At 45.6% G+C, this 72,089-nt stretch overlaps 1 protein-coding gene across 1 annotated transcript; it reads left to right on the forward strand.

The window, feature by feature from the left end:
* Nucleotides 1-10,190: 10,190 nt before the first annotated feature.
* LOC119381063 (TBC1 domain family member 19) lies at nucleotides 10,191-46,249 on the forward strand. Its single transcript, XM_049412146.1, has 15 exons — nucleotides 10,191-10,199; nucleotides 11,216-11,290; nucleotides 14,688-14,751; nucleotides 21,769-21,874; nucleotides 22,108-22,159; nucleotides 22,249-22,333; nucleotides 23,747-23,859; nucleotides 23,925-23,999; nucleotides 24,073-24,135; nucleotides 24,213-24,339; nucleotides 37,046-37,155; nucleotides 37,716-37,807; nucleotides 37,894-38,009; nucleotides 45,995-46,065; nucleotides 46,140-46,249. Exons 1-15 carry the CDS (start codon nucleotides 10,191-10,193, stop codon nucleotides 46,212-46,214), a joined length of 1,233 nt encoding a protein of 410 aa, XP_049268103.1. The 3' UTR covers nucleotides 46,215-46,249.
* Nucleotides 46,250-72,089: the final 25,840 nt, after the last annotated feature.

The following is a 72,089-nucleotide window of genomic DNA, read 5'->3' on the forward strand; positions in this document are numbered from 1 at the left end:
GTAACCACGTTTCTTTGCGCCAACGTTTTGTTGAGCTACGACAGGTCGCATGCAAAACGAGTGAGCTGCAAGCCTTACTTCGTACATCCCAATTTGTTGCTATTGCATGTCCTTGCGGCAAAACTGCGACATTTCTTTTTTAACACGAAAGTGTTTTATGCCGGGTTCCACCAAGTACATCCGTCACGGATATGACGTTGATAAAATGGACGCCAATGGGCGAGAAAGAAAAAAACCAAGAAAAAGATCCCCCGCTGGGAATCGAACCCACGACCCTGCCGCCGCGACGGCAAGCGCCCGACGCCCTACTGACGGACACGGCGCGAACGCGCCTTATATCTTTCACACATTCTCTTTCGCACGGTGCTCTCTGTTGGCGGTGTAGGTAGGCGGGGCGGAGCGGGGCGGTGCCACCGTCTGTGAGAGGTGAAAAGAAGTAATGCTTCACGATTGACACTTACTAGCGCTTACTCCGAGATTGCGCGCGATATCGGAGGTCACGGTTAAAGCGTCTCGATACCAGCGAGGTACACTGGCCGCGCTGGCGTCGCCGAGGCACCCTTGACGTAGTTACGTTGGTTACGTTCTTTGCCTTTCGCTTCGTGTTAGCGTGCGTCGGCTCATCGGAGTAGTGCAGCTTCCACATGCACCAACGGAATTTCTCCGCCGCCGACTGCTTCGATTGCGAGAGCACCGACTAACAAAACTGCTGCAATACGCGTTGCAGAAAGGACGCGATTTCGACGGGCGAATGCCGTGCCTTGGTGGAGCGAGAGGCCAGCGGGACGCACGCGTTTTCGGCTCAGGCTATGCACCTCTACCTCCCGTGTTGCTGAAGCGTAGTGTGTGGTAGTGTATGCATGAGCGCAGGCGTCGGTCACCCATTGCTAGAAAGCGCACACCGTGCCGTTTCTCTCCTTAATTGACGACGTTTTGAAGAAGTGCATACCGGGTACCAATGTTGATTATGAGCTTGTTGATATAATCCTTACGCGGGATTCACGATTCGCTGTGTCCAAATACTATATGTTCACAACGTCAGCTACCACAACGGTTTAATCATGATCATGGGCGTTAGTCGTCGCGATAGAGACATGCTGTCAACATGGGTGCGTCCACGTCAAACGGTGCTATAGCTGCCAAACACGAATAGACATTGTACAAGCTCTCATGTATCACTACACAATAAGCACTACTTCTGTGAAGACACGTTTCACTTTCGTGTTATACCGATTCCTATGACGGAGGGGTCAGCCATGTTTTTTTTCCCTTCACGCGACGCCGCAAGGACGACGTGGACGAAGTATACGCGCAGCTCGCACGATGGTTATCTAATTTTAGTAACATATTTGTTACACCTCACGAAACCTTGAAACTTAGACATTTAAGGCTTTCGTCTTGAAAACTTCACCACTTGAACATGAAATCAGGCAGAACTGCCAACATCAATTAAGTGTTGACACGCGATGTATAAGAATGAATAGCATAATGGAACATGGGCTGGGTCATTGAGCCTATCCGATCCACAGGTGTACATCGGATTACCTAAGTCCCTAGCAAATGGAAAGAGACGTCGAGGCCTTGCCTCACCGCCTCGACGTATCTTTCTGTTTGCTAGGGACTTAGGTAATCCAATGTACACCTGTGGATCGGATAGGCTCAATGACCCAGCCCATGTTCCATTATGCTATTCATTCTTATACATCGCGTGTCAACACTTAATTGATTTTGGCAGTTCTGCCTGATTTCACGTTCAAGTGGTGAAGTTTTCCAGACGAAAGAGACCTAAAGCCAGGTCGGCGAAAGCACTGCAGGACCATCAATAAAGTTGTTACCAACCAACGGAAAGAGACTGCATAGCGTGTATGTATATTTTTATATCGATAAAAAGAAGTGCTCAATCTAGGGAACACCAGTGTACCATAAAGTTGTACAAATATATGAGTATCGGCTGTACGGCACCGACATTAACGGACATTAAAGGAAACTTTCCTAGACACACAAAGATAAGAGAGGAATAATAATGATATATCGTGTTTTACATGCCAAGACCACGTTATATCATTATAAGGCACGCCGCAATAGAGGGCTCCGGGTAATTTTGACCACGTGGGGGTTATTGGACCTGCACTGACATCACACGCAGCACACGCGGGCCTCTATAGCATTTCACCTTCATCAAAATGCGACCGCAGCGGCCGGCATCTAACACGCGTCTTTCGGTTCAGCAGCCGAGCACCACTGCGCCACCATAGCGGCACGAGAGCGAAATGAATAAAGAAAACAATACGAGATTGGTGTGTGTACACTCGGCGTCCTCAGCCTGCAGTGGTGGAGCTGTGGCCCAGTGGCAGCAAACGTGACCGGAAGAAGGGATGTTCCGGCCCAGTAGGCCGGTTCCCCGATGTGTCTTCATTTGCAATGCTGTATAACAGGCACACTTAAAACACGCCCCACCGCCACCTCGTGTATGCTCATTCGTTTAATGGATTTCCGTCACGTCTCTCTCTCTCTCTCTCTAACGCGCACATACTTCAGCAAGCAGCGGTTTCAATTTCGAGCTCGACCAAGTAGCGGCAGCGTGTCACCCAGTTGGCTCGCCCTTCGACGTCGCGCGTAGTATTGCGAAGGCCCGTCACGTTTCATTCGGCACATTATGCGCACTGCACCGCTACAACAACCATCTGCGGTTCGGCCGTAGGGACACTTGCGCTGTTGGACTGTAGAGAGCTCCGATCTGACGTAATAAAGGGCTGCCGAACGGCTGCACGTTATTAGGGCGCGCTTATTCGTATCGGCTTCTTTTGCGCGCTCAACGCCCTTTGGTGTCGAGGGAGTGTGGCACGGAAACGCACGGGGTGTGTCCGTTGACACTGGAATAAAATTACCAGTTCATGAGTATGGTTAGCTTTATATAGTGTCAAAATACAAGACTGGAACTTCTTCGAACTCTGGTTTGACATTGTATAGCAGGGGCGTAGCCACAATTTTTTTTTTTTTTGGGGGGGGTCAACCATGCTTTATGTATATTCATGCGTGCGTTTGTATGTGCGCATGTATATACACGCAAGCAAAACTGAAAAATTTCGGGGGGATTTGAACACCCCTAACCCCCCCCCCCCCCCTGGCTACGCCCCTGTTGTATAGGTAAGGACACCGAAAAATTCCACGCAGAATCTCCTCTAGGCGTTGTCTAAGCGATGCGTAAGTGCTTTCTGCTAATCACTGCCCTTTCGTCGTTGTATGCTGCTCTGTTGAGGCCCAGACATATTACATGCGTAACTTCGCAGCTTCGAAATCGTGCATTATGGGTACTTTGCAACTGTACTTGCAGTATATAGGTGCTCTGCAGAGCCAATGGCACGTACAAATGTTCCTTCCCTCGCGGCATGGTTGAGCTGTCCACCGAGAAGCGATGCATGGAAGGCGAATGCGAAATCGCTCCAAACAGGGCCCGCTAACGCCATCGCATTCCACCATTAAGGGCGAAGCTTAAAGGGGCCCTGCAACACTTTTCCAAGTAGCCATGGAATGGCTTGGGCTTATTTCCTCGCGAATCGACCGCCGCAAAATTTTTCAGACTCCGTCCAGTACGAGCGGAGTTACAAAGATTTGTCGCACGCTGTAATTGCTTTCTCTCTTTTTTCGAACGGACGAAAGCACTGGAAGCTCAGCAGGGAGGGGTGGCACGGGGGAAGAAGGTACGTCACGCCACGGCCGGTCTGGAGGGACGCGCTTGCTTCCATCCTCCAGACCGGCCGAGAGCGCGCGCCTCCAGACCGGCAGTGGTCACGCGCGCCTCGTGACTTGAGTACATTTTCTTTTTTTTTTCTTCGAGCGCGCGGCGTACTTTCAGAGCGATCACGCGCGCGCGGGCAAGTGACGGCCGCAGTAGCTACAGAGCGCGCCATGTTCAAATCAACCAATGGCGTGACCAGTGGCAGTGACGCCGTGTTGGAGGGCCCTGCAACTACTGCAACACTTTTTCAGCGTGGTCAGAAAAGGCTGCCGATCAGTAGTCGAGGCTACCAAGAACACGCGAGCCAAACATTATTGGCCGCGAGATCGAGCGGAGTCGCCGCCTGGCGGCTACTGGCTGAAGCGCGCCTAGTGTGGATTGCTCCATGCGTCGTCTGCTAGCCGCGTTCTGTTTGCATGTGCGCGTACGCCATGCAGGGCCTCAAAAGGCCGTTTGTTCCGTTGCGTTGGTGCAACTTTAACTGCTCGTACGTATGCCTAACACGATGTAAAGAAGCAGTTGGCCTTGATCGGCTGCATATGTACTGTAATAAGATCAGTGAGTGCACTTGTCGAGAGTGCTGTGTGTGGTCGTCGTACCGTCCGTTCACGAGAGTCATATCAGTGTAGGTGCCGCTCTGTGGTTCAAGCGCATTGCAAAGTGCACTTGGCGTTGTCCTAAAGATGAGAAGTATTAAATCTCATGTGAATATAGCCTTTTAGCGGCTCGGTGGTTAAAAAAAAAGGCTCTCATGCACTTGCGCGTTGTGGTTAGGTGTATAACTTCGGGACTGTCGTTTATAGGTTACACGACGAGCTTTAGTTGTGTACGGTCCTGGTCCCACTGCAGAGAAATATTTCTGTCAAGCACGTCTGACACTTCGGTGCTTAAATTGTCCCCTAGACAGAACAGAAAATGGAATGACACGGAAATCGCAAAACTGAGTTGCCTTGCGCTCTTATAACTTGTGGCGAAATGTATACAAAGACACCCGTGTACTTGCGAGGATAGCTTATGCCTGTCAAATTTGCGCTTTGGCAAGTTCAGTGTCGGAAGTGCGTCAGGCCTCAATCTCTTCCGCGAAAACCCTTTAAAAAAAAAGAGACCGAGCGAGAAAAATATATTCATCAAGATCAGCAGTGGCGATAAACTCGCTCGCGTATTTTCATCGCTTACGTGGCGAGTGAGGGCTCATAAAACGATATCCTTTACTATGCACCAGATCATGCATACACACTTGCCGCGTTTCGGTGCCCGTACTTGCCCTGCAGAATACTGAGAACTGTTCTCGCGGCCGTATAAACACAATGGAACATGTGCGAACTTCGTTTAAACAGACTCATAGCCAAGCGCGAACAAACTTTGCATTCACAGCGCAGACGGTACTCGAATGACAAAGAATAAATTCCATGAATTAATTTTCTTCTTTCTCGATTGATTCTCGCTTAATTTTCCTGCGGAAGTGTAGGAAAATCAAAGCACAGGGCAGCTTCCCCGAGCATTCCCTTACTGCGACCGTCTTCACGCTCGTAGTGCACAGCTGCAACAAGCATATAAATGCACACATTAGCAAAGTTATCGCTGACTACTCACCATTCTTTCTCGTCTGCGAATGCGAATGCACCGTGGTCGAAGTGCTTGCTGCACACCGTCGCGTACTTGGAAGGCGTCCTGCCGTTACGAAGCCTAACGAGCCACAGTCGGCGACGTTCCGCGTCGGTGGGATAAAAATGGAAGCTTATCCCTGGCTCTGTGGAGTATGTGCGGCATTGTGGCACCGAACAAAACCTCACCATCGATAACGAAGAGTTTTCTGCGGGTACGGAACACAAAATCACGATGTGAAAACAGAAGCCCCGTGCACTTCTACACACACCACACGAAACCAGTATCCACACTAGCGGGGTGACGGTGCTGCCACCTATAGGTCGATCTCGCCGCGAATAGCGCAGCACGCGGCCTGGGATTTACTATAAATTCTCAAAGTCAACTAAAAATCGCTTCCTCTTATCTCGACAAATTATGCTATTTACTCAATATCACTGCGTCACTGACCCAAGTTCCACGCCATTGGCTGATTTGAACATGGCGCGCTCGGTAGTTACTGCGGTCGCCGCGGGAGACGGCCACTTGCCCGCGCGCGCCGCGATCGCACTGAAAGTACATCGCGCGTTCGAAAAAAAAAAAGAAAGAAAAAGTGCTCAAGGTCATGAGGTGTGCGTGACGTACCTTCTTCCCCCGTGCCATCCCTCCCTGTTTAGCTTCCAGCACTTTCGTCGGGCCGAGAGAAGAGAGAACCGTGTACTTAAATTTAGGTTTAAGAACCCCGGGTGGTCGAAATTTCCGGAGCCCTCCGCAACGGCGTCCCTCATAATCATATCGTGGTTTTGGGACGTTAAACCACAGATATTATTAAAGAGAGAAAGCAGTTACAGTGTGCGACACAAATTTTTGCGCCGGTCGATTCGTGAGGCAATAACTTCCCTTAGTGAAGTCATTCCATGGCTACTTGGAAAAGCGTTGCAGGACCCCTTTAAGCGTCCTTACAATTATTGACGTGTAAGCGTACAGCTAGTCGCCCAGCATACACTAAATAGAAGCTCGTGGAAATGCAGGGGGGGGGGGTACAGGTGTGAATAAACCATCATCGTGACATCATCGTGACATTAGCAAACACTGACATGCTACTTCGCGTCAATGGCAGTAAAAACGCCAGGCATAGTTCTGTGAAGAATCCTGAATTTATTTCTTAAGACATTCAGAGACCACGCTAATCATCCTGAGATTACATGGGTTGCTCGCATTTTATGCATTATTATGCCAAATATTTAGTGAAGCGTCTGTAATGCTGTTGGCCTAAGCCGTACTATAGCGAAGGTTGCGCGAGTAACCGTGTGGTCTTCACAAATGATAAGCGGTTTCCCAGCCGTCGAGGTGGACGTCTCACAAGGTTTTCAACATTTCGAGATGATAGGCAACTAACGTTCGAGCAGTGCTGGCGTTCTGAGAAGTGCCACTCCGCCTTATCAATATTCTGGTCGTGTTTTCCCGTCGGCTTCAATCTAATCTCGGGATAGAGTAAAGGGGCATAAACATATGTCAAGTGTTTCTTGGCTATCTTCAGTTGCAAACTCGGAAAAAAATGTCAGTGCTGGTTCCCCCAACAAAGAGAATTTGCGTGAATGCTCCGAGTAATAGCGCTTACTCTTTTTTGTGACGCCAAGCACGCCTCGAGTGTTTCAGACAGTTGACTTTCCCATAGAGTTGGCCTTCCCATTTGTGTCGCTTTTTTTAGGTCGCGAATTTCAATGTCCTAGTAAATTTCATCAAGGATTCGGACATCGCTGCTCAGGCAAACGCAATGTTTTATGCGGTATGTACGAACCTTTGACTCTCAGTGTGAGTAGTTTACATTAGCCTAGAAAAAGCAATTGCGGTTCAAGCGGAAACCAGCTAGCACGACTGTATTCCACAGCTGAAGGGCAGGCGCTTCTGTGGGCGGAACTTAATTTTTTTTTCAGTTGTAACCAAGTACAGAAGTCTGGTGGTAGCGGCCTTGAAAGAACCGAAAGGAAAAGCCACTCAAACAGCAGGTACGGAGCAACCAGGTAGCGTCGCTAACACAAACGTGAGGTAACAGTGTGTACATACATTAATAGTACACTTACTCCCTGGCAGGTCCGTCCCCCAAGGCCTCGCGTTAATTCGATAAAATTGTTCTCATTATCCTAAGTAAAGAGTTCCATTTGGCTGATCCGCAACCACCTACTTATGCAACCCGCAGCTCCACCGTCCGTTCTCATCGAAATCGCCTCCCTACCATGCCCTGCCTCCCCACGACACCCGCGCTGCTTCCGTTTTGTTTTTGTTTTTTTTTTCTCTCTCTCTGTTTGCAGCTCATTAATTCTACTTGCACGTTCATGTGTTTGTGGCATTTTGTTTCCCTCTTAATCGGTATAACCTACGATTTTGCGAATTTGTTGTTAGTTTGTTCTTGACACACTGCCCTCTAGGTCCCCTCCCTTCGGGGAGGCTTTGTTGGTTGGCCAATGACCTTGCGGGAAAGGAGGAGGCGAGATGTGAGAGAGCGAGGGTCGCCTGCACACCGAGCGGCGAACACGGCCTCAGAGGAAAGAATGGAATCGTCGCCTCCAGACACTCGACCGGAGCTCGGCACCGGCTACGAAGTCCTCGACCATTTGCAGGTAATTTTCTTTCATAAATATGTGCTCGTAAAGGGGCGCTAAAGATAAAGATGACTTTTCCCTCATCGGTATGTTTCCATTTCACAATACCAGAAGCACGGCTCTTGCCGCCAGAAGACGCGCACAAAGGAAATGCGGGTGGCCACCTTGAAGTTCCCTCGCCAACTCGCTGTGACGTCACAGGTCTTGATGGCTTCTAATAGGGTCTACATAGTTCTTAATCGGTAAAAATGAAGTACATCGTCTTCTGAGGGAGCCGGAGGCTTACTGTGTCAAGTTTCATAAAATTTTCTTGGCTCGATGCGGCCAAAACGTGAAAAAAAAAAGGATTTGAAAGCTCTGACGTCGCGTTGACGTTCATGTGCAGAGATTTCGGCGCGAAATTTCAGAAATGAATCTCTGACTTTCATTTTCACTTCTATTATTAAACCTATGATGGTGAAATTAACGATAGTAGAGTTTCCAAAGAATAATCTATGCGTTTAAATTGATTCATTATTTCACTTTAGTTATTCATTATTCCACACATTATGGCACGCGCAACCAGGTGCGCATACTTGTCTTCTCTTTTACTTATGGTACATTCGACTGGTCGTTTGAGAGCGATCTGACTTTGTTTATAAGTGTTAAATTCAACAGCTTTAAAGCTCTCCAACAAGAATAAACAGGTATGCAAGTCATGTTTCTCCGTCCTGATCATATTTTGACCCGATAATGTTAGTAGCAATGGTTAGTTGCTATTTTACGTAATTTTTTCAGCGTCTGCGGAACGCTCGAAAACGACCAGTCGAATGTAGCATTAGTCTTTGGGCATGCTAACCTCCCTGGCTAACCTCCCTGTCTTTCCGCTTGTTTCTTCCTTCCAGTTTAAGGGAGCCAGCCCAAAATTGAGGACAAGAATGCGCACCTGATTGCGCATGCCATAATGTGTGGATGTGAGGCACGATTTTCTCAGTGTGCTTCTTGTTAGAAGCACAAGAAGGACAGCACGTGAGCTTTTAGAGGCTTTCTTCATTGAAAAGGATGCGCACCACTGTATTTGCGCACCATCGCTGTCTTTGTTTCCCGGTGAAATTCAATTTATCAATTCTTGGCTGCGAAAAAAAAGTATGATTTTGATGATATGTGCAGTTGGCTTCGCTGGTGTCAATGCGTGCACGTGTCACATGATTCAAGCATTCGTGCGATAAATAATTAGTTGGAAGCGAGCGCTGTACGTGTTTGGTGCCTCAATGCACGGACGTGCTATGTATTTGCGCGCAAATATTTTTGAAAAAGACATTTGTAGATTCCGTTTTTCCCAGAGGAAAATGCGGCCACTACCGTTTGCCTTCGTGGGAGACTGTTTAACATGGTGTTTAAAACCTGGTGGCACACGATTAACGCATGGGAGGCTCAGACGTTGCCGGCTATGTATGACAGGCTAATCCTACCTGCTGCCACACCACCATCACCCCTTACGAAGGGAACGCCTTGTTTAATTCAGCCTAATTGAACGTCGATATGCGACGAACTGCGTTTCTGCTGAGACTCGCGGTATTGACACATCTGGAACGGCTGAGATAATAACAAGAAAATCAACGTGTACGTGCTTTTTTACACGATATAAAAGACCAGCAGATGCCAACAAATTGCTTTGCGGTCAAAGTGCAGTCTTGTCTTGTTCATATTTCCCAGCCGCATTTCAGCAGACAGATACAGAGAAGTCTCGTTTTCTTTGTTTGCAGAGGGTCATCACTAAAACGCCAGGGGCAGAAAGCTTGATTCTGAATATCTTGGGTGATGATCCCTTCGAAAGTGGTATGTTGCACACAACTTCTCGCAATTTCACTGCTGTCTGCTTTCAAGTCAGTGTTTACTGCGTAGTCATTGGGGAATACAGCACGAAGACGACAGCAGATCAAGTTCTGTGCAGTCTCGTTCTTTTTTTTTTTTCGTGCCGTCCTGAAGGACCCGGTCCTGAAAGTTCTAAGACCATCCTCCCAAAATACCATCGCACGATTTCGAATTTTTTCTATTCGAGGGGAACATACAAAATCTTCTGTTCTAAACGGTGCAGATTTTCAGCACCTTATGCTTCCGTGGTATAGCTCATCGTGTGGCACAAGACAATTTGAAGTTACATTAACTAAACTGCGATGCAGAATGCAGTCTCTAAATTTTTATTTGCACAGGCCTGGTTTCGTTCCTTCCCCTCGATGCTTCTATTGTATACAAGCAGAAACCATAGAGCATTTTTTCACACAATGCCGCAGGTATCAAAATCTAAGGCAAAAATTTCTCGAACCACCTTTCCGAAAACTTGGGCTTGAGCTTTCCGTAACGGCATTACTCTTCCTGGGGGCGTCGGCATTGCGTCACTGCAACAGGGACATATGTGATGCGGTATTTAATTATATGAGACAATCAAAGAGACTGCCATGCTAATATTTAAGTACATATCATTATTTTATTTATTTATTTATTTCATTTATCTTTACTTATTTGTTTCATTCTTTTATTTGACTCTTTCTCTCACTCTTTTTTCTTTAGCATTTAATAAAAAACCGTAAACAGAATTGATATTTTCGCTTGTCTACAAATGATATTTTTAGGATTTTAATGGCCGATCCTCTCGGAACCAACCAACTTTCGATCAAGGATTACCAGCATGGATTACTCGCACACCCTTCCGAGTCACATTTTGGACCACACTGCTGGACAGCGGTTGCACAATAAATGGCTCAGGCTGCAGACTCTCCAGGGGCGCACATTTGCGTGAAAGAGCGATCAACGACAATTTCTTCGGCATTCTTGTAAAACATTACTCCGAGTTTCATTCTTTACAGCGTCATGTGGCAACCTAGGTAGGGTTAATTGTGGCTCAGCTTACGGCTGCTGATAGCCGCTCATTTACAGACATCCTCTTTAACATGACAGGAGACGCGTAACCACAATACGTGAATGTATGCAGCATCCGAAGACTGCACGCAAAAAGAAAAATGAGTAAATGCATTTCTCAAAGATAACGGCTATCACGGGACGCATGTTCGTTTACGCTTTTTTTTTTTTTTTGCGCAAGGGGGTCGAGATTGTGCACACAACTGCGGTCACAGCAGCAGCAGCAGTGACAGCGCGACGACAGCAGAAAGCAGCGCCGGTGAAACATTTCTGGGTGAGTTGCAGGTGAGCTGTCTTTGAGTATATCAACGTAAGAAGTCTTTAGAAAAAGCTACCTGATATCATTATTACATGCGTAAACATTTTTACCCGCCATGTTTTGTTTTCACAGAGCATCTGGTACTCCAAGCTCGTCGAATGCCTCAAAGACACGGCCAAACAATTTGGACTACCGCTCAGCCGCAAGGTTCGTTTGGCATGATTGTTACACAGAATGTGGATGTATGCGGTTGTGAGACAAAAAACAGTGCACGTGGTTACTTTGCTTGTGCTTGGCTTGTCTGTCTCTTCCCTTGCACTTCTCTTTTTATCCACCTCTACGTTACCCCCGTGCAGTTCAGTCAACCGGAATGCCCTCTCTCCCTGCCTTTATATGCATCCTCCAGGGGCGTAGCCAGGGGGGAGGGGGGGGGTGTTCAAACCCTCGCAAATTTTCAATTTTGCTTGCGCGTATATACACGCACAGATACAAACGCGCACACGAACATACGTCAAACATGGTTGAACCCCCCCCCCCCCCCCCCCCGAATAAAACTTCTGGCTACGCCGCTAGCATCCTCTATATACTTCTCTTTCTTTACACTTCTCATTTTCCAACTACCCCCATTGCTTTCATCGGTGCGGGGTATAGAATACCTGTTTCACAGCGGGGCTGTTAGAACCTCGCTATTTGCTCCACCGCGTCGCGCGCAGCTTCGCCGAGTTGTGGGAGAGCGGATGCGAGGTGGACAGAGGTGGACAGAGGTGGTAGCGGAGCGGCGAGGGAGGCCGGAGCCAGGCGGGGAAAAGGCAAGCGGCGCGGTGGGCACACGTGGTGTGACGTCATTGCTTTCCGATAAAACCGCGCGCTCGCTTTGGCGGTTCCCTTTCTCGCTGCGGAAAAACAAGTCACGGGGCGTTTGCTTAGCAATACTTTCTTCAAAACAAATAGGATTTAGACAGGGTTGCTCAATATGGTTGGCTGATGTTGGTTTGGAAAGCCGAATTCGACTTGCAGGAAGGAGTATCTGGTCAGATTTCTGCGCTAGTTACATAAGATATTGCAAAAGCCTATGATAGTGTTGAACCCGGTATGTTGACTTCTAGATTAATGTGTTGCGATGTGCGAAATTACATTGTATCCTGTGTTCAGAAGTTCCTCTCCGAGAGAAAATCCTTTTGTTGTCACGAGGGGGGTTACGTCTGGCTCATACAAGCGAACAAGAGGTGTTCCGCAATGATCAGTTCTTTCCCCACTTTTATTTAATATAGCGTTAAAGAGCTCGTTTCGCAGAAATTCCGGTGTCGGCGTCGTCGTTGGTTTTGAGAGAAAAATCTGCGTTATATTGTCCGTGAGCGACAAATCGAAATAGAGGCAAATCAATAAAAATTGAAGAAAAAAAATCTTCGGCTCGAGTGTAAATAGAACCCAGGCCTACTGCGTGGCAAGCTGTCGTTTTACCGCATGGCCACGCCAGTGCTTGAAACTGTTCCGGGAAAAAACCCAGATTCGTGGATGCGCGTGTTGCCTTACGGAGGCGTAGTGGGCACTTAGACAATTGGTAAAAGGAAGAATTATGGCGTAGTGGGCACTTCGCAACTGTACTTGCAGCAGGCATTCTAGGATACTTTGAAAGGACCTATGTTACCCGCAGAGACGTTTCTCCTCTTGCGGCACGGTTGAAGTGTCCACCGAGAACCGAAGCCGGGCTGGCGATTGAGAAGGCGATGCAAGCGGGGCCCGATTAAGCTATTGCGTTCAGCTCTTGAAGGCGAAGCTCAAGAGTCCCCTAATTTTTATCATCTATCCCAATTCATCAAGATGTTCACATTTATGTCTCTGCCGACGATATCGCATTGTCCTCATCATCCCGAGGTGTCAATACTTTATACCAAATTTTGCAGTCTTATTTGGCTGAGCTTGAGGTCTACGGATTTTCTTTCTCGCTCAACGTTAGCAAATGGGGTGTACTTGTATTTCCATTATCAGGTGCCGTTTTCGTTTCACTTCCTTATCGAAACGGACAGATTCTGCAAGTGCCATCATTAAAATATCAGTGCATTGTTTATGCTGATAATTTAAATTGGCAACAGCAAATTGAATTAAACACTCGTAAAACAGAACGCGCCATGGGATTGTTGCGCCGGTTTTGTAATAAAAATTCAGGGATGCGTAGACCAACTTTACTTACGGTGCATAAACTTTGCGTGTGCCCCGTTTTGTAATTTCGTTGCCTTCTTTTTTTCGAATGTGCTGCTTACAAATTAAGACCTCTAATATTCTTAGAAAGGCAAGCGCTACGTCTGTGTCTTGGACTACCGATGTGCTGCTAATAACGTGCTGTATTTGGAAGCTCGAATCATGCCACTTGATGCTAGATTTAAACAGCTTACCATGCAGACATTTTTAAAGCTTTACGATGCGCTTCTCTCCCGTTCTCATGCAGTTTTCATCACATCTCCCGATTCTTTCTTTAAGCATTCGTGGCAACGTAGTCGAATGCCTCAAGTCATTTTCGTCGAGTCTCGGTTATCAGACCTACAAGTTTTTCTGCCGAGCTTAACTTCCAAGAAACCGTGTTCGTTGCAGCTTAATTTAGTTTTTGACGACATTTTTCCAAGCAATGCTAAGTTACATCCAAAGCGTATTCTCGATGGTCTGCTTCAGGATCATCTCGGTCAATTTCCTGCTTACCTTGTAATTTCTGCGGACGCAACGCAAAATCTCCAGAAGTCCGGAGTGGGCATCTTCTACCATCAGCTTAATTGGCCTTTTGCACTCAGACTGCCTGACTTCACATCAATATTTCTTGCAGAATTTCTGGCAGTCACATTGCCTGTTAGAAAACTAAATTCTCAGAAATCAAAAGTTACCATTATTACAGATGCCTTGTCTGTTTGTATACAATTTAACGTCCGCAAAGCAATCACATCAACCCGGGATATTTCCGAGCCATGTACCATGTTGCCTGTCAGAAGTACGGTTTATGTGGGTCTCCGGGCATGCTGGATTTTTCTTCTAAATGAAGCAGCTGACTCGCTCGCTACGGCATCTTTGGATGGTCCGGTGTTGCATGTAGTACGACATTTTTCTTTCATTACAGGAGAGAGACTCAAACGCCTGTTATGAAAAAAAAAACAATGAAACAGCTCACATGCAATTTGAGGAGCACTGGCAGTTCTCATGGAACACCACCAAATGCCTTTCACGTCAATGCGAGAACTCTTCTAGTTAATACTTAGCCTCATATTTGATGCAGGATTATGATGTCGCGGGATTTATGAGATTGTGTACAGTTCAGAAATCACCTTTAATCCTTCTTTCAAATCGCTGTTAAGCCTACAACGTTCCGTTACATAGAAGTTGATTAACGATCCATGAAGACTTCCATCCTCCCGTCACCTGTGGCCGATGAAAATCTCAGGCTTGCAAAATACTGCTGTAACTAAGGCAACAAAATTAGATACGCATAACTCGGTACACTCAATATGACAATTAACACTTCAGTGAGTTAATCAGTATCTGAAAATTTTTTAGCTATTCTTGTTGCCTTAGCGCAAAGTCCTGTGCGTGATGAGCGCTTCTTTTTATTCGTCCACACTAGCGCACCATTGGGGAACAAGAGCTAGTAGAATCCAGATGGTTTGACTTGGGAAGTGAAGAGATTGGTGAGCATTGTCTTAAGTCTTCTTACCCTCGTTTACTTGCCTTTCACATATTCTCCTTTTGTAAAGAAACTATTCGCTTTTGAATTCGTCACGTTAATTTTTTTTTTCGAAGGAGTGCGAACGTACAAGTACGAAACTGCTCTAAATGCACGGATCAAGGTTTCGTACGGAGCTTTCCGCCAAACTCCAGCAAAGTCTAAGAAAGGAAAAATAGACAACCACCCGTTTGTAGCACGAAGCCGCAAGGAAATCCATACGGATGTCTCAGAAAGAAAGCTTCCTATAGTTGCAGAAAAATTCGTCCTGGTCTGGAGATCGAACGCAGAACCAACGCCTTTCCGGCACTGTGGCTCTGCCAATTGAGCTAACCAGGAAGCTAGCAATTGGCAACGTGAGGGCGCATTCATCAACAACTCGGAGCACACGGACGCATATTATTGCAAATCAGTTCTGCTGAATCCCGCAAGGTGGCGGAAGGGTTAAGAAAGAGAAACTGGCAACTACCTGTTTGTGGCATTCGGGATTTGTTTGCGGGATTCAGCAGTACTGATCTCCAATAATATGCGTCCAGTAAAGTATCCGTGTCCATCGCTCATATAAAAAGCAAACCCGCAGTTTAATGTTTTAATGTCTGTTCTAGGCTGGAACCTAATACCAGACGTCTCAACCGGAAGTTTTTTCTTGACTAAGCCCTGGTTTCAACTGTAACTGAATAGTCGTTCAAACTGTCCACTGGCGTTGCCTATAAGAGCTGCATGCAAAAAGAAACAAGTCACGGTTACTTTGTCGTGACAATGTGGTGTGTTATGACAAAGGTGGTAATGGTGGCCAGCAAAGTCGGAAGTGCAGCCGTGGTAAATTATGAAACGAAGCGATCGCAGCCGTTGAGCAATCCGCCGCAGTGATCAACACACAGTATATATTACAAGTGTGCAGAAAGACAGGGGACATGCTTCTCCTGGGCTGTGAAATTATCGCCGAGAAATTTCTACGAAAGTCCTGTATAGCTACCCGCTTAGCAGTTACTAGTAAAGCATACAAAGCTGCATCCGTTTGGGCGTCAAATGTTTCGTTTAAAAGTGCGCCTCGACATGTTGTTTGAGGCCTGCGAAAATAATTGAAAACAAAACAATGAATAAGACAGTTATATGTCAGCAGTATGTATAATGCGTTTTGCGTGCTCGCGCCTATACTGCCAGTAAACAGGGCCTACTGAAAATGTTTTTTTTTTCTTCTAATTTCCGAGCTTTTCCATACACAGACCGTCGGTTACCTGCTCATACCACGCGGATCAAAGCGAATTAATGATATCAAGAGGACAGTGGAGAAAATCGATTTAGAAAGAAATTTATGGGTCTTGCGGTCCAAAACAAAAATATTATTATAATGTAGTAGGATACTTCGGATTAATTTTGACCCCCTGGGGTCTTTAATGATTGTAAGTACTCGGGTGTTTCTGCATTTCGTTACCATCGGCGTGCGACCACTGTGGCTAGGATTCGATCGCGTGTCCTCGATAAACCCACTGACCGGTATTAGCTAGAAGGAAAAGGACTGCTCCACGACAGTCAGCTGCTTTCTCTTGCCAATTTCATTTAATGCGTCCGTTGCAAGGTGAGGGCAATGGAGGACACCATGTTTCTTGCTCAAGGTCGAAATTCGTGCGTCATTAATAATCCAACGGAATTGATGCTGAACAACCAATCACAAAAGCTGCCAACGTTGCGTCAGGGGCGTCGCCTCCGCCCGCTCGTGACAGATGGTTGCCATTAACCGGATCACTTTGTCGACCAAGGTTGGGGAACTGCTGTCGGCCTGCACTCTGTGGCTCATCGGGATCAATCTTTGATGCCCTATTCACGTTCCTCTGCGGCCCCACTGCTTCTATAGTCATGTAGCCGCTACGCCCCGCTTGCATAGCGGCATTATCCAGGGTAGACCAATTTGCAGAAGGGTCAAGGCTACGCACAATATTTGAATATTGAATATTATTTCATCATTCTGAAGCAATCGATCTTGCGTCAGTCAAGCTTGAATGCAATGGCGTAGAGTTTATTTAGTCAACGTTTCGGTCACAGCCTGAACTATATCAAGACAAAATTTCGGTTTTATTCCCGTGCTTATATAGACATCAACGGAGAGGGCGGATAGGGGAAGAAAAGAAGAGAGAGAGAGGGAGGGGCGAAAAAGTTTGCTTAGTGGTATTCTGTGTGCGAGGGCCGAATGTATCTGCAGGAGAATGCAGCAGTACTTTATATTGTTTATTACATGTCAAGGTGATAATAAACATATGAAAAAATATAACAGTGCCATTGGCTTAGATGCCACATTTCCGCCAATATTGAATCGCGTTGCTTAATTGCATTGCTTACGCACACCGGAGGCGGCGGCGGCGGCGGCGTATAACTACTCCACAAAAATTGTCTGTGCTTGTTGTTGTGATCTCATAACAGCTGTAAAACAGTTCGTGTTACCAGACTGGCAAATTCTACCTTAACCAAAAGTCTGCTGCCTGCAACCACCCAAACTAGGATGTCAAAAATAGCTTGGCATATACCGTCCGTAGGGTCGTGGACGACGTACGGAAAGCGTGAATACACGCGCGCCGTCACATCGTGCGCTGCCCCATTCAAGAGGAATACATAGATGAGCTTCGTATGAATCCGCTATAAACGTCCACGCTCACGCCTCCATCTCTATTTTTCGCCCGTTGATTCTGAGAGCCCCATGCAATAAGCAACGCGATTCATTAATCAGGGAATCGTGGCACCTAAGCCAATGTCATTTTTATGTTCTTACCTCTGTTTATTATCACCTTGACATGTTATAAGCAATATAAAATACTAACAAAAGTAGCTGAAAACAATGTGCTATGAATCATAGGTCCGCAAAAAAAATTGCAGCTCACTCAGACTCACTCAAGAAATATATTTTGCTCTGAGGGCTCACTCGGACTCAGACTCACCAAAGCTTTCCTCAAAAGGAATCACTCGGACTCAGATTCACTAAACTTTTTCTCGACCGGACTCACTCATTGTCAAACTCACCAACATATTACTCAGCCGAACTCACTCAGACTCACGGCTTCACCTGAGTCTGAGTGAGCTCGAGTGAGTCGACCCATGAGTCCATTGAGGTAAAATTAGCTTTTTCAATCAGGTTGTCAATCCTCTTTAACGTCAACATCTCACATAATCGGTGCTCTACGATACACCTTTTTATCGTGTACCTTGAAATGCGAGTTACCATCATATATCATCGTTATCATATATCAATTCAGTAGAGGCATCTTTATGAAATACGCGACTCACACGAGATATTTTTATGGAGAACTTCCCATGAAAAGTTGGGGGGGAGGGATGGGGGGACATGGCACACCTTCCCCAAGCTCACGCCTTTTATCAATAAATGTTGAGGTGGCCCATGAACGCTAGTGTGCTGAGATGTGTGTGAATAGACTTGAGTATAAACGTAAGCTGACATAAGGTTCACAGTAATGACGAAGATGAGCAGAACGAGCAGATAGGGCCATAAGCTGGCAACAAAAGGTGGAGCTCACTCGGACTCACTCCAAAAATATATATTGCGCTTAGGGATCACTCGGACTCAGACTCATCAATATATTCCTCAACCAGGCTCACTCGTACTCAGACACACTCAAATTTTCTTCAACCGGACTCACTCGGACTCAAGCTCACCAAAATATTACTCACGCGGGCTCACTCAGACTCAGACTCACTGTTCGATTTGAGTTTGAGTGAGTCTGAGTCACCTCATGAATGAGTTTGCCGACCTATGCTGTAAATACGCCACCTCTTTTTTATGCAGCAAATTAGTTGGTTTGTATTGTCCCCACAGCAAAACAATTTCAAGAACTGTTTTCTCAACTAAAACAAAAACTACTTTGAATAAGCTTTTTCTGGACAAATGCGTTATGATTTTCAATCGTATGCACTTTTTCGCTTATTTTTTCTTGGACCACCTTTATGTGCTACAGACGTCTCAACATAGGCCAATGTAGCGTTTTTGCCAAGTTCAGGATTTAATTTTAAGCCTATGGGCCATACAAAGGCAAAACAAGAAATTTAGGAGATATTACGTTTTATTGAGAGTGTTATAAAAAGAATATCTGCATTTGATCGATAATTGTCTTTTGCAAAAAAAATTCCCGAAAACACGACAATTTACTCAACTTTACCTACGCGCTAAGGAGTAGAAAATATAAAGCTACTTTAAGGAACTGTCCTATACTGAAATCACGACGCTCGAAAAACGCAAAAAAGCAGGTGTTGAAAGAATGCCTGGAACGGTCAATTTATAGCGATTTGTTTTTTCGTACTTGGTTTTTCAACATTTCGTGAAGTGCAAATGGAGCTCACGTGCCTAAAAAATTTTGCCGCTCAAATCATTTTGGAAAAATACTGCGGAACTAATGTCTATATGTGTGTCATTTTCACGTATTTTTCGAGAAAAATTGATTTTTGCCGAGCGCCCCGATTGGGACAGTTGGAGTGGAATTACCCATTAAATTTATTGACGCATTTAACAATGTTCATACAAGCGTTTCTGTCACGCATACTTATTCTAGAGCTGAAACTAACTTTTTTGATATTAACTTAAGGGTGGAATGAGGCAAATTGATGACTAGTGTTTAGAGGAAGCCTACATACACGCAACAATACCTTCACTTCAAAAGCTGCCATCCGCGGCACTGCAAAACCAGCATCCCATATTCCCAGGCACACCGATTTATGAGAATCTGCTCTGAAACAAAGGACTTCAAAGAGAACACAGACCGCCTACGTAACGTCCTTATAAAACAGCATTATCTTCCTCCAATCATTGACGACGCGATACAGAAAGCAGCTAATCTAAACCGCCACCAAATCTTACACCAAATCTTACACAAAGAAAGCAAAAAGGAACGGAACAACCTCATCCTCACATTCCCTAGTAACGCACCAAATGTTAACAAAATCCTAAAAAAAGCCCTTCAATATCATTGAACAAAGCGACCGCCTGAAAAAGCTCTTCCCTATTCCGCCGCGAGCGGTATACAGGCGCCCGAAAAACGTTAGGGACTACGTCGTATACACTAAAGCAAACAAGCCAGCACAAGTCGGTTATCATCCCTCCGGGTAAAGTAGATGCCGGGTGTGCAGCCACATGAAAACAACCACGATAGCTGAAAGCACGCATAGTAATCTCACACACACCATACACGGCGACCTTAACTGCAACTCCTCAAACGACGTCTACCTATTGGAATGTGGTATCTGCGTTAAACAATGCATTGGGCAAGCTGGTTCCCCCTTCCGAATCAGATTCAACAACCACCGATCGCATGTGAACACACAACCTAACCTTCCCCTTTCCAAACATATTAAGTCAAAAGCTCACAGTTTGGATTCTATTAAAATAACGTTACTCCAAGGAAATTTCCGCTCTCCGAGAGAACGTGAACAGCGCGAATCATACCTAATATACAGATTCAACACGGTTGAATATGGAATAAATCATCATCCGGGTGCTCTTCCGGTTTAGCGTGCATTAAAGCGCAAGTAGTAGTCTAAATGACCTTAACATTGATCCAGCAGAACACCCAGCAAAGAAGCGTATGAGAGCCAGTGCTTTCGGTGATCGTACCTGCAGTGTTTTTCGCCCTGTCATGTGTGCCGTCTTTGACATTCCCCTGCCTTGTATTGTTCAGTTCTTGGCGAGAGTGGTACTCGACCATTCTAAGTGGATGCCCCCCTCCCTTTCTTTCCTCCCCCACTCTTTCCTTTTTTTTCTCCGCCCCCCTGTTTTCCTCCTCTCCTTTTCTTTTTTTTTTTTTTGTCGCTTCAACACCTTGTAAGCGGGCATCGCTGATCAGACAAGCAAGCAGAACAATTCGTCGCGGCAACGGCAGCCCACCCACAACCACTTTCCGGTACCGCGTCTGCTGCGGCATCCACACTGTCCCTCCCCCCTAAACACGGACCGGCTGTTCTACATTTGCGCGGGCTCTTCTTCCTGCAGCTGCATTCTCCTGCAGATGCGTTCGGCCCTCCCACACAGAATACCACTAAGCAAACTTTTTCGCCCCTCCCTCTCTCTCTCCTTTTCTTCCCCTCTCCCTTGATGTGTATATAAGCACCGGAATGAAAACGACATTTTGTCTTATAAAGGTCTGGCTCTGACTGAAACGTTGACTAAATAAACGATGTCTTCTTGAAGTGCCACCTCTCATATATATATATATATATATATATATATATATATATGCATATACATATGTTTCATTGACATTATGATCATTAGGTGCATTCCCAGGATTCAGGGACATCTGTACGTGGCGCCATCTCTCGGCGGCAGCAATGGCGTTCTGCCATAACTGAATGGAAAATGGCGAAAAAAAATCATATCTCTTGAAAAAAGCTAGTTATCAAAAACGACTCCGGGTTGTTCGCAGCAAAGATCCACTAGAACATTTGGGTAAAATTGCAGTATCGCACTACAAAGCGTGCGGCTTCCCAGGACAATTGAACACCGTCCATTGCAAACACGTGGGGCCCCATTGTTGAATATTAAACATTTTGGGAAGCCACATGCTTTCTGGTGCGATACTGCAATTTTACCAAATTGTTCCAGTGGATATCTGCTGCATATATAACCGGGAGTCGTTTTTGATAACTAGTTTTTTCAAGAGGTATGATTTTTTTTCGCGTAGTTCCCTTTCAGTTACGGCAGACCACCGCTGTCACCGACGAGAGATGGCGCTGCGTGCACATGTCCCCAAATCCTGGTCATGAGTACTTGTCGAGTTACGAATGTACGACTAATTCATTAGACCTCAATAACAAAAACATTTTGCGATGGCTACTCCAGTGAACTGCAAACAATATGTACTATGTTTACTTCATGTAACGCCGTTCCTCTTTTTCTTTAATTTTGCTGCGTGATAGTTGGGACGCATTTCCTCATCAAATTGTTGCACCTAAATAGCCGTGACGCAAGATGGTTGTTTCCCGACAGAGCTGTTGGCAGTCGAACCACTGTACACACCTCAAGACCTCCTCGACTTCTTGCTTTCTCCAGCCTCCAGTGAAGATGACATTTGCTTCACTTCTGGAAACACAAGGTGAAGAAATGCCCACATCGCCTGTGACAATATATTCTGCGTGTTAAAAGCATGATCACCGGTTTTGTGGGTCATTATAAATTACATTAAGATGTTTTTGCCGCAGAATATAGTATGTATAGTATGAAAGGGCTCCTAGAGCAGATGTCCATTGAATAGATTTCAGCATGCAACAAGCTAAGCACCTCTTTTTGAGCAATCTGGTCTAACATGATGCATTTGTCGTCTGCAAGTCTCCTTGCCCAGGCGTCAGTAGCGCTGAAAACCAAAGATATCTGCGAACTGGTTCGTACGGCTTCGCTATTTCGGGCATGCCTTGAATTTGAAAACTTTTGCGTGCTGGTGGGCTGCTTACGCATTTGCTTTTCGTGCAGAGGGAAATGCTGAAGACGCCGAGTTATGAGGCTCCCTTGCCTCAGGACTTGGACAGCACTGAGTACGAGCTGTTTGCGCAACTGAGTACGTAATGTTGCTTGGTCGTCAAGTTATATCTAGCAGTAGCGTCAAAACTGGATGAACACAATCGATTATTTTGCTCTTTGGGTCTCCGTTTTGCCCTTCCGTCTTATTCACTACCATGAACCATCATAAAATATTAAAATTAACGAAAATGTACTGGAACAATGTCATCGTATACTTTACTTAAGCGAGGCTTTTTCCGGTTAAAAATGCGTCCAGCTTAGCCGTGTGCTTATTACTTGCAAATTGTATACATAGACAATTTTCAAGCGTGTTTGCTGGCGTGATTATCATAGGATAAACGCCGTTGCTAGCAAACACGCTCTTAAGTTACCAAATAAAGCTTCACTGCAACGGATTCTCGCACAGGTCTCGCATTATTTTATATGCGCATAGTATTTTTACTTTTATTTTTACCTAGCACGTGGAGCACCTAGCACCTAGCACGTTTTATCTAGCAACTGTGGATTACATTTGTGTAGCAATCGCCGGCACAGTTGCGCTCGTCGCGAGTAACGACACACACACACACACGCACGCACGCACGCACACACACACACACACACACACACACACACACACACACACACACACACACACACACACACACACACATACACACACACACACACACACACACACACACACACACACACACACACACACACACACACACGTGAAGATGCTAACAGAGTTCCAACGGTGGTAATTAAACTCTAGCTCTCTAGTGCCCGGGCCCTATATGCTCAAACGCCTAAACCACAACCTCGTGCCTCATCAGGCGGAATAGAACGCCTTTTAGAATTTAACAAGGCCTTTTAGAATGTCAGGCAGGCCCATTCAAGCGCTTGGTGCACTTCCCACAACGCTTTGTATCGCATTCTACTTTTGAATGCGAAGCTCAAGCGTACTCGTTTGAGTTTTAATCAAGCTTTAACTATGCTTATCATGGAGGATGAGGAAAGGCAGGGAGGTCAACCAGACGCACGCCCCGTTTGCTACCCTATACACTGGGGGAGAGGGATTGGAAGAAGAGGGAAGGAAGCACTGTCCGGGTACATGTGCGCCTGTCCATTTGTCATGCCAATCTATCTCCAGTGGCCTCCCCTTCCTTTTTTTTTCTTCCCTTACCATCACCCAAACAGCTTACAGGAATAACCCCTGCCCTTCATAACACAATCTCGGCACAAAATCTGTAGGCATTTATTTCTTTGCCATTTTCTATTTACGGCTCAGTACACGCTACCTGTAAACAAGGACAATAAAATGTAAAAAGTTCCACGTTTAGTGAATAGTTTTCGCGGTGGGTTGTGATCAGGGTGTTAAAGGACTGTGGTGAGACGTTGATTTGAGAGAATCCATCAAGTGAATGTTCTTGACTTTCATGAAGCGTTCCTTTTGCTCTTTCCAAAGTATATGACACGAGTGATCAGTTTGCTGCAAGGGAATTCCTGAAGCGAGGTTGCCCGCATTGCATGCGAAGGCTTTTCTGGGCACGGGTGCTGGGCATTTCATCGCCAGAAAAGGTTTGTGCTCATAAACAGAAGGCCTGCATATAGCAGATAAATGCATCTTTTGGCGTTTTCTTCAGGTTAACGCTGAGTTCGACGGCCTCAAGGAAAGAGTCATACGGCACGAGCTACTGGTGGACCAAATTATTATAAAGGTAAGAATGACGTCACTGGTGAATTTATCTGCGCCGTCTGGTCCAACCCCTTTTTTGTGCTTTTACTTTCTAGGACGTTCGTGACACTGTAATGAACGACATCGAGTACTTTGCCTTTGACGACAGTTGCTATCAAGTAAGTGAAGCAAATTGTGGATCAAGCTTACGCGCATCCGTTCAAGTGCTGACTTGCGTCAAATACGCATATTTCAGGTAATGCTGGCGTTCACAAGAGACTACCACATCGCGAGAAGGATAAGAGGCCACTCCCTAGGAACGGTTACATTGAGAGCTGACTTGCCTTGCGGAGCCGTTCCATACTACGGTTTCTCGTTACTCGGTGAGTTGTAGCGAATAGTCACATTTCTAATTTGAAATGGAGTCGCTTTGTCGAAGGCAGGTTGGATTCATTTCGGATTCTTCAGCAAATTCTGCCTCTTGAAAACCACGTGCAAAATCGACATTGGCTTGTTTGACGGTCGATATGTAAAAGTCCTATTTCCACACTCAAAAAGCACTTTTTCTTTTCTTGCTTTTATGCAGGCATGATTCTTCGAAGGAAAAATTCCTTGTAATATAAAGAACGTTGGTTTATGTGTTATGCGCTGTAGCAGAAAAACTGCAGCAGTAAGCTATTTTAGAGAGAAAAGCGTGCTGTACTTAGTGTTCTACCAGTTCACATAACTTGAACAAGAATTGCGGAGCACGTGGCCTACACAGGGTTACTGCATATGTCTCCTAAAGGTATCCAGCGCTGCGCATTTCTTTTCCACGTGCCGCTCAGCTGCCATTCGCCAAGCGAAGAAACTCAAAACTGCAATATATAGGCAAATGAACGTGTTTTGCACTTCGTGATCTCATCAAGCACATGGGGAATTGCAGATGCAATGCATGTGTTGCGTTTCATGCATTGCATGCAATGACGCGTCAATCGTGCCACTCATAGTCATACGGCGTATGTCATGCATTGAGATGTAATTTATGCAGTTGGCAGTCAGCGCTAGTCCTGTGTGCATTCATATCCGTGTCTACTTCGCGCTGTTTTTAGTTATGGATACGTACCAACTGGCTCGCATACACCCGCTTTTAAGGAACGTCTGCTTAGCCATATGAGAATTTCTTAGTGACTCAAGAAGATGCCAGGTCAAATAACTTTACTGAGTGCCCTGCGAATTGGTGGGATGAGCCTGGATTCCACCTAGGCTTCGGCCAAGGGTTGCTGGCCCTTATTGGCGGCTTCCTCCGCTCGCTGGGTGGCCCAGAGTTGATGCTCCAGGTCCGAGCTGAGCAACACAGACTCCCAGAGCGCGGGGGCTGTCGCTGTTTAAGGCTGCATCACGCCTATTGTTTATTATACCTGGACATACCCATAGTATATGCTCTAAGGTGACTCTGTAGTCGCAATGTCTGCACTTTTCTGTCGCGTATAAATCTGGTTGTATTATGTGCATGATAGCCGTGGACTCGGGTATAAATCGGGTTTGTAACTGCCGCCATTCGACAGACTGTTTCTTGCTGCATAGGCGTGTCTACGGGGGGGGGGGGGGGAGCAAGGGGGGCGCTAGCCCCCCACTGAGAATAGTTAGGGGGGCGGAGACTTTTGACAGTGGTCATTGTCAGCTGTAGACTGGGTAAATAACAAGTGAGGCAAAGTTTTCCTTGAACGCAGCAATCACGTAATTATATAATAAAACTTGTCCTACGATTCTGCTGTGAAGACTGTCCTCTGTGACTCATGACCACGCACTCTATGGCTCTCTGCGGTGCGGGCTGCCTATGCGACGCTTTTGTGCTTTGCGCTCCAGCATTACAGAGGAAGCTACCGCTCAGCAGGGGCTCTATAACATTAGAGCAATCTGTCATGATTTTCTTTTTTCTGCCTGGCCTTACATTTACGTAAACGACGACGCAAATACGGGCTGGAACCAGTAAACGTTTTATGGACCGATCAAGCGGTCTTCCTGTTTCAGGGAATTTAGTGTCTTTCTTTGAAAACGAATAGCATCACCACTTCTCCATATCCAAGCTGCCGTGAGTTGATGAGTGCTCAGAAGTGTCGAGTGTTTTAGTTGTGCCGAGCCAGGGGATCTAAAAAAGGCTCCCGCTTTAGTCTGCGATTAAACTGCTTCACCTTGCTTATCATATGGCAGCCTATAGCTATCGCGGCGGCTTGTAACAAGGCGATAAATAAGGTAATTGACTGGAGCACATTCGGAGGCCAAGCTTTCAAGTTTGCCCCGTAACTTGATCCACCTTGCCAGGGAAATGATCAGCGTCCATGGTTTTCTGGGCTAAGAAGACTGACCACCTGCAAGGGCTTGTGTCTGTTCCAAATAATGTTGACTTCTCTCTTTCCCTTTCTCTCAGCAAGGATGAGTTCACAGAGAGTAGTATACGCGCACAAACAGCTCAACATCGCTTTACTACAACTGAAAGTAACTATTATACGCATATGCATCCATCTCGTCCGCTGCTATAGGTAGTCACTACCAATGTGATTTGAGTGCTGCCTTTTTGAATTACGTTCCAAATGACACACTGTCTGGCTATTCCAAAAACGTTTAGTTATTGTTCAACTTAGTAATGTGCTGTTTATTGTGGACACTTCATTTTAACGCCGCGAGTTTTCGCAGACTTGTGACGTCGCGTATCAAGGAGGCGATTTTATGGCACACCAAAAATTTTTGACGAATAGCGAAGAACCAATGTTCAACATTATGCCGCATTGAATTTTTTTTACGTAGTCGTGCATAAGTGGTCACTTATGCACGACTCACGGATAACTTACGCGTCACGGATAACTTACGCGTCATTTGTTGAATCGTCGTACGAGCAGGTGCTGTGAGCATGATCCAGAAAATTTCCACCAATCATTAACAGCCAACGACCAATACGGAAGGAAACAATGCGGGGTAGTTTAACGTTATAATCGCCCGCATATTTTCCAAGAAAATTTGAGCTTACACAGTTTACGTAGGCGTATTTAGTTGGAGGGGCCCTAGGGGAGGAGGTAATGACCACTGCCCCTCTTTTCCCACCGTCCCCCACCCAAGCCGTGAAATGTAGGAGGGCAAGGAACGACACCTAGTATGTAAATTTGTAGTCATCCATAATCTTGTATATACAACCAGCTGAATGTAGTTTCCATGGATAATAATTGATTGAACTTGGTCTTCTTCTCTGAAAAGAATCTTACAGTGAAAAAATTGGCACTCGGCTTATTCTGAAGATTTCCGCGAACTTCCTTGATTTGTCAGCCATATGCTTTGTTTAATAAGTGAGAATTTAAGGTAATAGAGTCATAGCAGGTTCTTCATACTCATCGTATTTACAGCGCCAAACTGAAGCTGCCAAGTTTGCAGATGGAACATCAGATGAAGACATAGGTGTATCTACCGGGGGGGGGGGGGGGGAGGCAAGGGGGGCGCTAGCCCCCCCACTAAGAAATGTTGGGGAAGCGGAGACCCCCCCCCCCCCAACTTTCGACAGTGGTTATTGTCGGCTGCAGACTGGGAAACTCACAAGTAAGCAATGTTTTACTCGAACGCAGCAATGACGAATTTTTGTACTAAAATTTGTCCTACGATTCTGCTGTGACGACTGCCCTCCGTGTGTCATGACCACACACAGTAGGCTACCTGCGGTGCGGGCTGCCTATTACACGCTTGTGCGTCTTGCGCTCGAGCATTGCAGAGGCGGCCGTCGCTCAGCCTCGGCTCTAATACAATACGGCAATCTGTCATGATTTTATTTTGTTCTGCCTGGCCTGAAATTTAATTAATCGGCGACGCAAATATGGGCAGGAATCAGTAAACGTTTTGTAACTCGATCAAACGCTCTCCCTTTTCAGGAAATTCAGTTTCTTTTTTTGAAAACAAATAGCATCACCACTGCTCCATATTCAAGCTGCTGTGAGTTGATGAGCGTGCAGAAGTGTCCAGTATTTTAGTTGTGTCTAGCCAGGACCGCTAAAATAGATTCCCATTTTAGTCTCCGTTTAGCCTGCTTCACTTGGCTTATCATATGATAGCATGCAGCGATCGTGGCGGCTTGTAACAACGCAGTGCACTCGAGCACATTGAGAAGTCCAGCTTTGAAGTTTGCCCCGTTACTTGATCTACCTCACTAGGGAGATGATCAGCGTCCACGGTTTTCTAGACTAAGAAGGCTGCCTACCTGCAAAGGATTGTGTCTGTTAGTAATAATGTTTATTTCTCTCTCTACCTCTTTGTCAGCAACGATGAGTTCACAGAGAGTTGTACGCGCGCAAAAACAGCTCAACATCGTTATACTACAACTGAAAGTATCTATCATACACACATGAATCTATCTCGCCCGCTGCCATAAGCAGCCGCTGCCAATGTGATTGGCGGGCAGACTTCTTAAATTACGTTCAAAAAGAGACACTGTCTGGATATTCCGAAAAAACACCCTGGTTATGATGCGGAGCCCGAAGGTGTTGCTTATTCCCCGTATCTAGACATGCCTGATTACTTTGACGAGACGCCCGTGCAGCGATCGCCTTAGACGTCAGACTCTGCCTAGGTGGCGCTGTGAAAAACACCGCCCCAGCGCCCTCATCGCAGCCCCGGCGCTAACTGGGTGGTACAAAGAGAGCCGTCCGCAGGCGAATGTGCATAGGCCACATTGTAACCCCCCCCCCCTCTTTCGTTGGTGTCGAGGCGCGGTTTCCTGAAAATCAAGGACCTGGAAAGCTTCTTCCGCCGATCCACGCTTCACAAACGTAGAAAGCTCATCAAAGCGAACTGTGGGTACAATGCAAAAGAAGTTTTAGTTATTCTGGCGCGCTGCAACTCGCAAGTACAAGCAATGCACGACATCGAGTTCGAGGCAAGCCCTCCGACATCCGTTCTCTAGCGCCTAAATGCGTTAATATCGGGTATATACGTAATGCCAAAGCGATGAAGTACATACACGATCAATTTACTTAGCTATGTATATTGCGATCAGTGGTACAAAACTCGCTTTATGAGGGACGAATGGCCCCGGCTATTTTCGCCTTTTCACTTGTATTCTCTCTTAATCCATCTCGCTTCCTGTGCATTGCACTGTTTTATTACGCATCCTAAATGGTCTCTTGATGGTCTTCTTCCGTTTGTATATACTGCAAATGGGGATACATGCGTGTCCACTTCCGCGGGGTACAACCAAAGGCAAAACCGTGGCCTCCGAGATAGCTACGGCAATCGCGGAGGCCACGGAAATTGCTTTGACGTCATGCTTAGAATTGTTCGGACAGGCACACCAAAAGCTTAGAATTGTTCAGACAGGCACACCAAGGTCTTGAATTCACTGTTTGGAATTTTTAGATTTGCAGCTAACTTTCCAAGAGTCCCATACATGCTGAGAATATTTAACTATAAGCAATAAGCCCCTGCTGCCGTACGACTCAGGTCATACGAAGCTCGTCAAGAGGGCCATAGCTACCCCATGCTTCACAATGGCAGTCAGAAGATCACGTGACCACAAGGTCAATGATAGTATCGTGCAACAAGCAACGAAGCTTAAGAACAGAGGATACCCGGCGTCTTTAATAGTCCTCTGTCACTGAAAAGGTCCTAAAAAGTTTGCTTGACAGTAAGAAGGCACCAAAAGAAAACGAGCAAACTAGGAACATATGTGTTGTTCCATATATGCACAAGACTTCTCATGCTCTCAAAAAGATTGGGGAAAAGCATGGCGCTAAAGTTGTTTTCTCTGCCCCTTTGGGGCTTAAGCCGTTGCGAACAAGTTAATGATTCCCCCTAAACTACGCTCGTGAAAAAATGCACCATCAAACACGTAAACAAATATTTAGAATGTGAGGAGGACATAGTCTACAAAATACCGTTCACGTGCGGAAAATGCTATATTAGGCAGACTGGGCGTTGCATAAACACAAGATTAAGAGAACATAGGTACGCCACAGAAATGCTGCAGTCACCAGGGCACTTAGCTACTCATTGCGCAAGATGCGGATGTGATCCCATTTTTAACCAAACGCAGACGTTGGCGCATTGCAGGTCTAAAAGAACACGCGAAATCATGGAGGCATTTTTCATTATTAAATCACACAATAACGTGAGCTCTGCATCTATTTCCCTCATTGAGGCAGCATTTAACTTTATTGACAACCGCCAGGTTAGTTAGGAATACACACGCGGAGCATGATAGCACCAAAATGATCTGCTTCCATGAACAACACGTTGTAACATAGTCCTTGTTATCTTCGATGTTTTTTGTGTATATCTTTGACGTGCTTTTTCGAAAATAAACAGTTGAAAGTTTGCGCACCATTAGTCCTGTCCCTTGTTACGTTTCTCGTTTGTGCATTTCACTCAGCGCGTCTAAATTACTATGCCGTACCAACAATCCCAACTTGAAGGTTTGCTATTTCCGTACGTCATGAAAATCTTGGTGGACCCCGGCATAAAACACTTTCGTGTTAAAAGACGTGGACAATAGAACTGGACAGGACAGCGCTTACTCCTGTCCACTTCTACTGCTCACGTTTTTTTTTCACTCTGCTTCAACCTAATTTTCCAAACATGAACGTAAACCAACAGGCCCAACTCGCCATCTTGCTCCAACACAGCATTCTAAGCAGGAAAGGAGGCATGCATCAAGCACCTGGTGTGTGTCTCCCTTCGATTCAAAACAATCGTTCAGTAGCGCTACTTAAGACCACAGTTAGTGGAAATCGACTCCAATGTGTTGAAATCACTAATAACAAAACAAAACTGCAAAATAACATTTGGCCCACCCGGCCAAGAATACGCCACAAAAAAAGAACGTAAATTGCTTGCAAAATCACTGTTGCTGAAGTTTATTGCTCACAAAATAGAACTTTCTTACAACATGCCTCTTTTGGAATGTTTCTCACAGAAAAAATGTTGGCAAAGAACTCTGGCATCATTACAGAAGTAAGACTAGACGTTCGGAACAAACGGCACCATTTTAGTCGTTAGCTAAAAATATTTGTGGACGCAGCATCCATGTTTCAAACTGCGCCCACTAAAGAAGTAACGGTTTCAGGCTTCGAAATGCAGCGTACAAAACTTATCACAGGAATTATGGTCTGATATCCCTAGAGAGCACACAGTTAACCTTAAATGTGCCATGGCTAGCAGAAAATATGAACACTGTAAATCACAGCAACATATAACAAAAAGTACAACTAAACCAACTGTAGCACGAGAACAAAATGTATGCACAGAAAACTAATCGAAATGACCACAACAATTACAATGAATGAGCCACTTACTAAAATGAATAAATAAAAATAAGGAATATGCAAATACCAGCCTGATAAAAAAAACACCTTTCTTTTATGATGCCCAGTATTAAAAAATGTCAGGCTCAAAGAACAGATATAATGATAAGACACATCAGCTAAAGAAATTGTGACTCTTCCCCATTTTTTACTCAATAAGCAAACAGCTACAAACTCAGGGTTGTCAGAGGCAGGTCAGGGTAATGCACTTCGTACATCACATTGCTCAGTGTCAAAATATCACAATATGTGGCAAGTCAGTCTGAACACATGGCTTCATGACAGGTACTTGATGGAAATCACTACGCACTTCCGGAAGCATGCTAAGAACACTACAAATGACATACACACGAAAGTTGTGCATTAGCAGCGGGCAGCGTTCCACGTCAAACATATTTTAGGACAATAGCCCTAGTGCGGTTTCTTGAAGATGCCGACAGACAAAGACGCTCAAAAATGTTAACTGCTTTATAAACTGTTACCTTTTGTTTTTTAAAGTTCCCAAAGAAAAGAGAAAAATGTCAGTCTCTTGACGTCCATCTTTTTTCGTACTAAAACCTGTCAGTGAGCCCATCAAAAAGAAGAAAGTAATAATTTAGTTGTTGTAGCCTTTGTTTCTAAACATCTAGGGCAAGTACCACCTGCAATAAATAGGAGAAAAAATCATTTCATTATTTGCTATTATACCTAAAATAGGACGGTGTGAAAAGTTGAAAACTCGATAACACCGTACGGCGACAGAGAGCGAGCCTGCTATACTTAACCAGGCACAAGAGACGCGCAAAAGAACCTTTAGGGGCGAAGCTCCTTAAGGCGGCACCCGTTCGTCCCTCGTAGTCGTAGTCGTAGTCGTAATAGTCGTAGTGCGTAACCAGTCTTACGCTTTGACCTCCAAGGTGGTGCCGGTGGGAGATTTTTCCTGTGCGTTGTTGAACAATAAAAAATTCGCAGCGTGCGCGTTAACTAAAAGCCGAATTCTTCTGTCTCTCATTCCCCATTAGCAGCCATTGGCATGTTCCAGTAGGAAACGTTAGTAGAAGTAGAAGTGTAAGTGTTAGCTAAAAGCCGACTTCTTCTGTCTCTCATTCCCATTAGCAGCCATTGTTTACCTCCAAGGTAGTGCCTGGTGAGATTTCTCCTGTGCGTGATTGAACAATAAAAATTTTGTTCAAAACGCCGTTGATTGATGAAATAAACCAACGAAAGACGCCAGATGTTTTGTAAAAGCAAAACGAAAGAACGCCAGATGTTTCTAAAGCAAAACGAAAAGACGCCAGCTGCTTAACGAAAGACTCCAGATGTTTTCTAAAGCAATGGTTTTCTAAACAATGAAAATTCACAGCGTACATGTAAAATTAAAGTGAGCTGAAAGTCGTCATAACTCATCGAACCTTTAGTATAAACGCGCCCGATCTCACGTCGGTGATGATGTACTGGGCAGAATTCACGGAAGATTCACGGTTTACCGATGAACCTCCGCAGCTTCGCCCACTCATCATCATTCACTCCGTGGATATGCTGTGATTTCTTTGGTTCTGCTAAGAGCTGCCGGCTTTATCGAGAAAGGAGGAGGTTAACAGAGTAGGAGAAACATAAATCACAAGTCCGAAAGCGCATCGAGATAGTCAAGGCAGCACTGAGAAATCAGAACATTGAGAAAAACTGCCGAACTCCTCCCCGTGAAACGCGTCTTTGACTCTCATGCCCTCAGAAATTCGCAACTATCAGAAAAGCGTGCCCAGCCTCTCGTTACATGCAGATAGCACTGTGGAAGAAACCATGAACTAGTATGCTGTCGCTGCAGAGACTCTCTCATCCACAAATTTCAGTGACACAATAAAACAGGCGACACATGCCGTAACTTCCGACAATGCAGTTTTAAAATTGGGTGCGCAAAGCTTTGCGTTAGCGTTCATCGCCATTGCGCATGCGTTATACACTACATACGCAACAAACGCTATCTTTGCGTATCCCATTGTAAAAGTGGCTACTGCGCATGCGTCGTACGCCATCCTCTTGCGTACTCACGTTAAGTGGCGGAAATAGCATATGCGCCCAACGAACGCTATCTTTGCGCTTGCCCTTTGCGCTTTGCGCTTGTCCGTGTGTCTCCTTTCTTCGTCCCCGTTTGTTTCGCGCAAGTACTACAATGTTTGCGTACCCTATTCTAAAACTGCTTCTTACGCGGCACACGTGGCTTAAGCTAATGTCTATCTTGAAACTACCTCATCAAGCGGCCAAGAAAAAGCATAGTCCATTGTACTGAAATTAGGTTAACAAATATAAATACGGTTTTCGCTCATGTTCGTTCGAACATGAACGGAAACCATGACCTGCATTTACGTTTCGACAGCTTTATCATGTATGCTGAATAAATTCCGCAGTCAACAGAAAACTAATCGCACATCAAAGTAACCACGCCCGTCCCTCGAGCATAGAAGAAAGGAAGTTGCGAGAGCGTCCCGCGCGCAAGCTGATGAGTGAATTTTTCCGCAGAGAACATTATGGGACTCTAACAGCGCCGTGGTTTGTGACCTTTCTTCGTCCCGTCTTTTAGCGCTGTTTTCTACACCTAACCGTGAACCAACCAGTCCAAATGCGTACCTTATCTAACCGTCAGTCAGCGTTAACAGTCGCTCCACGGAGACATACTTGCAATCGGGTCCGCAAGTTTAACACGCAGCGAAGTATATAGTTTCTTCACAGCTGCGTTCATAGCCTCCATGAATCACGACACAAGCACGAAATATAGCAAAAGAGTGCATGACCGGTGAGCTCGACCGCCCATGCTAAATCGGCGAGCTTAAATGACATTGCAGAAGCAACAGCCGCGCGGATGGATACAGTCAACGCTACGTTAGGCGGTTATCGCTGCGAGTGAATTACAGTAAATTACGTAAAGTTTACTAGTTAACGAACTTTGAAGTCTTCATTATTGCTGATGCAATGTAGACACCACACGCCTTTATCCTTTTGCGCGTTACTTTCTTTATCGCGATGACAGATGGCGTGCGCAGGCTCGAGTTCAAATTTCAATTCGCGGTGGTTCATGCATGCCCATGCATGCATGGGACAAGTGGCGCGCGATCCGCTGCTGGGCGAGAAAACGTCTTATCAAGTGCGTCTTTTAGACGTCACAAACAAGACGTTTTTAAAACGTTGAAATCGGTTTAGAATCGAACAAACGTCTTGAAATATACATTGCAGACCAAAATGTTCTTAAAAAATACGTTTTCTAGACGTTATCAAAAACAGATATAATACGGATTTTCTGTGACGTTTTTACAACGTCTAAATTGGTTCAGAATCCGTTTTATCCCATTTATCCCTAAAAAAAACGTTTTCTAGACCATGTGTGCTACCTGGGAGAGGACCCGGGTTGAGATCCTATTTGATCCTGCGTATTTTTTTTCTCTTCCTATTTTTTCATGTATATCGGTTACACCATAGAGTTTCCTACAATACTTACTAGAGGGAACTCTGGCGCTAGTGTCTATGGGAGCTGCAACGCATGACGCTTCAGCCAGCATGGGAATGATGGGTAGTACACAAATTTGTCTAAACTTCGTTCTTTCGGCTCCGTTTGGCTCCGCGTCGGCTGCATCCGCTTTGTTGCAAAACAAAGTTCAACAAAAGTCAGCAGTTTCACTTCACCACTTTAACTTCTTCAGGCTCACCAAATCAAACCTGGTCACGAAGTTCACAACAGTCTATTCTTTTATCCGAAACAAACGCCAAAACACAGCAATAAACAAAGCCACAAGTACGTTTGAAGCCGCAAGCACGAAGACTAGGCAAATTTGTGTACTACCCATCATTCCCATGGTAGCTGAACGATCGCAGCGCCAGAGTCCCCTCTAGTTAATTTTAGGAAACTCTATGGGTTACACCACCGACGGCGACGGCGACGCCGCTCAACGCAGGAACGAGCGCCTAAGAGCTGCGCTCTAAAAGCATGTTCTTCCGCGCTTACGGAGCTCAAACAAAATGGCCGCCTCCACCGTTTGCGACAATCCATCAGCGTCGCGAGTGAGTCTGAGATAGCGCACTCGAAAGCTGACTTTAGTGGCGTTCATACCAATTTGAATTCCACGAAAAGCCTTGTTCGTGTGTTGTGTGCAGTGTCTGTAACGACGATCGCCGTGGTGTTTAGTTTGCTGCGTAAGCGCTCGGAGCCGCCTAGAAACAGCCGCCGAAATTTGGGCCGTTGATCGACGCTCAGTACTCTGTGTGATACAAAGCGGTCGCCATCATCCTCTGTGGGTGTTTTGTTTTGAGCGGGAAGTGTTGCATGTTCTGCCCTTTTGTCCCTTCTGCGTCTGTGGTGTACGTTACTTCACACACCTGTTGTCAGACCAGTGACTGCGACAGGTGGCGATAACTGCTTGTTTATTTCTCATTGATTACGCCAGTGAGTTGTTAATATTACGGTTGTGCATAGCGCCCGACGTTAGCGGGTGGTTCCCGCTTATTGCGCCCGCAAAAATGATGGCTGTCTGATTTAGAATCTCTCAAAGGGTGACGGATTCGTTGCTCTCTCGTTTATTGCTCGCCGTGGCGCGATTACGCCTCTTTCCGTGCAGGCGCAAGAGCAGAAATTCACCGTCAGCAATAAAGCTGCAATTCACTACTACAGGTGACCAGTAAACTGTTTCACGTGTTGTATTCTAACGAGAAAATAAAACGAATTGAACGAAAATTTTATCTTCGCTCGAGGTGAGGGCTTCGAGAGGAATTACTTTACGGCGCGGACGCACTCATAGAAGCTTGGGTCCAAGCGCTGCCTGTAGGCGCAATGCGGTCGGCCGCGACGTCGTGATGACACGGCGACGCCATTGACTGGAGGGGTGTCCTTCGACGGCGAAAAGCCGCTTTCTTCTTGACTTGTACCTGAGTATAATAGCTCCCTTCGGGAGCCATACACTGTAGTAACTCTAGGCCTTGTGGTCTTACCCTGTGGCGTTTTGCACCAAAGACGCTATGGGAAAGAAGTACGGCCCATACTGTGACCGAACACATTGCACTGAGACAAGCGTCCTCACCTTGTCAGGACAGCACCACCAGATTGGGCCGAATGTAATATGAGCCACTACTCTTTTTTCCAATGGTCATAGAATTTACTGCATATCGCGGCCTCGAGAGTTGCTCGCTGGCTCAGAGGCTCTGGCAGCGCCCCGCGAATGTGGGGGTGGATTTATGTGACGTGGACTTGTGGCGGCGGAGTTTACACAGCCCGGACCTGGTTCTGCAACTACTGGCTGTCCGGAGGGCCCGGGCCATCGCGGAGGGTCTTCATATTCTGGTGCCGACCTGGGTGGAGCCGCTGACTGTTTGAGGGGGTCTTAGGACTTCCTTACACCAGTCCCTCTTGTCCTTCAATAAAGTTCTTTGTATGCATGTATCTAATTGAGCCATGCCAGGAAGTAATAACAATGTAGGTGTGGCTGCAACGTGGTAGAATGATATAACCGCAGCTGAGTACAATATTTTGGTGTGTCGTTCTTGCTTGAGAGCTTAATCCATGCTTAAACATAGACGTTTCCAAGGACTGAAATCTGGGCGAACTTGTAAGATTGCATACTTGAGCAGGGCGTCTCGTGTCTCTGTTCCTCGGTTGTGTACTTGTTTTTGGCGCTACCTACTCAAATAAACGTTTAGTTTATGGTATGAGTGGTTAACCTGCAGTACTATATATATTCACGTTGCACCCATGTCTGTCAGTATAAGCCCCAGTACGGAATAATCCCAAATAATCGCATCTCGTTTGTTGCAGTGGGCCCCTTGTGCTTTACATACGCAGACGTCGGCATCATGTACGCTGTGTTTCGTGAAATGTACTGTCGCTACTTCCACAAGTTAATGGCAATTTCATCGGACCCCCAGGTGAGAAACCTTAAAAATGATGCTTCTGACGGGATCATATAACCGAACTGTCTGTGAAATATAACAAGAAATGTGACAAGACAAATTTTGCCAAAAGAAAAACGTAACATGCGCTTACTATTATCTCGTGTATGCCAAGTGAGCATGCAAACTTTCTTTTTCTGAAACCCGCTCAACAGCGGAGGTTTATATTTTGTTAGGCGGGAAAATAAAGGAAAATGAACATGTAAGGCGCTCACACTTTGCCTGTCACCGGTGGCACGTGCACAGCTATAGGAAAAATCATTCTCGTGCCGCCGAATATACGCTTTGCTTACACCATGCACATCCATCTCTGATCAAAAATGTGCAAAAAAATAATATCTGGAGGCGACATGAATGCCTGACAAGCTGTATACTCGCTCGTCGGTTTTCGTGTGCCCTGGTGTATTCCTTAACGCCCAAGGAGACATCGGCGAAAAGGAAATCCACAGAATTGTATTGACTAAGAAGGTTAACCGGCACACCTAATATTCTGCTTCGACATAAGTTTGCCACGGGTTCTATTTTCTTTTTTTCAGGGCATTGTATCATTGTTGCTGACCTTTGAGAGGTTGGTTGAGTACAGGGAACCCGAGTTCCTACCGGCGCTTGCCTCCAAGAATGTCAGTTTGTAGGTTGGTTTCCCTTCATCGATAGAAAAGGGTAACATTATTTTTCTTTTTTTTATGACATGTAGCATTCTTCAAAACACCGCAGGCAACCTATCGTGTTCCAAATGCTTATGCAATCATTCTGCGCACACCTGCCAGTGGAAGAAGTCCTGAGATTGTGGGACAGGGTTCTAGGCTACGACTCCGTCTACGTCCTTCCGGGTAAGATTTCAAAATTGCATAAACTTTGTTTGTGGGCTTTCTGATTATAAACTCAGTTTCTCCGCTGAAATGACTTGCAAGTCATAAAGTCGTATAAAGCCCCAACCACTGGCACGCGTATGCACGCGTATGCACGCGCCTAGGCGTCAAATGCGCCTCTCGGCGTCGGTCGCGGAGGGCTGTACGCGTCCGTACGCCTCGAGGCGCGCGGGGTCAAGACGACTTTGATATTTTCGGCTACGTCACCACGCGTACGGCGCGCCAACCATTCAGAGGCCGGCATGTGCCGGCGGCGCCAACCAATCAGAGGCCGCGATACCTCTGAGCGCTATGCCTAATGGCCGCCGCTTCGAAGGCACCTCCGAGTGCAGGGCAAGCACGGAAACTACGGTCGCAAACGCTCCTGAGTGACCGCGTCGTCATCCAGTACGTCGACGCATAGCGACGACACGGCGAACGACCGCGAGTGCTACCAGTGGGACGCGGTTTCGTGCCGAGTTCGAGCGACGCCGACAAATTCAGCGAATGCTTCCCGGCTGCCCTTGCCCCGGTTTTGTGTGCGATCGTCGACCCAGTGAAAACATCGTACCTACTACTGCGGCATGTCGCTGCTTCTGTGCTCTGATCTGTGTGTATCTGCGCTCGGAACGGGTGTAAACATGCTTCGGAGGTTTGAAGTCCTCAGCGTGAGCCCTCGCCTACCGCGAAGTCAATTCAGAGCGGTGTCGTCTGCATTCAGCGTAGGCCTTTACCGTCGACTTCGTGTGAACCAGCTCATGTGAGGAAGTTTGGTTGAAGGAAATTGACCGCAGTGTGTTTGTTTTCAACATCGCCATTCGCCTCATCATTGCCGAAAGCGAACATCGCACTTGCCAACGCATTTCGGTGATGTGACAACGTACATGAGGAGGATTTGCGGATTTTACGACGCTGAAACATTGGTTGACTTCGGCGCAAATCGTTTGCGTGTGTTGCCAAGCTAACAACAAGCGTGCGCTTGTTGGTAGCAGTGTGACGTGTTTTTGTGCCGGGTACCAGCGACGCCGACACATTCAGCTGTCAGCGGTCTCATTTCCATTCATGTATAAAATAGAAGCTCGAACGTGCGCGAGTGTGGTGATCGAAAAAGAAAGTTGCATGATTAAGTGCTGCTTGTGTTGCCTGCTATTTCACTTCTTGACTCTTGGTCTGCTTCTCTGCCGTGCAACTACACCTTAGCACATGCCCAGTTGCACATGCCTTGTTTTGCAGGTTGTCTATTCTGACACACATTCTCCCTAGTCTTTTCTGATACTCATAGACGGGAGAATGTGAACAGTGGCGCTTCTCCATCGTTTTACAGTTTACTTAAATATAACATATGTTTTGTTTACAGCTGGACAGCTAATTTGCTAAAAAGCTTGTAAGTGACAAGCACCTCCATTGAAATCTGAGGTGTACAGTGACACGATAGTAAGAAGAGAAGAGCATGACATCACACGTATGTGCAGAAGGAATGAAAGTGCAATATTACTGTGCTGCTCTTTGTTTAGAAGGAATTCAAATGGTGCCTCACTTGAACCTCAGACACCTGTGAGACCATTCTAAACTGTGCACATATTTATCTCTTCCTCCAGACTGAATCCAGCTGAAACAATTATTTGATGGTTTCAAATGCCAAATCCTTGGATGTATTGCAAGGACTATTTCATTTCTGTTCAGTTCTTTGTATATGCACTGAATTAGACTATGCATGCACTTAAGCATAATTGAAATATGAAGACATTCATTCAGTTTAGCTATGTTAGACAACTTGCCGAAGACTTTTATACAGTGCTCTGGTGCAATCCTATGAGCGATATCTGTTGTATCATGAAGTTTCAGGCACGATTTATTACGTTAGAGGGTATTTTGACTACTGACGACGTGCAAAGGCCTTCTACGCAGTGCTTGGTTCCAATCTTATGACTGATATCTGCCGCATCATGAAGTTTCAGGCACGATTTATTATATTAGAGGGTATTTTGACTACTGACGACGTGCAAATGCCTTCTACACAGTGCTTGGTTCCAATCTTATGACCGATATCTGTCGCATCATGAAGTTTGAGGCACGATTTATTATATTAGGGGGTATTTTGACTACTGACGACGTGCAAATGCCTTCTACACAGTGCTTGGTTCCAATCTTATGACCGATATCTGTCGCATCATGAAGATTCAGGCACGATTTATTATATTAGAGGTTATTTTGACTACTGACGACGTCCAAAGGCCTTCTACACAGTGCTTGGTTCCAATCTTATGACCGATATCTGTCACGTCATGATGTTTCAGGCACGATTTATTATATTAGAGGTTATTTTGACTACTGACGACGTGCAAAGGCCTTCTACGCAGTGCTTGGTTCCAATCTTATGACCGATATCTGTCGCATCATGAAGATTCAGGCACGATTTATTATATTAGAGGTTATTTTGACTACTGACGACGTCCAAAGGCCTTCTACACAGTGCTTGGTTCCAATCTTATGACCGATATCTGTCGCATCATGAAGATTCAGGCACGATTTATTCTATTAGAGGTTATTTTGACTACTGACGACGTCCAAAGGCCTTCTACACAGTGCTTGGTTCCAATCTTATGACCGATATCTGTCACGTCATGATGTTTCAGGCACGATTTATTATATTAGAGGTTATTTTGACTACTGACGACGTGCAAAGGCCTTCTACGCAGTGCTTGGTTCCAATCTTATGACTGATATCTGCCGCATCATGAAGTTTCAGGCACGATTTATTATATTAGAGGTTATTTTGACTACTGACGATGTCCAAAGGCCTTCTACACAGTGCTTGGTTCCAATCTGATGACCGATATTTGTCGCATCATGAAGTGCCAGGTGTGGTTTGTTGCGCTAGAGGATATTTCGACTACACACAACGTGCAAAAACCAGTGCTCGATTCCAATCTTATGACCGATATCTGTCGCATCATGAAATGTCAGGTGTGGTTTGTTGCGTTAGAGGATATTTAGACTACAGACAACGTCCAAAAGCCTACTACACAGTGCACAGCTGCAATCACAATCTTAACATAACCCATTTTTTTGTGCACACTAACATGTTCAAATACAGTTTTTTCTGATATTTACGAACACTGGAATGATGTACCTGGTTCCGTTCGTGAAATGAATGTATCTGATTTTTGGAGGCGCTTGTATGATATTAGTGTTCTATTTCTCTCATTTTTTACCCAGTTGCCCTCAACAGGTGGCGATATCTGCTTTTGTTGAAGCACTTATTGCGATATTGAATACATTCTTTCTTTTTGTATTCAAGTACACCACTCCTGCAGTAGCCCTGCATTGGGATGCAATATTTGAAAATAAATAAATAAATAAGCTGTTTAATTATGAACTCGATGCGTATTTTGTGGTGAACAGTGCATATTCATTTATTAGAAAACAAGAAAGTCAGGCCATACTTGCAGTGCTACAGTTTACCTGCATTTTGTTGCTAGACGCGACATAAGTAACTGTGAGTTTCCAGTAATGTTGGTTTCTTGTTTCCATGCTACTGAAAAAAATTTGAGTTAGTATGTATGCTTGCTCCAGGATTCGAACTTCTCAATGTTGGCCCATGTAATAAACTGTAACTCATATTAGGCAGCTAGAATATTAGTCACGGTGACACCCGTGGTACGCGGGAAAGCCGTCTTTTTGTTAATTTGAAAAGTATTAGTCGTTATGCGGCGAATTTTTAGGGCACATCGTTTGGACTTTGCAGCAAACGTCTATTTCTTTTTTTTTTTTCGTAACTAAAGTACGTGCCAAGAAACGACGTCACGCCCACCGACGGTGCGGGCGACGCCACTCCCGTCCGCTTCTTGGAGCAGAATCATTTTCATGAACAGGATGATTATATTCGTGTTGGGCACTAATAGCATGGCCGTGAACAGGCGTCAACAAGGCGATCGCATAAGCGTTGGCGATCTCGCAAACATCGTTGGCTGTGTCCCGTGATGCAGACGTGAACTTAGCAGCGCACGCGCCGATGTCGATTACTTGTGCATACCGTGGTTGTTACTTTGGTCATTGCGATGTTAATTACTTCTTAAATAGTCAAAAAAGTGGTGGGTGAAGCACAATCAATACTTTAACGACAGTCTAATTCGCTTCGATTGATAACGCACTGTTCTAGGCTGTACATGGACAGTTTTAAACGACAAGATCAAGCAACACTGTGCCTCTGCCTAAAGCGAGCGTCGGCGCGGACGCGCGGTCGACGCTTGCCAGTGGTTGCGCGCCCTTTTCCTCCACGGGGCGCGCCGCGACGCATTTGACGCGTAGGCGCGTGGAACGCGTGCCGGCGCTTGCCAGTGGTTGGTACTTAATACACGCGCACCGCAGCGCATGCGTTTTTCACCATCATAAAAGGTTTGTCCCTTCCTAACTTACATGCTTAAGTACAACGTGCACAGAGGCGTAGCCACAGGGCACAACACCTCCTCCCGCCCGAAAAACTTGTAGGCGTCCCCGCAGTATTTTAATTTTATCATTACACGCACGAACATAATAAAGAGGGATCGCAACCCCCCCCCCCCCGCCCTACCTGAATGCATCGAGTTTATTGTGAGCGAAGTAGCGATACATAAAATGAAGAAAGCGTTTTACAGACTGGGTCCCATAGTACAAGGACTGTGCCACGATGAAGAATGCATTGTGGGTCATTTCATATCAAGTGGGCTTGGTGATTTTTCGACCATCTCCGATCACGCTAAAAAAAAATTCGCGCTAGTATATGCGGATGTGAGTAGTAGTTATCGAGGCGTTATATTTCGGGGGAAGAACTGTGATGCCTAGCCTGAGTATGCTTCGAACGTTGCGCACGGAAGTAAAACTGTGTCGCGCTAAATAATTTATACAAATTTAATGATTCGAGGCATTACCATGAAACAACTTTTTTCTTAGTCTAAAGGCGCCGATATCTCATGACTATATTAGTTTATTCATTTTTCTTTTATTTTCATCATTTTTGGCCATGACGAAGCATCGCCAAATGCTGCTTGTTTAACTTCTTTTTTTAAAAAGCACGGATTTTTTTTTTTGCGAGTAATACATTCACATTGTGAGGTTGAGAAGTTCATGTAATAAATGATAAAAATACTGCGGGGACGAATGAAACAGAAACATTGTCACAAAATCTTATGCCAAAACATTGTGACAAATGTTCAGAATAATTGCATTTTGACCCATATTGCGGCTTCATATCTGTAATGTAGCGTTCAAAGTAAAAATATGTCTTATACATCGTTGTGTAGTATGTTTTGTTTGTAAAGCATACCAAAAGTCTTAAAAGAGTAATTTTTGTTAGCAAAAAAGTTTTCGAACTGAACAACAAGGTTGTGCACTGGCGTAAATTACGGGGTGTAAGGGGGGCCCTGACCCCCCTTGTGTTCAGACTGGGGGGACACCCTTTGCGTTGTCCCTCCTTGAGATTTATATTTCAAACACAATATATCTGAATTGCTTGAGAGTTAAGTATAGTGCAATCAACTTTTTTTTTGTCACAGCCTGTTTTTACTGCAGTGTGTAGGCCTGCCTTCAATACACTTCAGCTGTGTGACACTATTGAAATCGCAACTGCCGCTTGACCGCTTTCGGTGAAGACTCAATAGAACAATGCAATTACATGAGTTGGGAACCCATGCTCGTTTTCTTTATTTTATTTCAAAGGATAATTTTAATTTTTATATAAATAAAAAATAAAAACCAAATGCCCCCATGGCAAGATGTGTGTCCCTCCTTGTGATTTAACTGGATTTACGCCCCTGAGGTTGTGCGAAGTTTTCCTTTGCCTCGCATTTACTGCGTAGCATATCGGCGCAGGATTCCAGCGAACGCCTTCCCGCAGCGAATAATGCGCAAGTCGTATACAATCATTTGTAACTTATTTAAGTAATACTTCTGTATTCAACATGAAAAGCGGCATTATGTGACATTTGTGACGTCATTGTGACGTCATAACAAGCAGTTTCACCTCAACACGCGGCTCCCTTGGACAACTGTTCCGGCGAAGCTTACGTGGGATTTCGTACCACTTTTTTCGCCTGCCATGTTTCGCTCAAGGGCACCGCGCAACGAGATACTTAAGGCTCTCGCGTACGTTAATAATGCAGAAGCGATCAAATTGAAACGGCATGACGACGAAGACAGATTTGAATGTTGGCAGCAGACAGAAAGTTGAAGTGGCTACCGCGATTGGTTTTGCGTATTACACTCCTCTGAAAGGCAGACGAAAAATTGCGATGGTTAAAACTAACGAGGGTAGCGATGCGGGCTTGTTGGTCTGTCATGGTTCTTGGATGTGGGCGCGAAAAGACAAGGACGAAGGGAGGAAGACACACACACTGGCGCTTAAAAGAGTTAAAACTAACTACATTTGCTCGAATGTAGACCGACACTTTTAACACGAAAGTGTTTTATGCCGGCGTCCACCAAGACTTCACTGACGTATTTCCGTCAAGGAAATATGTCAGTAGAATACAGATTTCAAAGAAAAACCATTGTTGATTTGGATGACCTGGGAGTCGAACCCGCGACCTGTCGGTTCGCGACGATAAGTTCCGGGCGCTCTATACTCACTGCGCTATCGACGCTCATGCATGAGGCTTCACAAACGCGCTTTATATCTCTCACACCTTCTCCCTTTCACAGTGACCTTGGTTGGCGGGGGGTGGTGTCGCCTTCCGGGATCGGTGAAGTACTACATCATGACCGTGGCCTCCGAGATTGGCTCCGGCAACGCACCGTTGCTACGGCCGTCGCATTTCCAAGAGGAGAAGTGTAATTTTGTCATCGTCTGAATACACCGTGAGGTGGTGGTCTTAGCCCAAGTCTCGCTCATAGTAGAATGTATCCTAGTACACTCTACTCATAGCACCAGCGACGCTCGCCTGGCTGTCACACCGCATTCCCCGCTCGCTCCGCGAGAAATCACGGCCAGGCTAGAGGGGAGACACCACGCGCATCGCGTTTCCCTTCGTGTTTCTAGCCCGGCCGTGGTGTGATCTTATTAACTCTTTGACAATCCGCGGGGTGGCGACCTTAGCCCTAGCTCAGCGTCCAATCAGCGACGCTCTTCTGGCTGTCACACCGCTTTCGGATTACTCTCTCCTCGTGCAGATGAAACGGCCTGGGCAACGGCGCGGTAGCGGAGCTGATCTCGGAGGCCATGTCAAGACGCTAACTAGCACCGACAGTGGGCGCCTCAGTAGTTTCAGTTTTCGATGCAACGGGAAGCGGAACGCCTTCCCGCGTTCAGGGTTCAAGCTACGAAATCTGCCTCTAGCGTTCCTGAAACGCTGTGTGTTATATGCATTAGCACAGGCGCAGGTTACCCTATTCAACGCTGCCCTATTACTGGGGAGCGCACACCTTGGCGTTTCTCTCCTCAGTGACGACGCTTTCAATGAGTCCATGTCGAACACCAGTGTTATGCGCTTGCTGATGCCATATTTGCGTGGGATTCAGCATATGCTGTGTCCAGGTGTATCTTAACTATTCAAGCGACCACAATGGTTAAATCATGATCTTTGGCGTTAGTAGTTGGGATGGAGATGTGCCACTAGGCATCACCGTGGGTGCATTCACGGCAAACAGAGCTATAGCTGCCAAACACCAACAGACATTGTGCAGTTTATTCTGTCCAGTTTATTCTGGAAATAACGCGGTCACCAGCGATAAGGCTGGAATCTCCGATCGTGCATGATGTTTTTAACCAACGATTAGATTATCCGATGGTCGACGACCACACTCGTCGCTATCATTGTATTCTGAAGTGTTACTCGCTTGTACAGTGAGTGTTACATGATTTTCTGGGCACGATTTCCCCAATAAAGAGTTTCGTCGTAACAGTCGGACTGCCGCCTTCTCTCCCGCCACAACCACGTGACAATAGGCAAGTGCATTTGGTTGCACTGAAACAGCTTGCTTTTTATCCGCAGTTGCAGCTGCAAGCTTGGTATGTTCCAAAAAGACAGAAATTCTTGGCACAAAAGATCAGTCCTCCCTAGAGGTAAGCCGAGCAAACCTTTTCAACGTGACATAAATCTGCGCGCGTCTTGACTATATCTGATGCGTTTGTTGCAGGATATCTTTAACAAGCTCCAGCCCTGCGATGTCATTTCTACGCTGGACGAATTCCTCAAGCCTCCCGATTTGTGAAATGAGGAATAGAGCTTCACTGCCTATGATGACTACACTTAGTAATGAATAACGTCCCTAAATAGAGTGCCTCAATGTCCTCTTCGCCCGCTGCGAGGAGGGCATCGAGGCACTCTACCCTTAAAAGGACCGACAACCAATTTTTAGGGTACCTGTTTTCTTAGTGCAAGAGAAAGCTTACTGGTCAGATTGTCTAATCATTGAGTGGTAACACGAAAACGCCGTAAAACATTTATTTTTTATCAGAAATTTTCGATCCGCAGCGCCGACGAAGCCCTACACGCAACACATGCTACAAACAGTGGTATAAGTGAGCGCGATAGCGGTTCGTATTCGTGCGCTGGGGTTCCTTGCGCATGCATGCACGCCGCCTGCATTCGCTGCGGCTCTATATGGTTCCAGTAGTTGCCGTGAAGGCAGCGCCGCTTCTCAGAGCCAACCCAGCTCACCTCGTAATTAGCATAGATTAAATCGGGAATGCCCAATAACATATAGACTGAAATCTTAAGCACGAATAGTGATGCGCCTAAGCACAGCAGACTACGTGCACCAATCCGAACGACTCATTCGTGCAGTACCAAGGCTTGTCCACCAGGCGACGCGACGTGCCGGTCTTTTTATCTTTGAAACGCAACTTAAAAATAAAAATTCCATTCAAATCTGGAAAATAATGCTCGCTTCTGCCACTATAATTCCACTTCCACCAGTCTTTTTGTGACACGTTCTGGCCGGTTGTCTGTCCCTTTAAGGACAAAAGAGGCATCTGTGATAGTCATTAGTCATCCCAGCCAACATCGTCGCAACTCCACTGATTTCTTCACTGCATAGCGCACTTTCTGGAGGACTTTTCACTCCACGCCGTCGTGGCGCAAAAATTAACAACGTAACCTCACACTGTAAGTTGTCTACGTCAGTCGAAGCAGCGTATGCGTGTTTAATGTGAATAAATTCACATTATATTGTGAGTTCTGAGCATGCATTGTGTATATATATTACCGGCTACGGGGCTAAACATTACCCAAAGTCACCGCAATTTTTTTTCTGATAACCAAAACTTAACGTGATCGTAGAAAGTGCTTCGGAAAGATGTACCCCATTGCATTACCTTACTTGTTCATGTTCATGATTCACGAAATTCGGCCTTATAATACTGACTTCTTACTTTAGCCAGCGTCGTTTCTTTTTTTGTGCAGCTGTTGGAGTTCATAACGTATGCCACTTCAAGCGGCCGAATGGTACTGTATGTATGTATGTATGTATGTATGTATGTATGTATGTATGTATGTATGTGTGTGTGTGTGTGTGTGTGTGTGTGTGTGTGTGTGTGTGTGTGTGTGTGTGTGTGTGTGTGTGTGTGTGTGTGTGTGTGTGTGTGTGTGTGTGTGTGTGTGTGTGTGTGTGTAACCCACTACAGAATGCAGGATTCTGCGGCAAATTTATCCATATGAATTATAATTTCCTCTCCCTTGTCACTTAGAAACAAGTTTCTTGAAGAGGTAATCGATCTCGGGCTCCCATTTCAGTAGTAGCGGGCCTACGTGACTGTCATAAAACATTTGTGGCTTCTGCATCTAAAATGAGAAAAAAAAAGCGATGTAAGAAAATCATTACCATGTGGTCTGACAAGTGCACGCAAATAAAGATTGTTGCATGATTTTTGTCTGTTATATACAAATACTATCGGAAGTTGACTATTGCTGCTGTGTACATATGACCTGGTGAAGGCGCAGCCATCTTCCCGAAGAAGGCTCGGCTCTTTAGGTTGCTTCGGGTGTCAGTGATGAAGACGTCACAGACCGTAATCATTGCCAATAGACAACTCATTATAATGCCGCTTAAAAAACGTAAACGGGCCTACTCGAGCACTGGTCTCCTGACGTAATGCTGTCATCTATCATGACCGAAAAAAACATTGCCTTCTACAAATAAAAAACGCACAGTCCCTTTAGCAAACGCTAAGGAGAGAACATGCGAAATCGTATGCTCTCACGAAACACTCATTAAGTTGCCTTGACGTTCTCAGGCTCATTGTGTCTTGCAAGAAATCTGGTCCCAGGGTGCATAACTTAATAGAAAGTGTGCAGCAGGCCTTCAAGTGTTAAAAGCGCAGCACGTTCGTATGAATGCACTGATCGCGACGTTGTTGTTTCCACTACAGTCACCGTATCATGTGTAGAATCGTTTATACGAGTGCAGCATTAACACGAACCTGGTCACTGACGCCAGTGTTGGGCAGTACCGAAGATACATGTATCTTAGATACTGTCTTAGATACTCTGAGTATCTTGAATCTGTATCGCGATACGTCTCGCAAGATGAGCATCTGTATCTCCGATACATTAAAGAATACATCGTGTATAAGATACTACCGTATGAAGCAATAAACATTCGCTGAACTCCGCTTCTCAAGGTGATACTGCGTCAAGAGGCCCCCTGAATAAAGCTAAAGACAGTGACAATGTTGAATCTTTCCGCCAAAGTCCTCCAGCGAAGGCATGCGATGAGGTCGGCGCATCCCTATTGGTGGAGGAGAGTCACGTAGTTGCGCTCACGCCGTCTCGAAAAATGCAAGCGTGCGAACGTCTACGCCTGTCTGACCTTTCCTTTTCTCTCTCTCTCTCTCTTTTCTACCTTTTCAGCTTTTTTTGTCATGAGACTTGCTTTTAATCACTATCTTGTGCTGCGTTCTCCAATGCGTAAGGCGTCTACAGCGCAAACTCTGACGCCGCTATACGATATATAGTGTGGTTATCAACGTTTATCTTGCATGGTGCTTCGTTACGAAGTCTGAAGAATACAAGAATCGGGTTGCTTTGCATCTTGTGGCTTTCACAGACGCAAATTTGAAGAATATCATGTATTTAAGTTTGACTTACACGCCATGAGATTGGCTTAAATGCAAATAAGGTTATAGCAACTATAGCACCACTGGTAGCGATGCTACATCTAATAGAACAAGTATTTACCCAACAGAGGATATCTTGGCGTATACCGTATGTTTTTCTTCCTGCTATCTTTATTCAAAGAGTTCTTCAAATAACAATTCGATCGTTCGCAAAAGAAGTGCTTTCTAATTAGATATCCTTCTTTTGCGTTCCATACATTACCTAGATCGCTGTATGGTTAATTTTTATGGTCTGCAATGTGTCTTTTGTAACGTGCGGCCAAAATAAGCTCCCGTATTTATTCTAACTGTCTGCGTCATCTCTACTGCTTTACATGTTTACGTTCCATTTCAGTTTACTTTTATGTCAAGGGGATTTTGAGGACGAATATATAGTAATCTGGGCGTGCGTTGAGTTCTCCTTACTACTTAGTACAATAGCGAAATTGAGTTTGCATAGTAATAATGGAAATTATTAGGAGCCATCTGAAATATATTACGAAGGGTTTTCGTGAAACACAGTAATATAAAATCTTCCGTTTTTCTCACGAGCGCCCCAACGAGTTTTTAGGCTATTTTCGATGGGCACTGAATTTTCTATTGTTTTACATTAACAGATGAGTTCCCAGTACTTCAGGCTTAATTTTGACAGCTATTAAAGGTGTTGCCTGTATCGTGTTCCTACGCTTATTCACTATGATTGTTCGATACGGAACAGCCTTTCTATTTGCTTAGACCTCTATGCTTTCCTTTTTTAGGCCTCCCTAATTATATTTTATTGTTAGTAATCACCAGGTAATCGGAGCTCTAAGTGGCAACACTGTGCATAGCAGCGGGAGCCTGCGACGCTTTCCGCAATACGTCTGCTCAAGACGTTTCGGGGCTGCACATGTTGTCTCGTAAGAGAAAAATTGCTACGCGATTTCACGCTAGTGAGCATGTCGCTAAGGAACTTTTTCTTTATCTGGGGTTTAACGTCCCAGAACCGCGTTATGGTTATGAGAGACGCCGTAGTGGAGGTCTACGGAAACTTCGACCACCTGGGGTTCTTTAACGTGCACCTAAATCTAAGCACACGGGCATAAAACATTTTCGCCTCCATCGAAAATGCAGCCGCCGCGGCCGGGATTCGATCTCACGACTTTCGGGTCAGCAGTCGAGCGCCATAACCGCCGTGGCGGGGCACTAAGGAACTCTTTACGCAGATAAATATAATATGGAAAGTTATTGCAATTTTACGTCGTCTGCATATACACGATGCACCACAAAAGATGCGCTACCAGCGTTGTGTCTGCTGTGCACCTGCCCCGTGATGAAGTATTGCGTAAACGGTGGTACGTTTACGGACAAGGTAAAACTTTACATTGGTATTTGGGTCATCGTTCGGAGGCTTCTTATTGAAGTTCTTGTAATTAGATCACAACCCGCTAGCTGGTCGGTAAGCAGAGCAGCGACTACCATGACTTACTAAAGCGACAATCAAGAACCACTGACAGCGCAGTGTATAAAGAGCTCTCATGTCAAGGAGCTAAGACAACCCTAGTAAGTTGGCTCGGAATGAAACAGCTATCATTTGACCAAGAAATACAAAACCTTTGAGATACTGACATACATTTCATTCAAGTGAAATAAAGTTGGTCGCAGTTAAGAAATTTTCAAGCAGACATTTCTGTGCATACGTATTTGCTGCTAGCGAATGTATCGAATGTATCTTAAGATACACTTGGAAAGTATCGTATCGGATACAATATTTGTCGTAGTATTTTTTATCTGTATCTCAAATACTTATGGCCCGAGTATCTAGTATCGTATCACGATACAATTTCAAAGTATCTTTGCCGAGCCCCGACTGAAGCATACGCATGCACCTAAAGCGCTACCTTCAGGATCCAAGCCAGGACGCCCACTCGGATGTACTCGATCAGTTCAGAACCGCGGAAGAGCAACGCAAGCGCGCTGTCCACTGCCAGGGAGACGCCGAGACCGGTCCAGTACTTGATTCAGACAAGCACATGTTCCTCACTTGCAGTCTCCAGGCCCTTGAACGAGGAGTACAGAGAGCACGCGAGGCTAAGTGCAAGTACAATCCTCCTACACGAACTTAAACACATCCTCGCGACTACTTTCTTCTCATCCACGGCCGCCTCGTGGTGTTGTTCTTCATGACCTCAGTATGATGGCTCATACCCAATACAGGAGATTAGCCAAGTGGAGGATGGATTTTTTCCATTAGACTCTATAGGAAGTAACAAGGTTTTCTCAATGGCACCGGACTGCATGGACTGTAGGCTTATTTTATACGTATGCACATCACTTATTCCTGACCCCATCATCACTCTTTTAGAGTTTAGCTCTTAGGCGCCCGTTCCTGCGTTGAGCGGCGTCGTCGTTGTCGTCTGCGTAACTGATAGAGCGAACGAGGACGAAAGAGTGCGAAATAGAGACTGCCACAAGGAGTTTTCTACCATGAGACAGTACCACGATAACAAACATCTTTATTTTCTGCGGGCCGCAAAGGCCAGTGGAGCCCTGGACTGAGGACCCCACCCACTTGCCCAGAAATGTTATATATAGGCAATAAATGTTTTTACTAAGTACTATTCTCTTGAGGTCGCGCTCTCTCCAGTTTTGTTCACCGCCCAAAGGAGGCCGCTACAGGGTCTTGGGAGAGTTACTGTATATGCTACCTTTAGGTAGCAGAGTTGCGCATAGGTCTGGCTAGCAACCACAGCTGTGCGGTGAAATCGCACTACGTTTGTGCAGGCGACATGCCTACCGTGTCGCCAATTAGCATGTCTGGCGTGTCGAAGACCGCCGATAAGCATTGTCTATCGATGTCTGTGTTAATTTGGTTCGCTGCAGCGGCGGCGTCGAGAAATACAAAAATTGGCCCGAGCGTAAGCTTCTCCGCAATGCATGGTTGCTTGCGGCGTTTGGAAGACAGATGAGCAACTCTGCTACCTAAAGAATGAAGGAAAGAAGTGTTAATTTCAAGGGCTCGTTTTCTTTGTTATACACAATATTAATGAGAACTAACAGACAATAAATAAAATAAATAATAAATAAATAGTAATAAATTTTCTGCGGGCCTTTGCGGCCCGCAGAAAATAAAGATGTTTGTTATCGTGGTACTGTCTCATGGTAGAAAACTCCTTGTGGCAGTCTCTATTTCGCTCTCTTTCGTCCTCGTTCGCTCTATCGGTTACGCCGACCACAATTACCTTCACAATTACCTTACATTTATTACTAAAAACATCCCCTATACTTTCCTTAGCATTATTGTCTGTTAGTTCTCATTAATATTGTGTATAACAAAGAAAACGAGCCCTTGAAATTAACAGTTCTTTCCTTCATTCATAGCGAGGGTCTCGTTCTGGCAGACTTGATGCTTTCAGGTAGTATGCGAGGGATTATTGGTCAGCTGCCAGCTCGTAATAAGTTCACGTGCTATGTGACGCCAACAGGCAGAAAAAGAGTGTTCCACACTCGCCATCATGGCTACTGGCGGCGCTGACTGACGCTCCCACGTTTAAATGCACACATACACCCTATAAAGTGGACGGGGGGATGGCCGCCGCGGTAGCTCAGTTGGTAGAGCATCGGACGCGTTATTCGAAGGTCGCAGGTTCTGTCCCTGCCCGCGGCAAGCTATCTTTTCGTCCACTTTTCTTCACAATTACCTTACATTTATTACTAAAAACATCCCCTATACTTTCCTTAGCATTATTGTCTGTTAGTTCTCATTAATATTCTGCTACCTAAAGGTAGCATATACAGTAACTCTATTGGGACATAGGGAGCCAATATGTGCGCGCCTCCGTCTGAGGCACGGAGGCGCGCACATATTGGCTCCCTATTGGGACAACGCAAGCGCAAGAGTCCGAGAGTGGCTTGCGTTCTGCGCATGCACCCTGGCGTCTTGCAAATTTTTTGGGCCCCCAATTCTGAAACTCTCTAGTGTTTCGCCGGAGTTGGGATGTGCGCCTCCGACTTGTACTTCGACATACAGGACTCCGGTGTGTGGAGAGCGTTGACGCGGCATATCAAGGAAACGACAAGTGTCCTTTCTGCGATGTCTCAAAATCGTGTCAGTACTCCTTTAAGAAACGAAGAAACCCAGCTTCTGGACGCGTACACAATAAGGGGAGACGACAGACACGCGTCCAGAAGTACCCGTGTACGCTTCCAAAAGCTGGGTCTCTTCCTTTCCTTATGTACCAACAGGCCCATCAACAGATTCTTCTGAGACTTCAAGCCCTGCCTAGAGCCCGTTGTAAACTCTCTTGGGGCAACTAATACTAATACACTGGCGAGGTAGCCACTACGCCATGGATGATCATAATTTTTGTGAAGTAGGGAAGCACCCACTATGCCACTATTCATCATTCTGCGGAGTACCGGCTACACATATGTAAGGCATTACGTGCACTTTGTGCTGTGGCTGATGACGATGATGAATTATGGCTGAGCCCTTTGTAATGGGCTGGAAGCATTCAATGACCCACTCGTTACGCAATTCGCATTATGCGATGCCTGGTTGTTATTTTACTCTTCTGCCACGCTATATTACATTAACGCGATTCATTTCCCGACATGACACATTTATAGTGTCTTTTTGCGAGGGAGTTTCAAGCACCAGCGTGGCTATGTGGTAGAATACTCGACGAGAGCACTGTACGCGCTCGGGCCTACCCGAAAACCCGGGCCCGGCCCGGCCCGCGGGCCGGGCCGAGCCGGGTAAAGTAGTTTTCACGGCGGGCCCGGGCCGGGATCGGGTCTGAGGCTCCGGAATTAGGGCAGGGCCCGGGTTTGACGTGGCGGGCTCGGGTCGGGCCGGGCTTGGACTTTGCTCCGTTCTTAAAGGGACACTAAAGTGAAACACTGAATTGGTTTCAGACTGATAAAGTGTACTCTGAGAACTCGAATGTCATTCATTTCACCATAATGAGTTGATTAATTGAGAAGAAAATCAAGGTCAAAGTTCTATTTTTAAATTTCGCCCTGAAAACTCCGTGCGACGTCAAAGATTTCAAACTGCATTTGTCACACTTCGGGGACTTTGGCTCAACGAAATTTCCTGAAACTTGGTATGTTAAGTCTATGGTCTCCTCAGAGGTCAATATACTTCATTTTTACCAATTAGGAACTACGTAGGACGCAGTAGACACAATCAAAATCTATGACGTCACGGCATCTGCTGCGCGAACTTCAAGGTGGCGTCGCCACCCGCATTTTCGTTTTGTGCGTTTTGTCGCTTAGCAAGAGCGTTGCCGCAGCGACCGTCGTGATTTTAGAATTTTAACAGAGTAACTTCCTTATTATAGTAAAATAGTTCTTCTCGTCAGTGGCCCTTTAAGTTCGTTCCACATACGTTGTGCATTCATATATGTCTCACATTTTAGCTCGAAAAAAAAAACGCTTTTTTTTATGTGGGGCAAGCTATTTGGAGAGGTTATATGAGGGACAAGTACTGAACATATTTTGCTCCTTGCATTTGGGGATACTTGATTTATCTGAGACAGGCGAGCTAAAAGTGAACAGACCAGGCACTTACATATAGTTAACATATCGTTATTCCGTGCTTTATTTGCATTCGTTATTATTTTATGCCCCAAATGTTATTCTGTAATCCCAGTATTTAATATAATAAATTTATACCTCTCACTTACCATCGCAGGAGCGATCACAGTGCTCCAAAGCGGGGAAATGTTCTTGAAAATTCCAGCCCTCCACTTAAACGAAAAGACTGCACGAAGTCTCGTTACATAGATCACTATATAGACACATTTTTTTTCCGTGGTTCCGTCCCGGCTCCCAGTGGTCATGTGACGCAAGATAGACATGCACAGCCTGCTTCGTGTGCTCATGTTGCTAACGTCTGAACTTTCGTCTTGTTCCGCTATATCAGGGGTCTTAAGCTCAGCTTAGCTAACGGGCCGGATTTACGAAAATTTACTCCCGCAGGGGAAAGTACAGTGACGAAGATAAGAGAGGGGGGGGGGAGGGGACAGGTCGTACCAAATGTCAGCTAACGCTGCCATTTGAAAGACCCTTTTTCCATATCTCCTATATGGGTCATTTCTGAAGGGTTTTTGGCGGCAGAATTCCAAAAACGTATGGATACCTATCTCCAAAGTTACTAAAATCTAGGGGTGTGCGAATATTCGAGTTTCGAATTCGAATCGAATAATACCTAATCGAATAATTCGATTTGACTTTTGGAATAGCTAGTATTTGAAGTTTCGAATAATTCGACATCACGAATATCTAATACGCGACAAAGGTCAATGGTCCAACTTAGGTTAGGGTGGGGTGGCTAAAACTAACGCTAACGTCGTTACAGCAGGCCTTTCGTCAAAACATTCACTGATATCCATGTTGAAAAGGGAACGCATGTCCATTTTAAAGAAGATTATGTGATTTCCGCACGTAAAAAAATAAAACACATGAGAAAACTGTCAAGCCCTTCACAACTCTGCTTCCAAAACGAGGGTATGGACTCCTTGAGTAGTTCGGTCTCGTATGCCTCAAGGGTGTGTCCAGATAAGATCGAACACGAGGTCCCGGTCACCATTCCCGATTGTGATGAAATTTACTGTAGGTCTAGACATTACACACAGAACAATGGTTTCGCAGTTAGTTTTGCGAAAAAAAATTTTGTTCGCCTGAAAAAAATATATATAAATTTTGGCCACAAGAAACGCTTTTCCGCCAATTTCGCGATTCCTGTATTTTGAGCGCACCTAGGAAAAAAACGGTGCACTTCTTCGTCTCAATATTTATTTCCGTTAAAGAACAAGTGAAATACAATCTTATGAGTCTATTATTTCCCTTGCTTGTCGAAGCACTTTTGAAGAAAAAATCACAAACTTGGCAAATCGCACAAAATACCTCTATTTCAGGAATTTATTGCTGCAAGCAAGTTAAAGTGAGGATAATGAAAATTGGTACATATTAACTTTGATACTTTCGCTCTCTTTTAAAATAATTCGCGTGGTTTTATCGCGCTCGGTTTTACTCGATAATTGGGCTGAAACGTAAGTGATTTACCAAAAACGCCGAACTTTGAAAATGATTTTCTCAAAAAGGTCATTTTTAATTTTTTTTAAAATCCCTCTGATTGAAATCAAGGACGTCATCTACCATTGTGCAGAAAAAAACGTTGCATTATTTTGGTTGCTAACAAGTCATGGTGCGTCAAATGTGACCATGCCAGCCTAGCGGCCGCGTCGTTCGTTATGGGCTGAAACTCGGATATAAGTTGCTAAAAATACTTGTGCGTGACATAATCACAAATCAGCAGCTCCACACCAACAAATGCGCAGCCCGGTGTCATGGTTAAGCAAGCTTTGTCTTGCGATCAGCCGCTTGACAAACCCGCAGCAGCGGCTGCTCGATGCTACGGGCACTCACATTACATGAGTACCGCTTCGACTGCGAATGAGCTCCGCTTGCGCGCCAAACTACGCTCAGAGGACAAACGAGAGAAGGAATGCATCACTGTGAAAGGTAAAGGCTGTTAAGTGCCAACAAATGTCATAATATGCAAAGAAAACTCTCCCGGCAATTTCCCAGTGAGCTCCTTCAATACAGCACGGATGTATTTTTTTCCCTGCTGTTATGCCCGAAGCCGCATAATATCGTGATAAACGCTCGACTTGCGTTGAATATTCTATCTGCGGACGCCCAACAATACAGTATTGTAAAAGCGGTTCTTTAATGAAGTAATGGACTTAGACACACTTCTTTTCACAGCCGGCTGACACAAGTGTTCTGGCACGAGATGCACAACTGCAGTTTGAGTTGCTCGACCATCGGAAGCACGTATGACAGCTTTCTTTAGACGTCAATGGCTTTCTTTTGTGCCACATGTTGCTCATAGAACGTACCTAATTATATTTAGGCCATCCGAAGAAAGAAAGCAACACATGAGCGCACTACTGGAGGCGCTCACTGGGAAATCGCCGGCAGAGTTTTCGTTGCATATTATGACATTTGTTGGCACTTAACGGCCTTTAACTTTCACAGTGATGCATTCCTTCTCTCGTTTGTCCTCTGAGCGTATAGTTCGGCGCGCAAGCGGAGCTCATCCGCAGTCGAAGCGGTACTATGTAATGTGAGTGCCCGCAGCATCGAGCGGCCGCTGCTGCGGGTTTGTCAAGCGGCTGATCCCAAGACAAAGCTTGCTTAACCATGACACCGGGCTGCGCATTTGTTGGTGTAGAGCTGCTGATTTGTGATTATGTCACGTACAAGCATTTTTAGCAACTTATATGCGAGTTTCAGCCCATAACGAACGACGCGGCCGCTAGGCTGGCATGGTCACATTTGACGCACCATGACTTGTTAGCAACCAAAATAATGCAACGTTTTTTTCTTCACAATGGTAGATGACGTCCTTGATTTCAATCAGAGGGATTTTAAAAAAAATTAAAAATGACCTTTTTGAGAAAATCATTTTCAAAGTTCGGCGTTTTTGGTAAATCACTTACGTTTCAGCCCAATTATCGAGTAAAACCGAGCGCGATAAAACCACGCGAATTATTTTAAAAGAGAGCGAAAGTATCAAAGTTAATATGTACCAATTTTCATTATCCTCACTTTAACTTGCTTGCAGCAATAAATTCCTGAAATAGAGGTATTTTGTGCGATTTGCCAAGTTTGTGATTTTTTCTTCAAAAGTGCTTCGACAAGCAAGGGAAATAATAGACTCATAAGATTGTATTTCACTTGTTCTTTAACGGAAATAAATATTGAGACGAAGAAGTGCACCGTTTTTTTCCTAGGTGCGCTCAAAATACAGGAATCGCGAAATTGGCGGAAAAGCGTTTCTTGTGGCCAAAATTTATATATATTTTTTTCAGGCGAACAAAATTTTTTTTCGCAAAACTAATTGCGAAACCATTGTTCTGGGTGTAATGCCTAGACCCACAGTAAATTTCATCACAATCGGGAATGGTGACCGGGACCTCGTGTTCGATCTTATCTGGACACACCCTCAAGCGCCGTAAAACCGCCCGACTTTGGCCCGCGAAACCCTCGGTGATTCGCTTCACATGTGAACATTTTTTTAACCACTGCCGCAGCGCACCGCTCGTTCAGAAACTCCCATCGTCCCGGCGGGCAGTTAGAACGATGTGAACGGGCGCCCGAAGACTTTTGGGCCTGGAGCACTCATGACGATGAAGCACAACACTACCGTTGTCAGATGAGCTGTATCACCCGACCATATATAAAAAAAAAACGAGCTACCGTAGCCCCCTCTGTTAGCCGAGAACGTTAAGCCAGGACACGTGGAACAGCTTGTGTGTCTGCATGGCAGTTTGTAGTCTTTCGGTAGCAGTTACTCACAGCGTTATGTGCACGAGGAGATGAGCAGATTTCATTTCTTTGCTCTTTCTTTCAATTTTCAATAAGATCGTTTGTATTCGATATTCGATTCGATTTTCGATATTTCTGGCCACTATTCGGCACCATTCGATTCGAAGTCGATTCGCGATGAAATTTCACTATTCGCACGCCCCTACTAAAGTCTGAACGCCGATTCTGAAATGTAAAGTTTTGTTAACGGTTATGTATCAACACATGGTGGCCGCAGGGGGTGCCTCAAGAAAAAAAAATTCACACCATCTCCCACTAAAGGGACCCTTGTGGCGATGCGAAGCAGCGCATGGGTCGACTTATGACATGAGTTTCCTTGGCAAGAAATAGATAGTTTATTCGTAAAGGCCTTGTAGCGGTCATCATAAAAAAACTTGCTATGTTAATCAGAATTACCAGTGTAGCGGGATGATAGATAGATCTCCGTAGTAAAAAGTGATGCAGTGTGGAACAAGAGGGGAATACAAGAAAAAAGAAGACAAAGCCTGAAGGGTGAAGCAATGATAGCGATAGCAGTGTATCTAGCGCTACAAAAAGGTTCGTTGTTTTATCGGCTCTATATGTATATTGAAGTAAACGCTTCCGTACCAGGTGAGTTACCGAGCATACATGAGCATATTTCACTAATTGCATACTTGCTCTTTGCCAAAAAAACCGTATAAAGAAAGCTTCGAAAAAAAATTACGCTGGAACTTGAACTGTTAATATAAAGATTAACTACATTCCATCTCACAAGCTGGTTGCAGCACTGTGGAAGCTACGAGGCTGCTTAACCAATAGGAAGAGCGAACACCCCTCACGATGTACTCATCCGCGCCGCGTCGTCTGCTCGACGTCCCCGTAGCGTCTGTGCTCTGACCCTTAGCCGCAAAAAAACAACGCGCGTTGGGCAAGTGAAGCGAACACACGTAGCAACGAACGCTCGTAGCGTTGGACAGCAACGGTAGCGCCGGAACAGCGCCTGGTCGGAAAAAACAACAACATGGCAGCACACGTCGACGCTGGTTTCTTGCGCCTCTAAATTATGAAGTCACCGTCGTGAGCAGTGTGCGTCGTAAATGCGAAACTGACACTTGTGTTTGCGTTATAGTTGCGTCTTGACGCCTCGACAGCAATGTACTCGTGTATATTTTGCACTGTTTCCATGATTCATTTTCAAATCTTCGAGTGCAAGGCTTAGCAGGCGTGGCTGAACAAACAGCTAATCTCAATAATAAGGTTAAAACGTACCTGATACTTTGCCCTCAGCGTGAGACGAGACAAAGAGATCACAGGCTGGACGGCACATCTCCGATCTGCGAGGCAGGCGCTTGTGAAGCCACCGGAAGGTCCCCTGTTTGTCCCGGAAGCTGGCGTCTTCTGTACCATAGAGTTTCCTAAAATTAACTAGAGGGGACTCTGGCGCTGCGATCGTTCAGCTACCATGGGAATGATGGGTAGTACACAAATTTGCCTAGTCTTCGTGCTTGCGGCTTCAAACGTACTTGTGGCTTTGTTTATTGCTGTGTTTTGGCGTTCGTTTCGGATAAAAGAATAGACCGTTGTGAACTTCATGACCAGGTTTGATTTGGTGAGCCTAAAAAAGTTAAACTGGTGAAGTGGAACGGCTGACTTTTGCTGAACTTCGTTTTTCGACAAAGCGGATGCAGCCGACGCGGAGCCAAACGGAGCCGAAAGAACGAAGTTTAGACAAATTTGTGTACTACCCATCATTCCCATGCTGGCTGAAGCGTCATGCGTTGCAGCTCCCATAGACACTAGCGCCAGAGTTCCCTCTAGTAAGTATTGTAGGAAACTCTATGTTCTGTACGTCTCAGTCGCGCAGTTCAAATATTCTCGGGTGACAACTGTTGTTATGATCGTTTTTCTTTTTTATTTTTGCAAACTCTGCGATTACGCCTCACTTTAAACGCCGACGAACGCTACACGAAAGATGACAGACGCCGTGCCGACACCGTCCGAATATGGCGGAGTGCTGCAACGTACAAAATGCGTAAAAAGTAATGCAACATTGAGGTACTTACGCGTGAAATATCTTCCCTGACGACTTTTCCGGTCGATTCGTACAGTTTACTGTGCTACAGGCAGGTATTTATTTTAAAAAATAAGAGAAAAGCTTTCTTCCGGAACAAAAACGGTGGCTTCACGCCCGCGTGCTCGATGCGCCATCAAGCTCCTCCTAGTGGAGATCAGTGAAAGCGATAGCCGATTCCACCGTTTATTTGCTGTTGTCCGTCCGGAGCTACTCGCATAGGTCGGCACTGTAAGAGAATACTCACTCATGCTCACTCACCCCAATTTTTTCCGCCTTCGCACTCACTCACGTTCATACTCACGCCTACTCACACTCATAGGTACTCACTCACGTTCATACTCACGTTTACTCACACTCATAGGTGCTCACTCACGTTCATACTCACGCCTACTCAGACTCATAGGCACTCACTCACGTTCATACTCACGCCTACTCAGACTCATAGGCACTCACTCACGTTCATACTCACGCCGACTCACACTCATAGGCACTCACTCACGTTCATACTCACGCCTACTCACACTCATTGACACTCACTCACGTTCATACTCCCGCCCACTCACACTCATAGACACTCACTAACGTTCATACTCACGCCAACTCACACTCATAGACACTCACTCACGTTCATACTCACGCCTACTCACACTTATAGGCACTCACTCACTTTCATACTCACGCTTACTCACACTCATAGGCACTCACTAACGTTCATACGCACGCCTACTCCCACTCATAGCCACTCACTCATGTTCATACTCATGCCTACTCACACTTATAGGCACTCACTCACTTTTATACTCACGCCTACTCACACTCATAGGCAGTCACTCACGTTCATACTCACGTTTACCCACACTCATAGGTGCTCACTCACGTTCATACTCACGCCTACTCAGACTCATAGGCGCTCACTCACGTTCATACTCACGCCTACTCACACTCATAGGCACTCACTGACGTTCATACTCACGCCGACTCACACTCATAGGCACTCACTGACGTTCATACTCACGCCTACTCACACTCATTGACACTCACTCACATAGGTCGGCACTGTAAGAGAATACTCACTAACACTCACTCACCCCAATTTTTTCAGCCTTCGCACTCACTCACGTTCATATTCACGCCTACTCACACTCATAGGTACTCACTCACGTTCATACTCACGTTTACTCACACTCATAGGTGCTCACTCACGTTCATACTCACGCCCACTCACACTCATAGGCACTCACTCAGGTTCATACTCACGCCCATTCACACTCATAAGCATTCACTCACGTTCATACTCACGCCTACTCACACCCATAGGCTCTCACTCACGTTCATACTCACGCCTACTCACACTCATAGGCTCTCACTCACGTTCATACTCACGCCCACTCACACTCATAGGCACTCACTCACGTTCATACTCCCGCCTACTCACACTCATAGGCACTCATTCACCTTCATACTCACGCCTACTCACACTCATTGGCATTCACTCACGTTCATACTCACACCTACTCACACTCATAAGCATTCACTCACGTTCATACTCACACCTACTCACACTCAGGCACTCACTCACCTTCATACTCACGCCTACTCACACTCATAGGCATTCACTCACGTTCACACTCACACCTACTCACACTCATAAGCATTCACTCGCGTTCCTACTCACACCTACTCACACTCATAGGCATTCACTCACGTTCATACTCACACCTACTCACACTCATAGACACTCACTCACGTTCATACTCACGCCTACTCACACTCATAGACACTCATTCACGTTCATACTCAAGCCTACTCACACTCATAGGCGTTCACTCACGTTCATACGCACGCCTACTCACACTCATAGGCAGTCACTCACATTCATACTCACACTTACAGGCACTCACTCACGTTCATACTCACGCCTACTCACACTCATAGGCACTCACTCACGTTCATACTTACGCTTACTTACACTCATAGACACTCACTCAAGTTCCTATTCACACTTACAGGCACTTACTCACGTTCATACTCACGCCTACTCACAGTCATACGTACTCAATCACGTTCATACTCACACCTACTCCTACTCATAGGCGCTCACTCACGTTCATACTCACGCCCACCAACACCAACTGATGGGCATACTCACGCCCATACTCGCGCCCACTCACACCCACTGAAGTTCATACTCACGCTTCCTCACACTCATAGGCACTCACTCACGTTCATGCTCACACGTCACGACCATTGGTAGTCACTCGTGTTCATACTCACGCCCGCTCACACTCATAAGTGTTCACTCACTTTCAGTAACGCCTCTCACACTCATTGGTACTCACGCACGTTCATACTCACGTGCACTGACTATCATACCTACTCACTCACGTTCACACTCACACGTACACACACTCATAGCACTTACGCTCTTACTCACATCTACCCGTACTCACTCACGTTCACACTCACGCCATCTCACACTCATAGGCACTCACTCAGGTTCATACTCACGCCCACTTACGTTCATAAGTACTCACGTTCACACTCAAGGGTACTCACACTTATGGGCACTCGCTCACGTTTATACTCATACCTGCTCATACCCATCGGTACTCACCGACCCATTCACACTGGTAAGTACTGACTCACACCTACTCACACCGGTGCTCACGTTCATACTCACACCTACTCACAGCCATTTGTACTCACGTTCACTCATGTCTACTCACTGCCATGGGTACTCACTCACATTCATACTCACACCTATTACACTCGTATGTTGCCTTCATACTCATGCCTTCTCATATCCCTCGTCACTCACTCATACTCACACTCACACCTTTGAAATGAGTCTACTCATGAATGAACATGCCATGCTTTCCGCTCTACTCACACTCACATGCGGCCCCTGATGTCCATATTGAAGTACACTCCCGTTCACAGATACTCGCGTTTACACGTCCAATAGCTCCCATCTTCGATCATTACCACTCCCACCTAAAGTCCCTAGAACAGGGAAAAATCTAGGGACTTTACTCACACCTACTCAACCTCGCCGGGTCTCATTCACATCTCTCTGTCACACTGGACAAAAGTTTTGTATGCATTCGCATCTAAGATGATCATCTCTCATATACTCTCGTTATATCCGAACGTGCAGATTTGTAAGATTGTAATGGATAGTCTCAGAAACAAACCGCGGATGTTAACACTGGTTCAAGGGAAATGTGCTATGTATATGTATTATTTTTTTTATTTGAACTTTATTCAGACAGACATTGTCTGGGATGAAGGGGCTAAAAGCAGGTGCAACTCCCTGACGAAGGCCCCTCTACCCATACATTGCTCAGGGGATGTCATATGGGATGTCGGGACCGCGGAAAATTTGTTCGAATTAACGAAATGCCGAATTATCGAAAGTATCAAGGAAACAATAAACAAGTGTCTATTACATCAATGCATTCGCATTTTCTTGATGACCACTTAAATTCATGGAACATATCTGGCATAAAAGCAATGCAAATGCCGCAAATTTCTTCATTCGCAACTCCGTTCACAATGTGACCGCGGCTCAAGACAGCCGTGTCTTAACGCTAAACGTGATCTGCCCCCCTCCCTTATTACGTACCGTCACCGCCACCACGCGCACGTGAAGATAACTTCTGCGCCGGAAAAATTATCGACAAATGATCGTTCGTTCATCGTAATGTCGCAACCTTAATTTATACCAGCATGCGCACTGCGGCTGAATCTCTTCACCTTCAACAGCTTCCACTATGTTCGAGTTGCGTGACATTGCGCGTGCATTGCCCGAAGTCAAAACGAGGCTACTGAGTGCCGCATCCGCTGTGAACGAAAGTGCGGTTGCTAAATTAAGACACGATCATAGCGACCACGCAGTTCCGAAGGCGCGTGCGCGGCCTGCGCCCACAGTCGAAACGAAACTGCTCGGCAGAGCATCCGCTGCTGAATAAACCTGGCTCGCTAATGCACAATAATGAATGGCTACTACACAGTTCTGAAGCGACGCGGCGAAAACGAAACTACTGCTTGTCGCAGCTTTGACCCGCAGTCGCCGCTGGCGCTATGGACGCGATCATAGATATATCACCCACGCAGTTCGCGTGCGCCGAGCAAAATCGAAGACAAAGCAAGTGGGCCGCAGCCGTCGAAGTCTTTGTCGCCAACAACGTGATTATGGCTAGATCGTGGACGGCGACCACGCCTTTATGAAGGACCGCAGCCGTTTGAGTTGTTCGCGAATGCCGTTTTTCCTCCTGTGAGTCGAACTCCGAGTCGAACCTCGGATTGCTTGGTGCGCTCCGAGGTTCGTCCGAATTGACCGGGTTGCGGGCAAATATGACCGAATTAACAAGAGTTTGATACCATTAAACAATGCATAAGCTTGCCGCGACCAGCGAACACGTCCGAATTATCCGATTTTCCGAATTAACGAAGAGTGAATAACGACCTTTTAGCGTATAACTTTTCATTTTCGTCGACTGACCAAACAGCAAATGTACGGGGCGCTTATTTGCTTACTCCACTTTCACTACTTATGCCAGGGGTTTAAAACTCACGTCAGCTAACGAGCCGCAGCCACGAAAATTTATTCCCACAAGGGCCAGGACACAATCACGAAGGTAAGAGCGGGGGGCGGGTAGGAATAGCTTGTACAAAATGTCAAGCCATGCATAAGCATGCTCCGCCGCTATGTCAGGGACAATTTTCTCCCCCCCCCCCTTTCTCGCCCCTGAAGTGCATTGTGCTTGCACGCTGCTCGACCAATATAGCATTGAATGCTTAGGTTTGTTTTGTCGGCGAACACAGTGAAAATCCAGCGCACAATCACGACGTCGAGGAAGAAGCACACAACCACAGCGCTGATCGGCCTTGTCCCACATTGTGATTTCTGTGCCTCACACCAGCGGCCGCGTTAATCCTTGGATTATGCCGCTTTTGAGACATGGCGAGTTGACGACGCAGTATGAACGTCTGCATTACGCCATAAAAATGTGTATCTAGTACATTGAATCGGTGTACTTCATATAAAGTTATTCGTATTAAGGCGAAAGTCTTGTATGCCTCATCAAGCGGGAAAAGTGACCTGTAATGCCATGTGACGCTCCCTCCTAGTCCTTTTCCTTCGTCCATGTACAAGCCCTATCATTAAACACACACACACACACACACACACACACACACACACACACACACACACACACACACACACACACACACACACACACACACACACACACACACACACACGAGATCATGGGAAATACATCATCTCATTATGCGCTCCTGTCGACCACCGCCACGGGACCGGCGAGGCTGCCATCGTCCCAGGCGGCAGAAGAAATGGCCATAGCCCTAGCAATACTCCATAGTGGCAACGAGGACACACTTGTCGTGAGTGACGCCAAGACGGTGGTGCGAAACTTTACCAAGGGATGGGTCTCCGTCGAGGCGGCGCACATGCTGAACGCCAGAGTCGTGGACTTCAAGTCCTGCGCTATCACCACCAAATCTCTCAAGTGGTTCCCCACGCATGTGGGAGAGCTTGGCAACGAACAAAGACCCGACCTCCCGTCGAATCACAACAAGCGCGCCCACCGCGTCGCGAGACCGCTAACCCGCCGCGACGCGGACGAAAGGGCCACACTCTAAAAACTGAAACTCCTGCAGTGAGAGTTATAGAGCTGTGTTACTCCCACAGATCTCATTATACTCTCTCTCAGGGAGGCGCTTTACTCTCTTTTGGCCAGGAGGAGTGAAAAGGCCTTTCACTCCTCCTGGCGAAAGAGAGTAAAGTGCCTGTTTCACTCCCGCATACCACGAGAGAGTAAAAGGTTGTTTTACTCTCTTGCCATATAAAAGCTTGTTTCAGAGCTTGTTTTAGTCTTGCAACTCTCCAAATATAACGAGCTGTAAAGAAAAGTTCGTGCAGTCTAATATCGTTGGCAGTAGCTCAATCGATGAAGTGACGGCGATAGATTCCTCGTCAACTTATCTCGACGAAAACCGCTGACATGCACAAAGAATCTGCGATCATAAATGTACGCGATTATACTCACACGTACGCACACTCTGAGTCAGGTCCTAGTTATTGGACAGATTTAGTTGAGCGTCCGCAACAATGTACGGACGCAGCCTGCCAGCCATTTCCTATGGCAGGCTGCGTCCGTACGTTGTTGCGGACGCCCAACTAAATCTGTCTATTAACTGACTAGAGGCGGCACGCCGCAGCGTACGCAATAAAATGCTGTGGACAGAAAGCACGATAAAAAAGAAAAAGGGGGGGGGGACGCTTAGTTTCGCCTTTTAAACGCGACAGCGGTATTCGTACACACGCATGGTCGCGCACGCACACACACACACACACACACACACACACACACACACACACACACACACACACACACACACACACACACACACACACACACACACACACACACACACACACACACACACTATCGCCTTCTCAATCGCTAGCTTGCCTGCGCTTCTCGATGGAGACGTATACACAGTGCCGCAAGGAAAGCCAAAGTGCAAACGCCCTCTCTCTCTTTGCATCTACCTCGACTTTTCGCTCACGACCAACCAACGCTGGTTTTTCGCTCAGAACCAATGACGCCGACGCCGCCGACACCGGAATTTCTGCGAGACGAGCTCTTTGACGCTATCGCCTTCCAAAAAAAAAGATATATAAACGCGACTTCCTTCAAGCAGCCGCTAAACGGGAGGGCTGTTACATGAGCCGCCGAGAGAAACACGATAACGCAACCTTACGACGCAGGCACGCAGGCGCGAGCGAGGAAAGACAAAATAAAAAAAAACAGACACACACACACACACACACACACACACACACACACACACACACACACACACACGCGCGCGCGCGCGCGCACCAGGAGAGGAGAAGCGTGCGTGCTCAAGTCGAAGTCTCGCCGTCGCCCGTCGCTGCCTTCGCCATTTTCTCCCGTTGCCCGGTCATCGAAGTTTCCGAATTGCTCAGCTGTGTCGGCTGTGCGTGCCCGTGTCCTGTGTGTGCGCGACTCTGATCTCAACGCTGGACGTGAACGGCATTTAGCGACGGCAGTGCAACATCGCGTACTGTGAGCGTGTTCGTGTTGGTTTCATGATGGTCTGAAGACTCAAGCGTGCTTGCACCTTCGTGTATTCGTGTTCGGCCAGCACCTGGTTAGGCACAGTCGGAAATGCGAACGGTAAGTGGTGCTTCTGTGTTCTCAGTTTCGCGTCGCTCACGTGTGTAGTGCTGCACAGTGTGTCGCGTGGAAAGTACAATAAAAAGCAGAATGGAAAAGCATTCGCGCACATACGTGTGATGCCTGATGCGCGTTTAAAAAGCTTTTGTGAAGGCACACGCTTCGCACGGCCAGTCTATCGAAGAGCGGGTACGCCTCAATGAAGACTATTTGTGCTATACAATTTCTTTGCTTGCCATAAAGCGTGAATGCGGCAGCGTGCTTTCAGAAAATATAAACAAGCGAGAGGCCGCGGTTATCACTCCGTCATGTGTGCATTAAGGCTAACTTTTGTTTTCAGTTGATTCAGTTATTGTAGTTGTCAGCCTCGGTTGTACGATGGTTGCGGTGCTCGGCTGCCGACCCGAAAGTCGCGGCTTCGATTTCGGCCGCGGCGGTAGCATTTCGGTGGAGGCTAAACGCCTGTGTACTCTGCGATGTCAGTGCACGTTAAAGAAAACAGATGGGCGAAACTTCCGGAGCCCTTCGTTGCGCCCTTCACTTTTTTAGAAAAACGCCTATTTTCATAATTCATTTTCGGTAAAACACCCCCCTCCATCAGAATTTCGCTCCCCCCCTTCCCCTGTGGCTACGCGCCTGGCGTACGCTATTCCAAATCTCCCTAATATTAGTAAGTGGGAATACTTTTCGATAACAATTTTGCATTGCGCACTTTGTTCGTCCCTAAGACAAAAAATGAAACAGCATACCATATATAGGGTAATAACGTCATTAGGTTGGACTAGAACGAATAAATTATGCTGCAGAGATAAGATTATGGCCATATTATGTGAAAGTTGTCTGCTAAGTGACAGCGTTTATGGTGAAGCACGTGCATTTTACGATATTGTCACTTAATTCGTGACAATTTTGTGACATAATTAGTGACATCTTGAACTTTCATGAATTTCATGTGGATATTCTCATCGAGTTGAAGATGTGCGAGCTGTGCCAGGCTTATTCAGTCACATCAGTGCAAGTCAGCTCAATGCAGTACTGATGGCAGAGGGACAATAATTAAAAAAATGTGACTCTCATAAGACTATTATGAAGCTTTGAAGCAAGGCTAAGCAGCCATTAAACATTATCACAGTTAAAAAAACTAATGTTCAGCAAGAACAGAACACCTTTCGTCATTTCTTATGGTTTACTTCTTTAAGTCATATGTAAGCTTCCTACCTTCATGCTTCTTGATGAATGTGAATATTGTGTTTAGTGCAGCACCAGAAGCAGTAGACAATGGCCCGCAGGTCACCAGATGACTCTATCGCAAATTCTCAAAGGATGTGCTGTTGTGCACCTACTCCTTGCTGTTTCATGCTCTGTTTTGAGCTCTTTCATTAACATGATACACGGCAAACAACTTAATTTATCAGAAACTCAAATGCTGTGTTTTTGACGAAATGGTAGGTGTGGAGTGAACTTGAAACCACAAGTATTTGCTTTCTAGTCTCGCACAGGCAGTGAAATTTGTGGTTGGCTGTAGGTTGGCTGTAGGTTATGAATGTTTGTGCAGTTGGCAACACTACACTACTGAACTTGATGTGTATATTTGTAAATGCTGCAAGACTTAAAATGAAGGAAGGAAAGAAAGAAATAGATGGGAAGACAGGCAGGTTAGCCACTTCTCAAACTGGCTGGCCATGCTGCGCAAAGGAAGAGGGTACGAGGAATAAAGGATAATACAAAAGAAACTTTACAGAAAAAGAACAAAGCAGGAAAGAAGAGTATGATGCCTCGTAAAGTCTGTCTGTAAGCTCACTTTTGCGTAAGAAGCACAGCAGCACTTTCAATGCCAACATCAAACGGGAGCAGCAATGAAAAAGCTCTGGAATCTGGTTTTCCTGAGATTAAAAAAAACAACGCTTTATCTACACTGCCAGTTTTGTATTATGTACTGAATTAGTTCTTGGTGTTCGAGTGCATTAGGATAATAAATTTAGAGTTAAAAGATTGTTGCATGCATGGACGTCTAACTGAATTTATGCCGGTTATCTGAATTAGGTATTGGTGTGCTTTACAGCTGTTTAGTGCAGCATGAAATAGTGAGTCACTGCAAAAAATCTGTACATTTTTTTTTTCTTTGCAGAAGGTGCTCAAGATGGCACATGCAACGCTATGCAGCTGTGGACGCCAGCAGCTTGATAAGAACTCTTGAAGCTCATCTGGATGCTTCACAGAACCTGGGTTGGTAGCAGTAATCTCGTTAGGAGAGAGTGATCAAATAGAATCCATTTCTGAATTGTGCAGTGCATACCTGTGTTTAATGAAGCAAGTCATTGATACATTGGAAACATTGAGAGTATCACTATTTTGAGTCCAATGTCATGGTAGCTCTTATCTCAGTCATCTGATACAGTATGCAGAATCTGCACCTGCACTCTGTCATGCCTATAACACTATATTGAATTTACAGTGGAGTGCCTCGATAATAGACACCTGTAGCATGATATTGACTGTATTGTGAGGGATTCATAGTGTTCCTGGCGAAATGGTCAGTACTTATATAACGGCAGTGCTAAGAAGACAAGGACAAGAAAGTGCACATCAAGAGCGCTTACTCACAACTGAAAGCTTTATTGCCTAAACTTGAACCTCGCCTATTACCCGCCAACTAGTTCACATTCTCGTTTTGCTTCAAACGGTCAGTATTGTGATGCATTACCTTAACAATGAAGTGGCATATACATCGATATACATTGAAGCTCACTAGCGCATTGTTATTATGGTGTTTAACTTTATTTTTGTGTTTGGTAGTTTCAAAACCGTTCACAATTTGCGACACAAATGTTAGTCCTGTTGTGAGTCACAACAGGACTAACATAGGATGGGCTGCATGCGCCTTGTGATTTAAGTTATCACTGTTAGGAAAATTTTTACATTCATTTCCACTTGATAGTTATATTAATTGCTTGTCTAGTTTGTGTTGGCTAGGGAAGATTTAAGGTAACAGCAAGCAGTAAGCAGCATATAAAATTTTCAGTATGCACGCATTTCATAGTTGGCAGAAGCAGGATGGTGCAGTGCTTACAGGCAGGTGCTATGTGCACAGCTGGTTTAGTCCGAAGTGCTGTGAGAAAGACAACATATAGATGTTGCTTTGGCATAAACAGAGCTTTATATTTAAATGTAAATTAAAAAATCGAGGCTGTCCACTGTGGCATGCCTCATAAGTACTATATATCTATATTTTGTCCCGTCTAGCCTAGGATTTTAAATAATTTATTTGGGAGAACTTGCACTAAGTTTTGAGGATAAATGAATTATTTTTGTAATAGGAGTTGCCTCCACAAAACAACAAGCAACACTGCACACTAGCTATTGTACCTTGTTCTTTTGCTAGGTGTATAAAAACATGGCAGCAAAACATGGACAAGCAATTGAGCCTCCTCTTTCTGTATTATAATGCTGCGTCTTTCTAGATATTACAAGAATGAAAGTGTGCTGCACACTCATTGCATATCTCACAAGAAAATACTTGGCAGCTTCTTAATTTTGTATTTTTCTGTTTTTTCGGAAAAGTCTGCAGTAGGAGAAGACAAGTGGGTATTTTGTATGGATGCAGAAAGCTTAAGACTTCTTTGCTTGATATCTTTTTCAGGAAGACTGAACACTTTTGGCAAAGCAGCAACAGTTCTGGCCCATCTGTTTGTCTACAAGACGGTCTCTTCTGTGAACACTCCTGTGCCTTACAGTATACTATACTGATGATCTTGTACATCTCTCAGTATTTAGGATTGTCAGCACTTGGACTGCTGCACTGTGTTATGCACCAGGGGCGTAGCCAAGGGGGGGGGGGGTTGGGGGGGTTCAAACCCCCCCGAAATTTTTTCAATTTTGCTTGCGTATATAGGCACGCACACATACAAACGCACGCACGAACATACATAAAGTATGGTTGAACCCCCCCCCCCAAAAAAAAAAATTTCTGGCTACGCCCCTGTTATGCATGGTGCTGAGTTCAAACTTTCCAATAACAGTGTGCATTTGAAAATTTTACATGGCTTGAAAAGATGCTGAATGTAAACTCATTTAATTTACTAAGCATGGTTCTTTACTGTTTTACAGCCGTTATTTATTCCCTGTTCAATTTTTATTCAACCTCATGGCATGTCCAGTCCTTGGCTCTAATGTGCCAAGCCACCACCAGTATTGATGGCAATTTTATTCAAAGCATGTTATTACCTAACTCCGAGGTAACTTTCCTGTCACGGTATCGCGGATTCATTTTCAATGTGGCACTTCTGCATGAGCCATAAATTGAGCTGTTGAAGGTGACGAGGAACCAATTTTCCGGTCGC

This window comes from Rhipicephalus sanguineus, chromosome 2 (genome assembly GCF_013339695.2).
Source record: "Rhipicephalus sanguineus isolate Rsan-2018 chromosome 2, BIME_Rsan_1.4, whole genome shotgun sequence".
In the NCBI taxonomy this organism is placed as follows: domain Eukaryota; kingdom Metazoa; phylum Arthropoda; class Arachnida; order Ixodida; family Ixodidae; genus Rhipicephalus; species Rhipicephalus sanguineus.

Excerpts from the sequence above, each read along its gene's own strand:
- LOC119381063 (XM_049412146.1), top strand. Across the intron at positions 37,156-37,715 it reads CAATTTCATCGGACCCCCAG|GGCATTGTATCATTGTTGCT; the intron begins GTGAGAAACCTT and ends TCTTTTTTTCAG. Across the intron at positions 46,066-46,139 it reads AAGATCAGTCCTCCCTAGAG|GATATCTTTAACAAGCTCCA; the intron begins GTAAGCCGAGCA and ends CGTTTGTTGCAG.